The 72,089-nt window shown below is 43.9% G+C and overlaps 2 protein-coding genes across 2 annotated transcripts; both read left to right on the top strand.

Annotated features, from left to right (window-relative positions):
• Window positions 1-30,906: 30,906 nt before the first annotated feature.
• On the top strand, window positions 30,907-38,034 carry LOC123409985 (pyruvate dehydrogenase E1 component subunit beta-1, mitochondrial). The gene is made up of 14 exons (XM_045102852.1): window positions 30,907-31,190; window positions 31,281-31,355; window positions 32,088-32,168; window positions 32,241-32,267; window positions 32,371-32,433; window positions 32,543-32,629; window positions 33,411-33,536; window positions 33,804-33,937; window positions 34,019-34,091; window positions 34,198-34,263; window positions 35,840-35,878; window positions 35,982-36,106; window positions 36,180-36,294; window positions 37,712-38,034. Exons 1-14 carry the CDS (start codon window positions 31,161-31,163, stop codon window positions 37,778-37,780), a joined length of 1,110 nt encoding a protein of 369 aa, XP_044958787.1. The 5' UTR covers window positions 30,907-31,160; the 3' UTR covers window positions 37,781-38,034.
• Window positions 38,035-39,732: 1,698 nt separating this feature from the next.
• Window positions 39,733-44,651, top strand: LOC123409984. The gene is made up of 7 exons (XM_045102851.1): window positions 39,733-40,214; window positions 40,732-42,212; window positions 42,307-42,564; window positions 42,875-42,955; window positions 43,596-43,752; window positions 43,835-44,268; window positions 44,450-44,651. Exons 2-7 carry the CDS (start codon window positions 41,073-41,075, stop codon window positions 44,504-44,506), a joined length of 2,127 nt encoding a protein of 708 aa, XP_044958786.1. The 5' UTR covers window positions 39,733-40,214; window positions 40,732-41,072; the 3' UTR covers window positions 44,507-44,651.
• The last annotated feature ends 27,438 nt before the right edge of the window (window positions 44,652-72,089 follow it).

Consider the following 72,089-nt stretch of genomic DNA (forward strand, 5'->3'; position numbering starts at 1 on the left):
TGCTGAAAAGGAAGTCAATAAGAGAAAAGCTTCATCAGGAGAAGAACACACTGAGGCCAAGCGCCTCAAAGCACTTGACGAAAATGCTCCTCTGGATCCTGTGCCTCTTAACAGTGCTCCTTCTTACCAAATGGTTCCCTTCGCAAGCGAAGATTAGGAGCAAGGGCCAGATGAGGAAATGAAGGATGCTGAATCTGAGGAACATACTGATGAGGAAATTCGCATTGACGACAGTCCTCAGCCTTCCATTCCTCATGAAGAAACTGCACAAGGATCAGCTGCACCAGCTGATGAAACTGGCTCCGTCACCAAGCAAGCTGAGGAAGAACAAAGTGAAAATCCTCAGCCGGATGAAAGTCACAGTCCTGAGCAAAATCCTCAACCTGAGGATCAGGCTGACCCAACTCCTCCTCCTCCTGAGCAAAATTCTCAAGCTGAGGCTCAGGATGAACCTATTCCTCCTCCAGAGCAAAACCTCCAAGAGGATGCTCCGGTTGACGACATTCCTCAGCCTGAAGCTCAACCAGAGCACATTCCTCAACCTGAAGCTCAACCAGAGCATGTTCCTCAGCCTGAAGCTCAAGCTGATGAAATTCCTCACCCTGAGGACCATGCTGAGGAAAATGCACCAGACCCAGACAATGCCTTGGTCGTCCTCAACCCAGAGTCTGCAATAGTTGTCTCCCCTCAGGTCCAACAACAAAACCTTCAGCAAATGCAGCGCCAGCCGTTCTCCAAGCGGCCAAAGTTTCAAAAGGAGTCCTTCTTTGAAGAACGCATGTTCTTCATCGGATAAAATCCCTATGACAAGCCTCGCAACAGGCATCTGAAGTTTTGGACAAGGACACAACTCAATTACTATGCCTCTGTGCTGTGTGGAAGAAACAAGATTTTCCAGCACACGCATATTCCCCATGTTGAGCTTGAAGAAATACCATGCCTTGCTCCAGTCCTCAATGTCCTTTTTGAAGCTGGACTCCTCCCAATGTGCTCGGATATCTATGATTGGGACAGTGAGCTCATTCTTCAATTTTATGCAACTCTTCACATATCAGGAGATCCCACAGACATCAACACATGGGTGTTTGACTGGATGACGCAAACAACACACTATAAGGCTCCTGCCATTGAGCTACTGCGTGAACTACCAGTGTCAATTCCCTCAGAGCAGGCCGTGAAGCTTTTATGATGAGCGTGAGCTACCTAGCAAGATGATGGAAGTCCTCATGAAGCCTTTGGCTAAAGGGCAACCACCAAGAACAACCTTCCTGATCCATGAGCTCAAATATGAACCCAGGACGGTTTACAGAATCCTCTACAGCGTTCTTGCGCCAATCAAGGGCCATGATGATGAAGGAGATGTCATAGGCATCATGAAGAATATCCTCTTCAACATCATCCATGGTATTCCAATCAACATCCATGATTTCTTCTTGAGGACTTTGGCCGACAATGCAATGTGTCCTTTTGACCACAAGATATATGCTCCATGGATCATGTGATTCATCAGAACAAGGTCAGGCATCAATTATCACGCTGATTTCAACAACCATGTTGGTTATATGCCTCCTATAAGGGTCAATAAGAAGACTTTTGAGCCTGTTGAAGGAAAAGGCAAGTCTGTTATTGATGAAGGCCGTCGGCCACTTGATGGCCAGTTCAGAGAGCCCGAAGCTTATTCTTCATGGGATGACACTAAGACTCATCCTCCAAGTCCTGTTACTCCTTGGGTGTTGAATACCAGAGAGCTTCTTCTCAGTCTTCACCAGAAGGTGGATCAGAATCACAAGTGGGTCAAACGTCAGTTCGGCGCCATTGTGAAAACCCTCAATGAAACGCAGAACGTTGTGAAGCTTAACCATCATTATCTTCATGAGGTTTTTTATCGCACCTGGGCCACACTTGTTCATCTGAAGACTCCGACAGAACTTGAAGAATTGGAGTTTGTGCGAGACTTCGACTGGTCGTGGCCACCAAAGAAGAAATTCAGGCCAATTCCAGTTCCAGACCTTGATGACAGTTCCTTTTCTTCATTCCGCACTGATGAATCTGATGAAGAACAACAAGACATTGCCACCGGTCCAAGGAGGAAGACTGCTCCCAAGAATCCTCACGCGGCTTCATCAACCGCCAAGGAGTGAAAGTCTTCATGGGCGTTAGTCCTTAGTTTGTCCCTTTTTTGTCACTTGATGGCAAAGGGGGAGAAACTTGAGAGTTAGTCTTCACGTGGGATATTTTGGGGGCTTATGAACTATATTTAAGTTACAAACTCTTGGCTCTTCTGAAGTGTTTATGTAATGAGTTGTAACTTAAGCCCGATGGTACTCTGACACTTTTGAACGTTTTTCTTCGCATGCTTATTCCTCAAAATTTTAATGCACGCATGCTGGAATTCGTCAGATACCATTTGTCATCATGCATCTCAATTTCTTCATACTATATGTCATATGTATGGATGATTTACAAGACTCAGGGGGAGATCTCCATGATATAAATCATCAATGTGCATTTGCTATGAAAAGCAAAATCCTCAAGATATTCACATCTTCAGGGGGAGTCTCTCTGAATCTTGATTTCAAATTCCTCAAATGAGTATTTACACTTCATATTTTTATCCCTCTTGAAGACTTAACCTAATTGTCATCAACCACCAAAAAGGGGGAGATTGTAAGTGCATCTAGTGCCCCTTAGTGATTTTGGTGGTTTGAAGACTTATAGGTTAAGTATCTAATGTGTTCTTGAGTGTACACAGGATCTATAAGTCGCTGAGGAGTTTGAAATATTCGACGAATATCGACCCCTAAAAATGTATATCTTCGGTTGAAGAAATTGGTCTGAAGCTGAAGATTTGAATCGCGAAGAATTTGCGATGAAATTGATATTCCTCATGAAGATATTGAAATTGAGGAATTCGGTGTGTCCTGAAGAAAATCATTCTGAAGACTTTGAAGCATGAAGATTTACTCTTTCTGTTTTGTTTTCTTCACACTTGAGTAATAGGAACACCGTACTGTTAAAGGGGGTCGAGGTAACACATTGGAATGAATTTCCTCATGATGCTCAACCCAAGCCTAATCCTACCAAAAGCCTCAAGTGAGGAATATGAGTGACATGAGGACTCTCACAGTTGAGGGTCCCGACAGTTTTGATAGCCACGACATATCATTGGTCTTATCCACACCAACGGTCATATTATTTAAGGGCATTAATGTCAAATCATGTCGGGATGCTCCCAGGCTATAAATAGCCGCCCCCCACAACCATTTGCTGGTTGGCTGCTTTGTTAGAAACTGACACTTGTCATAAGAGCAACCCAAATTCCTCACAGTTTTCGAGAGTAATTCATCAGTGAGGAAATACACCAAACACCAAAACCACAAATCGAGAACCAAGTGATTGAGCATCACTGAAGAAGTTGTTCATGTGTGGGACTGAAGCCTTTTACCTTTGAGGACTGTGCATCCTCCAAACGGTTAGGCGTCATGGTCTAGAGCAATCCAGCAGTCAATTGTGGATCGCCGCGTGACCAAGTTTGTAAGGGTTTGGAAGTCTGCCCTGAAGACTTACCACGAGTGTTGGGCGAGGACTGTGTGTTCTTAGCCCAAGGAGAATACGGTAGGGACTGTGTGTCTCGGGACTGTGTGTCTTTTGGTTTCAATACCAAGCTGCTCCAAACCAGATGTACAACTGTCACAGCAGTTGGAACTGGGTCATCAACTACTGTCTTCGCTATGAAACGGGTTCTAATTCCTCAACTCTTTATATTCCTCAGATTATGTGTTTTTGATTTTCACTATCACTATTTGAAGAATTCGCCGAAGACTTTCTCTGAAATTCCTCAACCCCAAATTCTTCACGCAAGTTAATCCTCATCTGTTTTCTGCGTGCCTGCATACTGTGCAAACTGTTTTCATATTCTTCATCCTGAAAAACTGCTGTAGTGAAACTTTGCACTCCTGATCCTTTACTGTTTCCGCTGTAAGTTAGTCATCAGTGAGGAATTGTTTCTTATAAGCCCTTTATGTGGTGTCGCTTAGACGCCCGACTGCGGCATGTTATTTATTTTATCCTTGCCCTTAGTGTGGTGTCGTGAAGACGCCCGTTCGAGGCTTGTTATTTATTTTATTTATGTTATGCCTTGTATGTGGTGTCGCTTAGACGGTCGATGGTGTTTTTTCCCGTTACGGATATCTCGGGAGGACTACCGCCTGATTTATCCACTAACTCATTTATTCTCAGCGCATATATTTTGGATATAACTTGATTCTAACCATGCATATTAAAATCAAAAGCATGCATCTCATCTTTTGTGCAAACTGTTTGCGAGTACTTCTCGGAGTACTCACTGGCTTGTTGTTGTGGCCAGATATGGATGAAGGAGACCTCATGGATGAAGAGTTCAATAGCGAGTCCGATGTCTAGAGGAGTCCTAGTCAGTCTTGCGATCCTGGAGTCCGCCGCTCTTTGATTTAACCGCTTCCGCCACCCCGAGTAAATCATTGAGCTTCACTCTGAGGCTTAACGCGTAGTAGTGCTTGTCATGTCTCATTACTCTGATGTGACGTGCCCCTTTATTTTCGCGAGCAGTAGAGTCACCCTAAGTCCACTGTAACATTTCCATCTATCCTAAGACTTGGATATGGTGTCATAATTTGTAGAGCAACCCTTGCTCTACTTGTATAATATTAAGTACTACTGGTTTTCTGTATGAAGCTCAGTCTGTCAGTGGCAAATATTTTCTTCACTAAGGACGCACATGGCTGATTTCCAATTAATTCATTTATTTGGAAACCGGTCATGACAAACTTGGTACCACACCGAGGCTAACTGTAGGAAACCCCTAGTTACGATCGCTAACCGGATTAGTCGTTTTAATTCCTGCTTGTTATAGCAATATTCTGTTAGTCAACATATATTTATGTTTTGACTATATGAATTTTTTTTGTTTTGTAGATGGCTGGCAACGGTTGCCCGTCGCAGGTGTTCACCAACAAGCCAACGGGATTTTCACGACTACTTTCAGTCGTCGTGAAGATCGCGATTGGACCGACGACCCGTGCTGAGTACACGTTTTACCGCCACAAGATCAGCGAGTGATACGTCTCAAATGTATCTATAATTTTTGATGGTTTCATGTTGTTATCTTGTCATCTTTGGATGTTTTATGTACCTTTTATATCTTTTTTGGGACTAACTTATTAATTCAGTGCCAAGTGCCAGTTCCTGTTTTTTCTGTGTTTTTGGCTCTTTTCAGATCTGATTTTGGAATGGAGTCCAAACGGAATAAAATCACCGAAATGACTTTTTCCCGAACGGAAGAAGATCAGGGGACTTGAGGGCCAAGCCAGGAGGGCTACAGGGGGCCCACAAGCCCCCTATCCGCCACCAGGGGGCGGCGGCCAGCAGACTTGTGGCCTCCCTGGCGCCCCACGGACCTAGTTCCTTCGCCTATATATTCCCTAAAATATAGAAAAAAATCAAGGGATCCACGAAAATACTTTTCCGCCGCCGCAAGCTTCAGTTTCCGCAAGATCTCATCTGGAGACCCTTCCTAGTGCCCTGCCGGAGGGGACTTTGGAGTTGGAGGGCTTCTTCATCATCATCATCGCCCCTCCAATGACTCGTGAGTAGTTCACTTCAGACCTACGGGTCCGTAGTTAGTAGCTAGATGGCTTCTTCTCTCTCTTGGATCTTCAATACAAAGTTCTCCATGATCTTCATGGAGATCTATCCGATGTAATCCTCTTTGGCGGTGTGTTTGTCGAGATCCGATGAATTGTGGATTTGTGATCAGATTATCTATGATATATATTTGAGTCTTTGCTGATTTCTTATATGCATGATTTGATATCCTTGTAAGTCTCTCCGAGTCTTGGGTTTTGTTTGTCCAACTAGATCTATGATTCTTGCAATGGGAGAAGTGCTTGGTTTTGGGTTCTTACCGTGTGGTGACCTTTCCCAGTGACAGTAGGGGCAGCAAGGCACACATCGTGTAGTTGCCATCAAGGGTAACAAGGTGGGCTTTGTCGTATATATGAGATTGTCCATCTACATCATGTCATCTTGCTTAAGGCGTTACTTTGTTCTTTTGGACTTAATACACTAGATGCATGTTGGATAGCGGTCGACGTGTGGAGTAATAGTAGTAGATGCAGAAAGTATCGGTCTACTTGTTTTGGATGTGATGCCTATAGATATAATTATTGCCATAGATGACATCACGACTTTGCGCGGTTCTATCAATTGCTCGACAGTAATTCGTTCACCCACCGTCAACTTGCTTTCATGAGAGAAGCCACTAGTAAACACTACGGCCCCCGGGTCTATTCACATCTATCGTTTCCACTCTCGCTTTTACTTTGCTTTGTTACTTTGTTGCTTTCAGTTCTCACTTGGCGAACAATCTATAAGGGATTGACAACCCCTTCATAGCGTTGGGAGCAAGCTTTTTGTGTTTGTGCACGCACTTGTGATACTCCTTCACTGGATCGATACCTTGGTTCTCAAACTGAGGGAAATACTTACCACCGCTGCGCTACATCACCCTTTCCGCTTCAATTGAACACCAACGCAAGGCTCCAAGGCCACGAGGGAAATCCTTTGCATATTTGCCTAGGAAGTCCCTTAAGGCGTAGCCGTAGCAGAAGGATTCCTGGTGCCGTAGCACGTTTCTGGCGCCGTTGGAAGGTCTTTTGTTGCAGTAACAGAAGTATTTCTGGCGCCGTTGCCGAGGAAGGAGAGATCTATCCAAGTAGGTATCACAAACTCATCTCTCGCATTTACTTTTTGGCCAGTTGCCTCTCGTTTTCCTCTCCCCCACTTCACATTTGCCGTTTTCATTTGCCTTTCTCCCTTGCCGTTTTCATTTGCCTTTTTGCCTTTCATTTGCCTTTTTGCATTCGCCCTTCTTCCGCTCGCTTTCTGTTTGCTTGTGTTACCATGTGCCTTATTTTAGCTTGCATCTTTGCTTGCTAAAAATCCATTGATATGGATCCTCACCCACTTTCTAATCTCTTTAAGAGATCCACTTATGTGGAACCAATTGCTAGTGAGTTGAGTGCACTTGACTTTCTTTATGGAGTTTTGCTTGAGATGCGTGAATCTAAAAATCGTGATGAAGAAATTCATGAAGTGATTCACGAGGGCTCCTTGGATGAAAAGCATGATTGCGATGGTTTCACTATAAATTATATTAGTGACAACCATGCTAAAAATATGCAAAACCCTAAGCTTGGGGATGCTAGTTTTGCTATGTCCACTACTTGTTGCAATAATCATGATTGGGGTGATGATCTTTCTTATGATCTTGAAAATTTGTTCAAACCTCATGATGAATATGATATTTGCAATAATATTGAAAGTGGGTTTGGAGAAGTCATGACTTTAGTTGATGATAATCCCACTATTTTTGAAGAGCGTCAACTTTGCATGCATGTGGATCATGAAAAGAATATCCTTTGTGATAGTTACATTGTTGAATTCGAATTTGACCCCACATGTAATTGCTATGAGAGAGGAAAATATTGTGATAGAAACTTTCATGTTACCCAATTACCTCTCGTTATGTGGAGATTGCTATTGTCTCTTTCTTCTTCGTTGCATATGGCAGCTATTGGTTGTCTTCACAATCTGTTTTCCTATAAAATGCCTACGCATAGGAAGTATGTTAGACTTAGATGTGATTTTCACATATTTTATAATGCTCTCGTTGTGCTTCAATTCTTGTCTTTTGTGTGAGCATCATTGATTTATCAATGCCTAGCTAAGGGCGTTAAACAATAGCGCTTGTTGGGAGGCAACCCAATGAATCTATCCTTTTTCTTTCTGTTTTGTGTTTTCTACACTTTCATAATTCTGTTATGATTGTGTTTTTTATGTTTCTTTTTGCGTTTGTGCCAAGCAAAACCGTTATGATTAGTCTTGGGGATGATCGTTTGGTCATGATGGAAAAGACAGAAACTTTATTCTCACGAAAAGAATTTTCATTTTTTTCTGTAAGAGATTTTGAGTTTATTCTTTCTGATGCTGAATGCTACGCAAATTCTTCAGAATGTCGTAACTTTTCAGAATTTTGGAAGTACCAGAAGTATACGAAATATACATATTGCTACAGACTGGTCTGCTGTTAACAGATTCTGTTTTTGTTGTGTTGGTTGCTTATTTTGATGAAACTATGGATAGTATCGGGGGGTATTAGCCATGGAAGATTGGAAATACAGTAATCCAACATAAGCATAAGTAGAATTTAAGTTTGCTACAGTACCTAAGGAAGTGGTGGTTTGCTTTCTTATACTAATGTTATCACGAGTTTCTGTTTAAGTTTCGTGTTGTGAAGTTTTCAAGTTTTGGGTGAAGTTCTTATGGACAAAGAGATAAAGAGTGGCAAGAGCTCAAGATTGGGGATTCCCAAGTCACCCCAAGATATTCAAGAATGTCGTAAAAGCCTAAGCTTGGGGATGCCCCGGGAAGGCATCCCCTCTCTCGTGTTCAATCCATCGGTAAAATTACTTGAGGCTATATTTGTATTCACCACATGATATGTGTTTTTGCTTGGAGTGTCTTGCATCGTAGGAGTCTTTTATTTTTGTTGTGTCACAATCATCCTTGCTGCACACCTAGAGAGAGAGACATGCACTCACCATGATTTTGTCGAGCTTCACTTATATCTTTTGGTAGACAATTCAGCTCACATGTGCTTCACTTATATCTTTTGAGCTAGATACTTTTGCTCTGTGTGCTTCACTTATATATTTTAGAGCACAGCGGTGCGTGGCTTGGTAGTTGATCTATGCTTTAAAAGTAGTCTCAAAAGGGGTAGTTATCCAAAGGGATACGAAAACTTCCACCTTCATGTGCATTGAATAGTTAGATAAGTTTGATTCATCTCAATTAGTTTTGAGTTGTGGTTTTGGTAATATTGAAGTTATGCTAGTAAGGTGTTATGGATCTAGAAATACTTGTGTTGAAGTTAGTGATTCCCATAGCATGCACGTATGGTGAACCGCTATGTGATGAAGTCTGAGCATGATTAGTCTTTTGATTGTCATCCTTTGCGTGGCGGTCGGGATCGCGCGATGATTTATACCTACCAACCCTTCCCCTAGGAGTGTGCGTTGAATGCTTTGTTTCGATTACTAATAAAACTTTTACAACAAGTATATGAGTTATTCATGACTAATGTTGAGTCCATGGTTTAGATGCACTTTCACCTTCCACCATCACTATCTTCTTAGTGTCGTGCAACTTTCGCCGGTGCACAAAAACCACCATTAGCCTCCCTCAAAATAGACACCATACCTACCTACTATGGCTTTTTCAAAGTCATTCCGAGATATATTGCCATGCAACTACCACCATGACATGTGCCACCACGTCTACATTGCCATTGCATGATCGTAAGATAGCTAGCATGATGTTTCCATTAATGTCTATGACATGCTAGATCATTGCCACGGTACACTACCAAAGGCATTCCATATAGAGTCATCGTTGCTCTAAGTTTTTGAGTTGAAAGTGTGATGATCATCATTGATGGAGCATTGTCCCATGTGAGCAAATAAAATAGGCCAAAGATGCCCACCAAAAAAAGAGGCCAAAGAGCCCACCAAAAAAATAAAAAAATAAAAAGAGAAAAAGAGAGAAGGGGCAATGCTACCACCTTTCCACACGTGCATATTAAGCACCGTGATCTTCATGATTGAGAGTCTCTCGTTTTGTCACCACCATATAGCTAGTGGGAAATTTTCATTATATAACTTGGCTTGTATATTCCAATGATAGGCTTCCTCAAAATTGCCTTAGGTCTTCGTGAGCAAGCAAGTTGGATGCACACCCACTAGTTTTCTTTAAGAGCTTTCACTTACTCTTAGCTCTAGTGCATCATTTGTATGGCAATCCCTACTCATTCACATTGATATCTATTGATGAGCATCTCCACAGGTCATTGATATGCCTAGTTAATGTGATCATCTTCTCCTTATTTTGTCTTGCAACCTCCATCACACTCCACACCACTTATAGTGCTCAAACCATGGCTCACGCTCATGTATTGCGTGAGAGTTGGAAAGGTTTGAGAAAGTAAAGGTGTGAAACAGTTACTTGGCCAATACCGGGGTTGTGCATGATTGAAATTCGTTGTGCAATGATGATAGATCATAGCCAGACTATATGCTTTTGTAGGGATAACTTTCTTTTGGCCTTGTTATTTTGAAAGTTCATGATTACCTTGCTAGTTTGCTTGAATTATTATTGTTTCCACGTCAATAGCAAACTATTGTTTTGAATCTAAATGATCTGAACATTCACGTCACATAAGAGGAGTTGAAAAGGACATCTATGCTAGGTAGCATGAAAGCATCAAAAATTCATTCTTTATCACTTCCCTACTCGAGGACGAGCAGGAGTTAAGCTTGGGGATGCTTGATACGTCTCAAACGTATCTATAATTTTTTATGGTTTCATGTTGTTATCTTGTCATCTTTGGATGTTTTATGTACCATTTATATTTTTTTTGGGACTAACTTATTAATTCAGTGCCAAGTGTCAGTTCCTGTTTTTTCTGTGTTTTTGGCTCTTTTCAGATCTGATTTTGGAACGGAGTCCAAACGGAATAAAATCCCCGAAATGATTTTTTCCCGAACGGAATAAGATCAGGGGGCTTGAGGGCCAAGCCATGAGGGCTACAGGGGGCCCACAAGCTCCCTATCCGCCACCAGGGGCGGCGGCCAGCAAGCTTGTGGCCTCCCTGGCGCCCCACGGACCTAGTTCCTTCGCCTATATATTCCCTAAAATATAGAAAAAAAATCAAGGGATCCACGAAAATACTTTTCCGCCGCCGCAAGCTTCCGTTTCCGTGAGATCTCATCTGGAGACCCTTCCCGGTGCCCTGCCGGAGGGGACTTTGGAGTTGGAGGGCTTCTTCTTCATCATCATCGCCCCTCCAATGACTCGTGAGTAGTTCACTTCAGACCTACGGGTCCGTAGTTAGTAGCTAGATGGCTTCTTCTCTCTCTTGGATCTTCAATACAAAGTTCTCCATGATATTCATGGAGATCTATCTGATGTAATCCTCTTTGGCGGTGTGGTTGTCGAGATTCGATGAATTGTGGATTTGTGATCAGCTTATCTATGATATATATTTGAGTCTTTGTTGATTTCTTATATGCATGATTTGATATCCTTGTAAGTCTCTCCGAGTCTTGGGTTTTGTTTGGCCAACTAGATCTATGATTCTTGCAATGGGAGAAGTGCTTGGTTTTGGGTTCTTACCGTGTGGTGACCTTTCCCAGTGACAGTAGGGGCAGCAAGGCACACATCGTGTAGTTGCCATCAAGGGTAACACGGTGGGCTTTGTCGTAGATATGAGATTGTCCATCTACATCATGTCATCTTGCTTAAGGCGTTACTCTGCTCTTTTGGACTTAATACACTAGATGCATGCTGCATAGCGGTCGACATGTGGAGTAATAGTAGTAGTTGCAGAAAGTATCGGTCTACTTGTTTTGGACGTGATGCCTATAGATATAATCATTGCCATAGATGATGTCACGACTTTGCGCGGTTCTATCAATTGCTCGACAGTAATTCGTTCACCCACCGTCTACTTGCTTTCATGAGAGAAACCACTAGTAAACACTACGGCCCCCGGGTCTATTCACATCTATCGTTTCCACTCTCGCTTTTACTTTGCTTTGTTACTTTGTTGCTTTCAGTTCTCACTTGGGGAACAATCTATAAGGGATTGACAACCCCTTCATAGCGTTGGGAGCAAGCTTTTTGTGTTTGTGCACGCACTTGTGATACTCCTTCACTGGATCGATACCTTGGTTCTCAAACTGAGGGAAATACTTACCACCGCTGCGCTACATCACCCTTTCCGCTTCGAGGGAACACCAACGCAAGGCTCCAAGGCCACGGGGGAAATCCTTTGCATATTTGCCTAGGAAGTCCCTTAAGGCGTAGCCGTAGCAGAAGGATTCCTGGTGACGTAGCATGTTTCTGGCGCCGTTGGAAGGTCTTTTGTTGCAGTAGCAGCGACTCTGTGACTATGCATCAGGCTCGGTGCATTTTATTTGTGGTCGACCAGAGATTCGTCACCTTCGCTTTGTTGGGAGAGCCATGCCTACGGAGAGGCAGGCTATTCAGATGGCAGCCAGTGAGGCAATCGCTCGTCTTCGGGACACTCTTCCAGCAATGAAGACACGTCCTTATTATTACCTGCCATGCCACGTGTCATACACCAGCCACTATGCTTTTGCATGCCCCAGAGGAGAGGAAGATGATGCTCTTGGGATGCTCGTGTAGTATGTCCGAGCCCTAGAGTCAGCTTTTGATGGCATAGTGGATGACTTGGTGGCTGCTCGCATGGAGCACCTTACTCGTCCTCACCACATGACTAAGCTCCTTTGCCCAGCACCGCCTCGGTCATGCCCGTCTTCTTCTGCCTCATGCACTCTGCCAGCACAGCTCTGCCATTAGCTGCCTACCATTAAGGAGTTCAATCAAGTTATTGCTCCTGCCCCCATTAGAGCTCCTATGCCTGTCAGTCATGTGCACGCCTCGCCGTCTCGCGCAGTCCGCTTAGAGCCAATAGAGGAGGAAGTGAACTCCCCAGCTCCTCATCGGGGACTTTCCCTGGGTCAGCCAATCCAGGTTCCTTCCGACTCCGCCTAGAGATAGTGCAGCAGATCACTAGTACGCGTGTATGATATGTATGATATGGATGATGTTGTGCTCCTAGACAGAAGAGAAGTAGTGTGTTGCGTCATGTAGGACAGGAGAAGTGCACTAGCTTAAATAACAAGTCAGGCATACTAGAGTACGACCTGAGTGGTATGTATAATTATGATCGATGTAAGGTGTACCGCGGTCCTTCTCCGAACATGACGATTATGTTATGAAAAATCTTTGCAGTGTTTCCTTGGAAAATGTTTTTGAATTCTTTTTATTCGAGTTTCATTTCTTATTGGTTCTTGCAACATTAACCCAGCTTTGAGAAAATGAGCCGACCCTCGACACGCTCCATGCCAAGGGACAATGGAGAAAATCAATCCACTCAGACAGGTAACAACTTCACTCAAGGCCAGTCTAGCCAGCATGAAAGCAGCCCAACACTTTCAGAAGTCTATCGTTTATATGAGCAGAGCCAACAACAGAATCATGAAATGATGAATCAACTAATGAACATGGGAAATCAATGTGGTCCGCACCCACAACACTCCCGACTGGCTGAACTACAAAAGACCCGTCCGCCAACATTTTCACATACAGACAAACCAATGGAAGCAGGCGATTGGCTACGTGACATTGAAAGAAAGATGACGATTGCATAGTGTTCGGATCATGAGAAAGTATTGTATGCTCCCCACTATTTGACTGGAGCCGCAACCTCGTCGTGGGAAAATATCCTCCGCGTGCATCCAGACGAGAACAGTATCACATGGGCTGAATTCAAGGAAAGTTTCCGCGGAGCGCACATACCCAACAATGTCATGAAAATAAAGAAGAGAGAATTCGAAGACCTGAAGCAACAGAGTTCCAGCGTGATGGAATACTTGGATCAGTATAATCAATTGTCCCACTATGCAAGTGAAGACTACAAGACAGAGGAAAGAAGGATGGAGAAGTTCCTGGATGGACTTGCTCCAGCATTAAAGTGCCAACTGGTCGTTCACACATTCCCAGACTTTAAGACACTGGTAGATAAAGCCAATATGCTAGAAGCCGAACGTCGCAGCCTGGATGACATCCGCAAACGTCGTCACAATAATTCTACCCCGGTGTGCAACACCAGGCACAAGGCAGAGGACTCAAAGACTCAAGATCCTCGTACCCCAGCACCAACCACTAGATTCAACAACAACTCTTACGCGAGGAACAAAGATTTTACTCCCCGGACCATAATCAGTTGTTTTGCATGTGGAGAAACAGGACACTACGCTCGGCAATGCCCAAAGGCCGGAAATGGTGCAGTCAAGACCAACACTTCCAACTTTGATTCAGCACCAAAGCGCAACAATTTCAACCCCAATAACAATCACAGGAAGGGTCACGTGAATCTTGTCGCCAAGGAAGATGCCATGAACGCACCTGAAATTGTACTCGGTAAGTTTTCTGTCAACAAAATTCATGCCCTCGTTTTGTTTGATTCTGGAGCTTCCCACTCGTTCATTTCGAAAAGATTTGTTTCGAAACACAACCTTTCAACCCTACCCATAGAAAATTCAATGACTATCAAGTCCTCGGGAGTACAGCAGACTACTCAAGAATATTGCAAGAATGTTACTATTGAAATTAAAGATTTGGTGTTTTGGGAAAATCTTATTATTATCGAAAGCAACACAGTGGATGTTATTTTGGTAATGGACTAGCTAAACACCAACATGGGATTCATTTACTGCTTTAATCGGACGATCACCCTCACTCATCATCAAGGTAAAAAGGTAACTGTCGCAGCCCTAAGGAGGAAAAAATCAAGCAAAGCAAGATTAAACAAGACAAAAGCCAGTGAATTGAAAGACGTTCCAGTGGTATGTGAGTTTCCAAATGTATTTCCTGACGAGCTACGAGGTATGCCGCCAGACCGAGAAATAGAATTTGTCATCGAGCTTGCACCCGGTACAACCCCAATATATAAGAAGCCGTATCGCATGGCACCAACTGAGTTAGTCGAGCTCAAGAAACAAAGAAAGGAACTATTGGACAAAGGATACATTAGACCTAGCTCTTCACCTTGGGGATCACCAGTACTGTTTGCTAAGAAAGAGATGGAACGCTAAGGCCATGCATTGCTTATCGAGCACTCAACATGGCCACTATCAAAAACAAATACCCACTGCCTAGAATAAATGATTTGTTTGATCAATTATCTCAAGCTAAGGTATTTTCAAAGATCGATTTGAGGTCAGGATATCATCAACTCAAGATCCGCCCAGAAGACATTCCATAGACAGCCTTTACCTCGAGATACGGATTTTACGAGTTTACAATAATGCCTTTCGGGCTAACCAACGCACGAGCTTACTTCGTGCATTTGATGAATAAGGTATTCATGAAGTATATGGATAAGTTCGTCGTAGTCTTCATCGATGACATACTTGTCTACTCCAAAAATCCCGAAGAGCATGCGGAACACCTAAGGATTGTGTTGGGAGAACTCTACAAACATCAACTGTACGCAAAATTCAGCAAATGTGAGTTTTGGCTTAAACAGGTTGGATTTTTGGGACATGTGATGACACAAGAGGTCATAGCCGTGGACCCAGAAAATGTCAAGGCTGTAAGCGAATGGCCGCAACCAGCTAATGTGACAGACATCCAGAGTTTCCTCGGACTAGCGGGATATTACCGGAGGTTCATTGAATTTTTTTCTACTCTTGCACGACCCATGACACAGTTACTCAAGAAAGAAAAGAAGTTTGAATGGACCGAAGCTTGTGAGAAAAGTTTCCAGGAACTGAAGAAGAGATTAACTACAGCCCCAGTACTGATTGTGCCAGACTTAAACAAGGATTTTGAAATATACTGTGATGCCTCCAGGAAAGGCCTCGGATGCGTACTCATGCAAAAAATAAAGGTTGTGGCTTATGCCTCACGACAACTCCGACGTCACGAAGAGAACTACCCTACTCAGGATTTGGAGTTGGCCGCAGTGATTCACGCTCTCAAGGAATGGAGACACTTTCTTCTTGGAAATAGCTACGAAATATACATGGATCATAAGAGCCTCAAGTATATTTTCACATAACCAGATCTCAACCTACGACAACGAAGATGGTTGGAATTAATTAAGGATTATGATGTGAGCATTCATTAACACTCGGGTAAGGCTAACGTAGTAGCAGATGCTCTTAGTCGGAACCCCGCCTCAGGCAAGAAACCCGTACCAAAGATGAGACCTGAGCTTGCAAAAGAGTTCGCTCTACTAAACCTGCTACTCGTTCCAGAAGGTACAGTGACACAACTTGAATTACAACCCACCTTGGACGGGAATATCAAGGAAGCTCAGAAAGGTCACCCCAACATTGAAGGCATAAAGAAAAAGATGGACCTCGGGAAGGCCCCGAGCTTATTATTGGTGAGCAAGGGATCATGTGGTACGGAGACCGACTGTGCATACCAGACCAAGAGAATTTCAAAACTCAAATTATGGAGGAAGCCCACAACATGCCCTATTCTATTCACCCCGGAGGCACAAAGATGTTCAAGGACCTCCATACAAAATATTGGTGGCACAGAATGAAGAGAGATATTGCCTCTTTCATCGCTCGTTGTGACTCGTGTCAACGAATCAAGGCAGAACATCAGAAGCCATCATGGCTATTACAACCTATGAAGGTACCCGAATGGAAGTGGGATGAAGTAGGTATGGATTTTATTGTCGGACTACCCCGGTCCCGACACGGACATGATGCTATATGGGTGATTACTGATCGACTCACAAAAGTGGCTCACTTCATACCAGTCAAGACCACATACTCCACCCAGAAGCTAGCAAGACTATACCTCGCCCGTATTGTGTGTTTACACGGAGTACCCAAGACTATTGTATCAGATAGAGGCACCCAATTTACCTCAAGATTTTGGAAATATCTGCAACAAGCTTTGGGAACACAACTAGTATTCAGCACAACCTATCACCCTCAGTCTGAAGGACAAACCGAACGTATAAACTAGATCCTTGAAGACATGCTCGGGGCTTGTGTACTCACATACGGGAAAAGTTGGGAAGTCAGTTTGCCCTACGCCGAGTTCTCTTACAACAACAGTTATCAAGCAAGCTTGGAAATGTCACCCTTCGAAGCCTTATATGGAAGACGATGTCGTACCCCTCTAAATTGGTCAGAGACCGGAGATAGCCACATCTTTGGACCACAATTTCTCCAGGAGGCCAAGGACAAGGTGAAAGTCATAAGATAGAAACTCAAAACTGCACAAAGCCGTCAGAAAAGTTACTACGATAAAAAACATCGGGATGTTGGTTTCAACCCCAATGATTATGTATATCTTAAGGTATCACCCATGAGAGGGCTACAAAGATTCAAAGTCAAAGGCAAACTTGCACCTCGTTTCATCGGACCGTTTCGCACAATTGCTCGTAAAGGACAAGTTGCCTACCAGCTAGACCTACCAGCAGAATTGTCAGACGTGCATGATGTGTTCCACATCTCTCAGCTAAGGAAGTGTGTGAGGAACCCCGAGCAACAAGTAGCTCATGACAACATAGAAGTGCAACTAGACCTATCCTATCAGGAACACCCCATGAAAATAGTAGAGGAATCAGAAAGAAGGACTCGACAGAAGGTCACCAAGCTATTCACAGTACAGTGGAGCAACCACTCACAGGATGAGGCCACATGGGAAAGAGAGGATTACCTGCACAAAGAGCAAGCACAACTTCTTGAGGAATGGCTTAAATCTCGGGGACGAGATTTTTCTTAAGGGGGTAGGTGTTGTAACACCCAAGATTTTTCAACTTTTATTTCCTTGATTTCCCTGGAATTTTTAATTTTGACTTGATAAAAACCTTGAAGCTTTCTTGCTGATCTTCATGAGAGAAACCTTTTGGAGCTTATTTTCCACCAAACCATTTTTTTTAATATTCTCTTGGCCCTTTCTCACAATGAATTGGTTGAAAGAATATTTCTTCTTTTTCAAAATTTGAATTTTGCCATAAGCCTTTTTATGACTTCTTCAAAAGGAATTAATCACCACCTTTTGTTTAAATATTTTTACTCCTCTCCTAGCCCTAAAGTTTCATTTCAAATGATTTCCAAAAGTTTAGAAGGGATGGATCACCCTTAATTATTTTTATTTGTTAAAATGGGAATTTCTGCAATTAGTTTGAGCTCCTGAAATTTTTCAAAGGAACCTTCCTTTTCCTTTGGATTCTTGACCCCAAACTTTTGTAGTTTGTAGTCTTCAGTATCCTCATTCTATTCCGTCAAAAACTTTAGGTTCTCAAGTTTGAAAAATTCAAATTTTGTTTGACTGAAGTTTGACCCCAGAAACTCAATTTTTTATTCAAACCTGCCTTAGACCCCACCAAAAATTCTAAAACAATTTCCAGCATCTTTTCTTCCAATGAGAGTGCTCCCCTCAAAAATTCAGCTTCAAATTCTTTTCCTAGATGTCGTTTTCTTTCTGTCGAGCACCTCAACCGCATCCTGTCTGAAATTGTGTGAATTTATTTTAGACCAACCTTCAGACAGAGCATAACTCCTCCCCCGTTGCCAATCTCGCCAGTAGCAGCGCGTTGGCCGTCGATCCTGTGCTCCAAGCCTATCTGCGGCGCCGCCCGCAGCTTGGACTCAGCTCCTCGTTGGTGGCTTGCCGACAGAGTTGGCCAAAGCTCTGGCAGCGGCTCTGCAGCAGCCGCAGCAGCCCCCTGCTGCGATCCCGCGCCGCGCGGCACCGCCCTTTGCTCCTCCTACCTCCGCGTGTCCCTCCTCGACAGTGTGCTCCGCGAAGACCGTCGCCACGCACCGAGTAGCTCAGAGCACGGGTTCTGCAGCCGTAGTGCGCAGCAATGGCCATGTCATTGCCACGTTTCCACGGTCGATGAACAGCCTCCCTCTGGTCAAAAATGGAACCCCAGTGGTGATTAGGTTCGACCCTAGCCACCTAACCTCCTGCCCAAGCCCCTGCATCACCGGAATCGCTCGCCGGAGTTATTGTCGTAGCTCGTCCCGCGGCGCCTATAAATAGAGCCCTCCTCTAGAGTTTTAGACCTCACTCCGCACCTCACCACACTCCATATCCACCCCCACAACACCAGCCGATCCAGGAAGGGGTCCTCGAGGGGCCTTCTTCCCCAGCTCCGGCCGCCCCGATCCGCTTCCGGATCCGGCCATTCCCGTGTAGTGTAAGTAGAGGTAGGACCCCCTGAGGCCTTCGTTTGCATCCACGAGCTCCTCCCCTTATTACCCCGTGCTCAATTCCATTGCAGAAGCTCTCTGTCGTCGATCTCCTCGCGTCACCGGAGTTGCTGCCGTCGGAGACCTGTTGCCATCGACGTGAGGCTTCCCCTTTAGCCAAATCCTCCTCCATCTGTCAGGCGAGTTAACGGTGAGTGCGGCTGCACCCCCAGCTGGCTCTCATTTCCCTCTTAGCGTCGTCGGCGATCACCGGAAGCCTCTCGCGCTGGTGAAGCTTTCGAACCTGACAGGGGGACCCCCTGTGTCAGTGTCTCTCTCCCCCTCTGAAGCGTGTCGATGGAAACGTATTCGGCCAGTGGCCGTTTTCCTTTAGGGGAAACGCCTTTCCCCTCGGGTGCTTTGAAAAATCTCAGTCTAGCCCATGTTTCTATTAAAACTTATTGCAGAATAGTCCTTGAAATTTTTTTGGCTATAACTTTTGATCCATGACATATTTTTGAGTGATTCCTTTTACAAATTGTTCCTGGTAATGCCTAGTTTATTTTAAGATTTTTCTAAAAATATTTTAAGGCCAGTAGCTAGGCAGTGCCACTTATGCCCTTGTTTGATGTATACCGTAGATTCCGACGCCGAGATTCCCAGCGTCAACTGCACCGAGCTTGATCCCGACTATGTGGAACCAGGCAAGCATGGTTGTTACTCTTGGTGTGTTGTTTGCTAACTTATCTCATGTTTTATACTCATCACCTTGCATTTTTCATACATGTTATATATATTTCAACCATGATAAAAATATGACGATGGCAAGTGGTAGTTATGAAAGGTTGTGGAATAGCCTAGTCACACGGAACGTGATAGGTTATGGACTTGTCATGGCATGCGCACAATGGTGCTGGTAAAAATTTGGTAAGCTACAGTATCGACCTAGATCGAGTCTTGTACGTGTCATACTTATTATCGTGCTACCACAATTTCCTGGATAATGGATTCGGTATAGTCAGTTGTAGACCTATTATCAGTCACACACCATTAGAGGGGCCGGTATGAAGGTATCCATGGACCTGGACTAAATCCAGTCTTCCGCTGAGGGGGCATGGGTGTTTCCGGTCTGGGACCGGAAGGGAGGGCACTCCACGTGAGCGCACGTGTTAGAGCATATTTCTCCATATGTGGTTTTGGTAATTAATGACAATCCCTATGTACTAATGGTCGCCTTAAGTTATATTTATAGGATTTGTCCATAGACACTGACAACCCACAAGCGTATGGGATAGCACAGTTTTCGAGGGTAGAGTATTCAACCCAAATTTGTTGGTTCGCACAACGGGAAGCGAAAGAATATTCTCAAGTATTAGCTGTTGAATGTGTCAGATTCAACCACACCTGAAAGATTAGTGTCTGCAAGCAATGTATCAGTAGCAAAGTAGTATGCTAGCAACGGTGCCAGAAACAATCTGGTGACAAGGCAGACTATTCCTAACTATTGTATCAATGGCGCCAGTAAAAGCGCGTTGAAGGGGGACTATTCTTCCCGAGCAACTGCTCCAGAAAAGGTCTTGCACTAAGTAGCAGAGTAGCAAGGAACAACAGTAGCAGCAGTAGCAACAAAGTGGCCCAATCCCTTTTGTAGCAAGGGACAAGCCTAAACAAAGTAACGTAGCGAGGACCAGTAGTAAAAGACTCGTAGGCAGTGGATCGGTGATGGATGAGTATGACGGATGTGATTCATCATGTAACAGCTATAACACGGAGAGATATGTAACTAGCTCCCGTTCATCAATCTAATGTAGGCATGTATTTCGTATGTAGTCATACGTGCTTAGGGAAAAGAACTTGCATGACATCTATTGTCCATCCCTCCCGCGGCAGCGGGGTCCTAATGGAAACTACGGGATATTAAGGTTCTCCTTTTAATAAAGAACCGGACCAACGCATTAACACGCGGTGAATACATGAACTCCTCATACTATGGTCATCTCCGGGAGTGGTTCCGGCTATTGTCACTCCGGGGTTGCCGGGTCATAACACATAGTAGGTGACTACAACTTGCAAGATAGGATTTAAAACACACATATATTGGTGACAACATAATAGGTTCAGATCTGAAATCATGCACTCGAGCCCTAGTGACAAGCATTAAGCATAGCCAAGTAGTAGCAACATCAATCTAGAACATAGTGGATACTAGGGATCAATCCCCGTCAAGAACTAACTCGATTACATGATGATCTCATCCAACTCATCGCCATCCAGCAAGCCTATGATGAGATTACTCACGAACGATGAAGAGCATCATGGAATTGTCGATGGAGAAAGGTTGATGATGATGATGGCGACGATTTCCCCTCTCCGGAGCCCGAAACAAACTCCAGATCTACCCTCCAGATGAAGAACAGGATGTGGCGGTGCCTCTGTATCGCAAAACGCGATGAAACCTTCTCTCTGATTTTATTTCCAGGCGAAACGGAAGATATAGAGCTAAGTTTGGGGCGGTGGTGCCACGTGGGCCCCACAAGCCCTCACAGCGCGACTAGGGGGGTGGCTGCGGCCTGTGGGCTTGTGGCCCACTGGTCCACCTCCTCCGATGGATCTTTGCGCAGGTATTTTTCTTTTATTCCAGAAAAAATATCCGTAAATTTTTAGGACATTCTGAGAACTTTTATTTCTGCACAAAAACAACACCATGGCAATTCTGCTGAAAACAGCGTCAGTCCACGTTAGTTCCATTCAAATCATGCAAATTAGAGTCCAAAACAAGGGCAAAAGAGTTCAGAAAAGTAGATACGACACTTAATGTTGGAAAAGTAGATACGATGGTATGGTAAGCATTGTCCATTAAGTGTTTTCGATGTTGGGAGTTTTTACCGGTCTTATTCGAAGAAGGGTTCTCACCATTTTCTTATGGGACTTTCCTCACTTGCTTCTTATTTATATTTATATCAATATTGTGTTAGCCCATTTCGTTAGCTTTCCAACGAACTTGGTTTCGTTGAATTCGGAGTCCGTATGCGAAAGTTAGAGCAGTTTCAGTATCTAGCGGTAGTACCGCTCCTAAGCGGTAGTACCGCCCCCGGAGCGGTAGTAATGTTTTACTATCGCTCCAGGAGCGGTAGTACCACTCCGCCGGACTGTTTTTCGCATCCTTTTTGGCCTCAGCATGGTTGGTGAACCTACCGAGCGGTGGTACCGCTCTGTGCGGGCTGTGAAGCATAACGGTTGGATTTGTCCCCACCTATAAAAGGGGGTCTTCTTCCCCATTGAACCTTATCTCTTTAGCTCGTGTTCTTCCCCCACTGCTGACCTTCTTCGAGCTTGCTAACTCTCAATCCCTCCAACGATTCTTGCTAGTTCTTGAGGGAAAAGAGAGAGGAGATCTAGATCCACATTTCCACCAATCACTTTCTCCTCTAAGTGAGGGAAACCCCTTGGGTCTAGATCTTGGAGTTCTTCATGTTCTTCTTCGTTCTTCCTCTCATTTTCCTCCCTAGCATTAATTTCTTTGGTGGGATTTGGGAGAGAAGGACTTGGGCACTCCGTGTGCCCTTGCCATTGCATTAGTTGCATCGGTTTGAGTTCTCCACGGTGATACGTGGAAGTGAAGTTTGAGAAGCTTATTACCTTTGGTACTTAGTACCCTAGATATTGTTCTTCGTGGATGCTTTGGCGTCCTAGAAGCTTGCTGGTGTCTCGAAGCTCAATCATTGTGGTGTAAAGCTCCGGGCAAGCGTCGGGGTCTCCAATTAGGTTGTGGAGATTGCCCCGAGCAATTTGTACGGGTACCGGTGACCGCCCCCAAGGTTTGCCATTTGTACGGGTTCGGTGACCGCCCTCAAGGGTCCCTTAGTGGAATCACGGCATCTTGCATCGTGCGAGGGCATGAGGAGATTACGGTGGCCTTAGTGGCATCTTGGGGAGCATTGTGCCTCCACACCGCTCCAACGGAGATTAGCATCCGCAAGGGTGTGAACTTCGGGATACATCATCGTCTCCGCGTGCCTCGGTTATATCTTACCCGAACCCTTTACTTATGCACTTTACTTTGTCATAGCCATATTGTTTATTGTCATATATCTTGCTATCACTTAGTTGTTTATCTTGCTTAGCATAAGTTGTTGGTGCACATAGGTGAGCCTAGTTGTTGTAGGTTTTGTGCTTGACAAATTAAGCGTTAGTTTTATTCCGTATTTGTTCAAGCCTAAACCGTAATTATTTTAAAGCGCCTATTCACCCCGCCCCCCTCTAGGTGACATCCACGTCCTTTCAATTGGTATCAGAGCTAGGTCTCTCTTTATTAGGTTTAACCACCTAGAGAGTAAGGATGTCGACTAGGGGTTTAGGATTCTCTGACACTCTTAGTTTGGATGGCACAAATTTTGATGTTTGGGTAATTCGCATGCTTAATCACTTTAGGGTCATGGACCCAAACTTGGAGCAAATTGTAGACATGGGTTTTTCTCCTCCAAAGGATTCTCAAAATATATCTTTATAGGATGAGAAAAACTCCTATCTCAATGCTCAAGCTTCTAGTGTGCTTTTTTATGCTTTGAGCAATGTAGTTATATTTCAACTCATGCCATTCCGGGATGCTCATGAGTTGTGGACAAAGCTTCAAGATAAATATGGTAGGTCCAATATTTGTGGGAATGATTGTTCTCCCTCCACCTCCGGTCGTGTGGTCTTCTCAACTTCATCTACTTCACCTACATGTGGATTGCCACAAGGTAATGATATGGTGAATAGTTGAGATCATTGCAATGATGATAGTGGGCTTATTGTTGATGATCCTTCATTAGTATATTATTGCAATGCTTCATCTTTGGGCGTTAACACTTCGAGCACTCTAAATGTTTTACATGCTTGTGTTGATAGTCCTTGCATATCATGTAAAAACTGCTTGACTAAATCTCATGATGATATGTGATACGCCTCCGTCGTATCTACTTTTACGAACTCTTTTGCCCTTGTTTTGGAGTCTAATTTGCATGATTTGAATGGAACTAACCCGGACTAACGCTGTTTTCAGCAGAATTGCCATGGTGTTGTTTTTGTGCAGAAATAGAAGTTCTCGGAATGACCTGAAAATTTACGGAGAATTTTTCTGGCATTAATGAAAAATACCTGCGCAAAGATCCACCGGAGGAGGTGAGCCAGTGGGCCACAAGCCCAGGAGGCGCGGCCACCCCCCTGGTCGCACCTACTAGGCTTGTGGGGCCCACGTTGCTCCACCGCCTCCAAACTCAGCTCTATTTAGTCCATCTCGCCCGAAAACAAATAAAGGAGAAGAGTTCATCGCGTTTTACGATACGGAGGCGCCGCCACCTCCTGTTCTTCATCTGGAGGGCAGATCTGGAGTCCGTTTTGGGCTCCGGAGAGGGGAAATCGTCGCCATCGTCATCATCAACCTTCCTTCATCGCCAATTCCATGATGCTCTTCACCATTCGTGAGTAATCTCATCGTAGGCTTGCTGGACGGTGATGAGTTGGATGAGATCTATCATGTAATCAAGTTAGTTTTGACGGGGATTGATCCCTAGTATCCACTATGTTCTGAGATTGATGTTGCTACTACTTTGCCATGCTTAATGCTTGTCACTAGGGCCCGAGTGCCATGATTTCAGATCTGAACCTATTATGTTGTCGCTAATATATGTGTGTTTTAGATCCTATCTTCCGAGTTGTAGTCACCTACTATGTGTTATGACCCGGCAACCCCGGAGTGACAATAGCCGGAACCACTCCCGGAGATGACCATAGTATGAGGAGTACATGTATTCACCAAGTGTTAATGCGTTGGTCCGGTTCTTTATTAAAAGGAGAACCTTAATATCTCATAGTTTCCATTAGGACCCCGCTGCCACGGGAGGGATGGACAATAGATGTCATGCAAGTTCTTTTCCCTAAGCATGTATGACTACATACGGAATACATGCCTACATTAGATTGACGAACGGGAGCTAGTTACTTATCTCTCCGTGTTATCACTGTTACATGATGAATCACATCCGGCATAATCATCCATCACCGATCCAATGCCTACGAGTCTTTCACTACTAGTCCTTGCTACGTTAGTTTGCTGCTACTGCTGTCACTGCTGCTACTGTTACTTTACTGCTACTGGTTACTGTTGCTACTGCTGCTATCACACTACCTTGCTACTGATACTTTGCTGCAGACACTAAATCTTTCAGGTGTGGTTGAATCGACAACTCAGTTGCTAATACTTGAGAATATTCTTTCGCTTCCCCTTGAGTCGAACTAATAAATTTGGGTTGAATACTCTACCCTCGAAAACTGTTACGATCCCCTATACTTGTGGGTTATCAATATGCTTCCTATATCTTGTTGCCATGATAAAAATGTATCTATTTCCTCGAGTTGTTGTGCTAACAATGTAGAGGAAATTCATCACTCCATGGAACAAGATGTGGCCTTGAATGATGCTCCAAGGGATCCTACATCATCATCTATTGTTACTCACTTTTGCCTTATGGCTAAGGCTTCAAAGGTATCTCCTACTTTGAATCCCAATATATCTCATGATGATGATGTTGATGATAATGGGGATGAGGATAATGATGAAGAGAGTGATAATATTGCATCCTTAAAAATTAAGGGTGAAATGATTTTGAAATCTCTTTATAAGAATAAACTTGCTTGTTCCAACTTCTTGGAAATCATGTCTATTGCCACTGAGGGCAAGAAATACATTGAGGAGTTGGAAGCTCATCTTGAGGAGCATGAGGCCACCATTGAGACAATGGAAGGTCATGAGCGTGATTACGCTAATGAGATCGCAGAGCTATCTCAAGCTCTTGAAAATGAACAAACCACCAAGGAATCTCTTGAGGAAACCTTTGCTCTAGAATTATCTAGATTAAAGGAATCCCATGATAGAGCTCTCGAGGTGGCTAATGATTTTAGAACTAAAAATGATAAGCTTGAAGTTGCACATGCTAAACTCCTTGAGGACTATGAGCACCTCGAAAATGGCTCAAGGGCTATTAAGAGTTCGCTCATCGAACTCACCGAGTCTCATGCTCAACTTGAATCTTCATATGCTAAAGAGTTTGCCAAGGTGCCTTCTCCTCTTATTGCTAATGATGATGCTTGTGCTACTAACTCTACTTCTTGTGAAGCATCCATTTTAAAGGAGAATGTTGAGCTAAGGGCTCAACTTGAGTCGCTATCTAGCAATTATGGGAAATTGGAAGAAAGTCATGTAATGCTCACAAGCTCTCATGATGATCTTCTACCATCCTATAATGCGCTAAAATTAGCTCGTGAGGCTATTACTAACAAGGTAACATCAAGTGAGCCTCATGTGGACAATGGCACTACTTCTAGTCAAAATGCTATATTGCCATGTGCTAGTCCTCGTAATTCTTCTACTCATAATGTTGCTACCTCTTGTGATGAATTACTTTCCTTGCCTTGTTGCTCTAACAACGAAGCTTATACTTCCTCCAATACTTGTGTTGATACTAACCATGTAGAGGAAATCGAAGAGCTCAAGGCCCAAGTCACTTCTTTGAAGAAAGACTTGGAAAAGAGTCATGAAGGGATGTCCACACTCAACAATGTCTTGTGTGGGCAAAAATCCCCGAATGACAAAGATGGACTTGGATTCAACTCCAACATGAAGAAGAAGTCCAAAAACTTAAAGAAGAAGGGCCAAGAACAAGTCAAGAATTCGGCCAAAATTATTTGCTTCAAGTGCAAAATTGAAGGGCACCATGTTAGATCTTGCCCACTAAAGAAGAAGTCCCAAAGTCACAAGCAACAAGGGAAGCCGCCACAAGTTCAACCACATACTCAACTACAAGTTGAATAAAGGCCTCTTCCGAAGAAGACCCAAGCCAACACTCCTCATGTTGAGAAATCAATAGGGAAGAAATTAAAGGGTAGATGTTGCTACTTATGTCGTGAGAAGGGTCACTTCGCTTCTTCTTGCACGAGAGGTAATTTATCCAACCCAATCATTATTGATGATATCTATTCTCTTGGGAAGGATAAGGTTGGCAATGTGTTTGTCAAGTTTGTTGGTACTCAAGTGGTGTCAAGAAAAGTACCATTTGGGTTGCCAAGCCTATTGTGACTAACCTCTTAGGACCCAACGTGGTTGGGGACCAACAAGTTCAAACTTGATCAATAGGTGATTGTGGACGAGATTGGAGACTTTGATACAAAATGAAGAATTAAGGGGTCTTCATCATTCATATTATCTCAAGCCAAGTCATTTGGATCATCGAGTTTCTATCTTATATCCAATGTGCCTCCTTACGGTAACTTGTACTTAAACTGTTTACATTGTTAGTTACTTGCCCCTTTGCATGTTATGGTTTTGTACCTTGCATGTGTTTGTATATGTTGTGCTTCCAACTTGCTTATCTTGAGTAATCGAGTATGTGTATGTTGGTTTGCACATCATGTACATGCGAGTCTTGTATTGAGCCTTTTCGCATCTTGTTTGTATCTTTGTTGGCTCTTGTGAGATATTAATGGATTATCCCATTGTGGGGGAGTGACGTGCTTTGCACACCTCACTATCCTATAAATGTGTATACATGGGGAATACCACTTAGTATTGATATTTCAAGATTATCTAGTTTCTATGTGGTATGTCTTACTCATGAGAAATTCAAATTCTATATGGTCCATTAATTATCTCTTGTTGGTTTTAATTTGCCACTTGTTAATATTGTTGGGTTATCACATTATGGGGGAGTAATATGCTATGTGCATATTACAAGCCTAGAAAATGTGTACATTTGAGGTATTGCCACTTAGTGTTGATATTGTAAATTATCTTGTTCATAGGTTTCGCGAGCAGTAGAGTCACCCTAAGACCATTGTAACATTTCCATCTATCATAAGACTTGGATATGTTGTAATAATTTGTAGAGCCACCCTTGATCTACTTGTATAATATTAAGTACTAGTGGTTTTCTATATCAAGTTGAGTCTATCAGTGGGAAATATTTTCTTTACTAAGGACGCACATGGTTGATTTCCAATTAATTCATTTATTTGGAAACCGGTCGTGGCAGTTGTTGCTCGGGTGAACCAGACTGTCGCACCGCGGAATAAGGTTTCGTCGGCACCCCATAACTCGAGCTTAATTCCTACGATGAGGAATCTCACTTCTGATGCTAGAGCGGATGATGTCGCACTTTGTAATGAGATGTCAATGTTTGGGGAAGTGTAGAACTAGAGAGTAGTTTGAGAATGGTTCATGGAAGGGCTAAGTCTACATCGATCAATTATACATTCTATTATGCCAAGTTGACAAAAGTTGTGCATGTAGGTACCCTAAAAAAGCAGAAAATTGAAGTGACACACCAACAAGGGCGCATGACTAATGATGTACGCAAAAACACCACTGTCACTGGGGAGGAGAGGACTAACACGATGAAGGCAACTGTCCCAGGGGACGATGGTAACCTGATGGGGCTAAGTGTGGTGTCCGTCAGGAGGAATGAATACTTTAAGCTGGACTTGCTGAGTGGGGAGGAGGGGGCTCTCACAGAGATCATGGTTTTGCGAGCTTGGTGCAAGATCAATCCCTTTGTATTGTTTTCCTTTGTGAAACTAGGCAATCAAAAGTTAGGATGAAAATATATCGATTTCATTTAAGTTTAAGTGGTTTCAAGCAGACGATAGTATATGTAGCAAAATACAGTGAAATCATCTATCAATGTTGTGAAGTATTTTTTTCCACCTGAATCAACACACCATATACAACACAAATATTAGAATGTATGATCCCTAATGGTGAGTGTCTCTCCTCTGCAACCTTGCGAGGCTTGCAAGATTGCTTTGCTTGAACACACACATGTCACTTAGAGCCTTTGGCTAAAATAAAACTCAGGGTTAAAGTTGTATTACCTAACTATGTCATACAATCGAAATTAACCCAAAAAAGGCATGGATGTCAACCATCACATTCATTAACACTAGAATGTGCATGATTCATGACTTTATTATAAAAGCCTTTAGGGAAATGCGAAACAAACCCACACAATCATATTATTTTTCAACAAAAGTTATGTATTTTGATATAACTATTTATTATACTTGAATACTAATTTAAATCATTATTTACATAGAAGGGGCCTACTAAGATTCTTTTCTGGTAACGTGACTATGATACACGTTCTTTAACTACACGATCCTTTTTGAAGTAAACTTTCTCAAGAAGCATGTGTGATTTCCTATAAGAAGGAAGATCTTGCGTGACATGGTAAAAAGAGAACAACAAAATATCAATAAACACATATATATATATATTCTCGTACTTTTGCGAACACTTGAGGCTTAAGGCCCATGCTCATCTCAAGGTTCATCTACACTACATTCTGCCAGAAGGTCATCGCCCTCCGTGAGGTGTGAGTCATTTGCTCTCCTCTTCAACACCCATATGATCGATGACATCCTTTACTGGGATTTCATGTCTCTAGTATTTTAGCGAAGTACATGACACAAAAATAAGACATATCCGTGCACGTACCAAGTATTGCAAACAAATAAGTTAGTAGACACACACATGCAAGGGGGGGGGGGGGCGAGATGAAGAAAAGTGTGTGGATCATTACTCTTCTCAAGCTCTAATAACGTGTAAGAAAATCGGTTATAAGTTGGGTTCCACCCCCGAGGCCACGACTTTGGTAGTAACAATTTGACACATTTGGGAGGCCCGTAATGATGCAAGAAAAAATGATGTTAGGATGCATCCCCGCAGAGGGCTGAGAAAGCTTTGACTTATATTGACTTCATTATGCAGAATTGTGCTAGGACTGCAATTGCCTCTAGGCGTCGTGTTAAATGGGTTCCGTCACCGGTAGATGCACTGACGTTTAATATGGATGTTGCATTCTTCAAGGAATCTCGACATATGGGAATTGGCGTGGTAATTAGGAACCACATCGGATATTGCTTGCTGGCTTGTTGCGAGCATGTTGACGAGGTTACTTCCCGATAATTAGCTGAAGCACTGGCTCTACAGGGTGGTGTAGCTCTCACCCGTCGCGAAGGATTTTCAAGGGCCGTTTTCCAGTTTGACTGTTTGTCCGTTATCTAGAGAACCAATGCTTTGACGGTTGATCGCTCGCTGGTGGGCCTCACCACGGCTGATATAAGGAGTTGGCGTCGGTCTTCTCGTTTGTTCATTTTAGACATGTAAATCGTTTGTCGAATGCCCCGACACATATTCTAGCTAGATCTTGTGAGTCCTCTAATGACTTTATTTTCATGTACCCCGGATTGTATCCGACATGCACTCGCTCTTGATTATCCTTGATCAATAAAGCGCGATATTCATAAGAAAACTCTGCTCCAACCAGAATGGTACTCCCCATGCACGTGTATCTAGGTCGTCAATTTGATTTCTACTCCCCCCGTTCCTAAATATAAGTCTTTTAAGATATTTCACTAGAAGTCTACATACGAAACAAAATGAGTGAATCTACACTCTAAAGTATGTCTATATACATCCGTATGTAGTCCACGAATAAAACCTCTTTAAAGACTTATATTTAGAAACGGAGAAAGTATAAAATATATTATTTAACATAAAAATTATATCATTAAAAAATAGAACATCTAAAGTTTTTAATAATATATTCTTCGTAATATATGCCTCTCATTAGGTTAGTCAAATTGATGACCTAGATACACGTGCCGGACTTATAAACTGAAACGGAGGGAGTACTAAACTTTTATGATGCCTTGAAACTTTACATAGTCTTTTAATTTTTTCAGGAATTATTACATATATGATCCCGAAGCCCATCTATAACTCAACAAGCTACAAGTATTACAAAATCTAACCAGGACTGAGCCGTATCATGTTGGCATCATTCACGGCAAAGTTTGCTTTCCCCCACTTAGTGGTGAGTCGAATTTCGACCTAAAATATCGAGACACCATAGATCCATGTTGTATATTCCTTATTTTTTAATTACAGCGAATAAATTGTGTGAGATGCGTTGCGCATTTATTATTCCTCTGTTCTTAAGCACCATCCATTTGTTTTCAACTTCCTCGACGTCCTTTCGACAAAACACAAAGGCGATAAACGCAGCCAAGCAAGTCGGCGCGACAATTTCGGCGGCGTCCTCTCCATCCATCTCCTCCTCACCCTCCCCCGCCGCCTCAACACGGCGCCATCCTCATCACGAACCCACCAAACAAACAAAAGGCGGACCCAACCCCCTCCTCCCCCGCCTTCCCCGGAGCACGAACCTCCCCTCCCAATCCCATCCCCGTCGGTAGCCGATCGCGTCGACGATGCTGGGCGCCGCGAGGAGATCCGGATGCGTACGCGCGCTTCTCCGATAAGATGTTTTTCCTCCGTCCGTGCCTGTCGGTTTTTGTCTCTGATCCGTGCGCGCGTTTCGATCGGTTCAGGTGCTGGGGCAGCTGATGCAGACCCTCCGCCCGGCGGCCACGGCGGCGAGGAGCTACTCCGCGACCCCGAAGGAGGTGAGCGCTGGGCCGGAACCCTAGCTAGCTCGTATGGTTTGGACCGTAGCGCTGGTGCGGTGAGGCGTGGCACGGTCGTCGGGGTGATTGATTAATCTGTTACGTACTATTTTTTTTGTTTGTTTGTTCTGGGGTGGTGAATGGTACAGCTAGGTGGGGGTATTTTTTCGAGACGGTTGATCATGTGGGCTGTGGCAGACTGGCAGGGCTGGTTGCATATTGGCCACTCGTGAGCTTTAAACGGTAAAGGGTGTCGTCGATTGTATGGAACCTTACTGGGTTCGTGCAGCTCAGTTCTGGAAATGGTTGATCGCTCAGGAGAATCAGTTGTTTCTGTTGTCGGCCTCTCCAGGTGGGAGGACTTACCTTAGGCGCGAGGCCATGGGTTCAGTGAATTGAACGGTGCTGTTTTGAGAAACGGGTAGCAGTATTGTCTAAGCAGGTGTCTGGACAGCTGCTGTAGATGTATTCAGGATTGTTCTGATTTCACAAGATCGAAAGAACCCAACATTGAGTTAATTTGTCATGTTCTAAGGCACTAAAATGTACCCCCTCTGTCCCAAAATAAGTGCTTATCTTGGGTCAGAGAAAGTATCTCTTATAAGTTTGTTAATATGCTTGCTTGTTGACTTTTTGTAGTGTTGTGTTTGTGTCTAGAAGTGATTTTCTGTTCTGTGTAAATTGTGATTTTGTCTGGGAAATTTATGCTGTTCCTCTTCTTTTGCTCATTAGATGACTGTACGTGAAGCATTGAATTCCGCCCTTGACGAGGAGATGTCTGCCGACCCTTCTGTTTTCTTAATGGGAGAAGAGGTACCACGACACCACCTGGAAGTCAATTTATATTTTTTTTGTGCTCTCTAATACTTGTCATTTCTGTGGCAGGTTGGAGAGTATCAAGGTGCGTACAAGGTGTGTGAATTCTTCTCAAGACTTGTGATTTCTTTATTACTTCGTGGCAACTGAAAATTTGTGTGAATACTATTAGCTTTTATATCTTTTATTTTATTTGCAGATAACAAAGGGTTTGCTAGACAAGTATGGTCCCGATAGGGTTCTCGATACACCAATCACAGAGGTTCTAAATTTAAACCCTTAAAGTAATCATTGGTATCTGTTGATAAGCTGTCAGATTTGTGTGAGCAGTTCTGGAGTTTTCAGTACTAATATGCTTTTGTTCTGTTCAGGCTGGTTTTACTGGCATTGGCGTTGGTGCTGCCTACCAAGGTCTTAGACCTGTAGTAGAGTTCATGACATTTAACTTCTCGATGCAGGTCAGTCATTTTATTTTCGAAATTCCTGAAAATGCCAGTTTGTCAAATAATCTTATTATATGTCAGCATTGTATTTCTTGCTGCTAGTTTTTTAAGCAGCTTAAATTATGGTAGATCGTGCACTCGTGCTGATTTTTCCTTTGTGATGAGTGATGATGTAATCTGCTCTTGATTTGTTCTATATCATGCTGTATTTAGGGGGATGGGACTATTCTTTTCAATTGTTGTTTTATTCATTTGTAAGAATACGATCACTATAAACTTACATTGGAAGGTACTCACTGGAACAGTATCATCCTTCTGAAAATTTGATGATCAAGATCACTAAATTTTCTTCCTGTTGGTAGTTTAAACAGAATACAGAACCTAATGGCCACAGTATAGTTTATGCTTAACTGCAAGTGCAAGAGTGGTAAAAATCTATTACTCCTAGTTTGTTCTGCAGGTTGCATATTGGACATTTGTGAACTTTGTTTTAAGACATAGTTCTTCCTTGTGTGCATGTTCATATATTACTCTGAATGGTTGGATATTGAAATGATAACCATTAGTTACTGCTATTTTTGAAAACTTTGATCCCTATAATTACATATTAATTGCATATGGCTGCTAGTATGCCTTTCTTGTTGCACTCAGTTTGTATTCGGTTTGTATGTAACTTTGTACATAAATTTACTTTTTTTTGTTCTGTATATAAATCTTGCCGAACATGTCTACATACATCAACTGTGTATTGTATTAGTCAAAGTGTTTGCCTAATAGCACTATTTTGCACATCCAGGCAATTGATCACATCATCAATTCAGCTGCCAAATCAAACTACATGTCAGCTGGTCAGATATCGGTTCCTATTGTTTTTCGAGGACCAAATGGGGCAGCTGCTGGAGTTGGTGCTCAACACTCGCAGGTTTGTGACTAAAGCTTACCTCTTCTGTTGGTACTTGGTACTAGAATGAAAGCCAGAACTGTCAGAATATGACTTACTCATCTCACTATCAATAAATGCATTGAATTGCAAGAGGTGTAAGCTTTAGTGTACTTCTGGCACTTCATGCTCGTAAGATGCATAGCATCTTTGGATCTTTTTTTGTTTTAACATTTTTTTATCTATTTATGCAAGTAGTGGAACCCTAGTAGTCTAATTTACTTCGGTACTAATTGACTTGGTATGCAGTGCTATGCAGCATGGTATGCCCATGTTCCAGGATTGAAGGTCCTAACTCCTTATTCTGCAGAAGATGCTCGAGGCTTGCTAAAAGCAGCAATCAGGGATCCAGACCCTGTTGTTTTCCTGGAAAATGAACTACTGTATGTAATATCTTGTCCTACGTAGTTATTTTCTCTACATTCAAGTTGTCATTTCAGTGAATCATGCATTCTTCTCTACAGTTATGGTGAATCGTTTCCTATTAAGGCTGAAGTACTTGATTCTAGCTTCAGTGTCCCAATTGGCAAAGCTAAGGTACGTTCTTTAGTGGTCGGGAAGAGTTTAATTCTGTCAGGTATTTTGTATGCATTGCCAGTAAGGGCTTATTTTTGTTGGTTTCACCTTTATTTTTGATCTGCAGATAGAACGGGAAGGAAAAGATGTTACAATTACTGCATTCTCTAAGATGGTTGGGTATGCTCTTCAGGTGTGTTACTACAGAACTTTTAAGTAAATGGAAGAAGTCGCTAGTAGCCGTGTTTACTTGCGTTGTTGCCATTAGGTCTTCTTGTTTTACATTTCTTAGTGAAATTTGACCAAATAGTGTAATAGTAGCAGCTAATGGTTTGTTCATTAACTAGGTACTTCTTTGGTTGGTTGTGTAATATAGTGTCACCTTGGAAATGTGAAAGACTTGTTCACCCTTAACCCCTGCAAAATTTGTCCCCAGTGCTCACTTTCATATTACCTTTGGGTTCAAATCATGCAGAAACTTTTTGATAGGCTGAGGTATAAGACTTCCGTGCGATATTAGTGATGTGTGCCCGGGTTACCATCTCAGCCCAGGCTTCAACACAGAAAATGACACAGGGCCAATAGTACTTCCACCTTAAGAAATAACAACGTGGCGCTGTGCTGGAGTCTCAGTCCAGCCAATACAAGCAAGCACACAAAATTAAGGAATTTTGGTTTCGCTTTTGTCAGTTGTTGGAATAATCAAGCTGCTCTAGAGGGGTGACTTCTGACCAAGTTATTTTTTTTAACGAGTTATGGGGCTTCCATCCAGAGTTTGAATAATATCTACTCACTCCGTTCCTAAATATAAGTCTTTTTAGAGATTCCACTACGGGCTACATACGAAACAAAATGAGTGAATCTACACTCTAAAGTATGTCTATACATCCGTATGTAGTCCCTAGTGGAATCTCTTAAAAGACTTATATTTAGGAACGGAGGAAGTAAGTGACTACTGAATGCATTCGTGACATTCACGGCCTACACGTCTCTTATGTCTGCATGAAGTGAATCATAGAATTATATTCAAGATGATCTTGCCTATGCTGTCAAAACAATTCAGGATTCAATCTTCATGATCTTCAGTTCTGAGAATCCTTCGATATGTCATGATTCGAAATTAACACATTCATGCCACAGAATCGCATAAAAGAAACAAGACCAACCTTCACATGAAGTAGCATTCATTAGATCATCATAATCTGTCTTGACATGAATCAGTGCATTAATTAAGTGGATTGCATAGTCATAACTGCTGGCTCAGTGCCAACAATGGTGCTGTTAAGGCCATACAGGTCAACCCTGGGTTCTTCAGCATTAACCTCCTGCTGATTCTGCTTCACCATATTCCACGTTAGAGCATAGACTGACATGGAACTCAGGGCATCAGTGATCTTGATGATAAGGTGCTATGCCACAGGGCCTGGTGTCATGGTGCTGAAAAAGAAGGTCCTGCTGTTAGAATACATAGTATAGTACACGTACAGCCCATGTATATGGTCACATATAACACCCAGCCAAGAGCTAATCAAACGTGTGTTGAATTCTATAGGCCACCCCCTTTTAATAATGGTCTCAACGTCCAAATTTAGAGAAGTTCAAAATTGGACCAACCATAGTGAGATGACATTTTGAGAAATTGATTCTGTTTGAGATGATTTACTTGCAGGAGTGCATTTGTTTAATTAGCATAAATGTTTTCCCCCCACTGTACATAAAATACTTGACCTATTGTTCTGGTTACATTCTCATGCTCAGTCAATTTTCAGGCTGCAGAGATACTGTCCAAGGAGGGAATCAGTGCTGAGGTAGTTACTTTGAGCAAAACATATTATGTAGTACAGTTATGTGACTAATGTTCCTTTTTAACTACATTCATCAGTATTTCTTATTATCCACTAATATCAACAGGTGATCAACCTTCGGTCAATTAGACCATTGGATAGAGCTGCTATCAATGCATCCGTTAGGAAAACCAATAGATTGGTAACCGTTGAAGAAGGCTTTCCACAACATGGTGTTGGTGCTGAAATATGGTTCGTCTCTCTCTCTCTCTCTCTCTCTCCCCTATGCTTGGGTGTCGGGTTCTCAGATGCATCTTCATTGCAGCATGTCCGTTGTGGAGGACAGCTTTGAGTATCTTGACGCACCAGTTGAGAGGATTGCCGGAGCTGATGTACCTATGCCCTATGCGGCAAACCTTGAAAGATTGGCAGTTCCCCAGGTCTGTGCTTTCTGCTTCTTCTACATTGATACCAAACTTGGGGGTCCCATTTTTTTATGTATCTTATTGAGAAAGTCTGTCTAATGGATGCATTTTTTATGAGTGGTACTGGAAATAGCACAGTTTTACCATGTTATTTAGTTTCTTGCCTTCATCCATCTACCGCGGAACCTTTATCTATTGCCAGTATCATTGGTTGGCTACTGCGCAACCTTTATTTGTAGCCAGTATTATTGATTGGCTACCGTGCAATATTTTCTGGAAGTAGGGGATAATGCTGCTTTTATTTTTAGAGCATGGTTAATAGTATAGCCAACTGCTGGCTATAAGCAGTCTTATAGCCCATCTTATAGCTAGCTTGTACAATAGTTAGCTGTAAAAAAGTACTACTTTTATTATATATGGCCCACCTTTCATTCTCACAAAGCACCTAGGAGCACCTGCTAGAGCTGGCTCTTCACGAAGAGCCCGCTTCCCTTCTCTCTCCTCTTCTCTCTCATCCAACTCAACAAAAATATAATATTTTAATCCTTACAGCCTGCTGACTGTACCTTATTGTACTTGCTCTTATATTTGGACTGCCTTGTGTTGGTTTCGTACTATTTCATTGTCAGCGTGCCCCATTATTATTAGGAATTTAGTGAATCATATGTACTGTTAAGCCGGGTCCCCCATTATTATTAGGAATTTAGTGAATCATATGTACTGTTAAGCCGGGGCTTGCCTTGTGGGGCATCAGCCAGGGAATAGTTTTTTGTTTTGGGGGGCAGTGTGTCTGACAGGAAACCAGGAACCTAGTTTGCTAATAGCTCGTAAAACATGAAGGCTTACTCCCTGTTAAACTGGGAATTTTCCTAGTGGGTAATGAATGGGACAACAGTAACGGAACAACAATTTCTTTTGTATTTGTCACCAGCATAGTTACTGATAGCTTGAAAATTTGAAGGCTGGGCATTAGACAGCTAATATGTTTCAGACATAGTGTCCTCCGCCCATATTTTTTTATCTCTGTAAGCATACATCATCACTCTTTAGAGTTGACTGCTAGGATTTAGCTTATCATATTATGTTGGACATAGGTAGCTGATTCTTCAAGTGTTTCTAGGGAGATGAGTAGGCAGAGCCGCATGGGGAAGGTGGCTATATAGTACGTATGTAGAATTATCTGAGAGAACATATAAGACCTACATATTTAGGCCTCCGTTGGTTCATGGGATATAGGAATATCACAAGAATAGGGAAGTCATAGGAAAAGTAGTCTTGCTACATGTATGCATGATTTTGAATCGTTCTGGGAAAATTTACTCCGCAGGTTCAGCCAATCATCTTAGAAGTAGGATGGTGACATTAGACGTAGGTTGAAGTATTCACCTAGTCCGCAGGTTCATGCCTACTAACGTTTTTGACATGCTTGCAGGTTGAGGACATTGTCCGCGCAGCAAAGCGAGCTTGCTACAGATCATCATCAATGGCGGCAACCGCCTAAGCACAAATGCATGTTTTGTTTCTCGGCCTTCTTCTTTGTTCCTTGTCCAGAAAAGATGTACCGAATCGCATAATTGTATCCTCCAACTCGTGTGAGCTAATTTTGTAGATCTGCATGCTGCATTGTTGATTCCGATCTGTCGGCGGCAGTCGGATGGCTGCATCCAGTTGATGGTTCATCCCTAGACATTTGAATCATGCAACTTCTGGAGGTTTACATTTGAGGGATGTCTCAATAACATGTATGTAACTGAATTACAGGCGTTCACACGATTTTGCTCTGGCTTAGGCCGATCCGTTCGTGCGATCAGTATCCCAGAGAAAAAGCTGAAACATTGAAATGCTTCCCGTGGCGGATGCTGGTGAAGTCACACGTGTAGGCAATACTTGAGTCTGAGATTCAGAGATTGACACCTGTGGCCGACGCCTAGATGTCGCTCATGATGTGTCAGGGCTGGGTTGCTGATTCTACAGTCTTGTCAGGTATAGTATATCCGCGGAAAGCAACAGGTGGAGCGGAGCCCCGTAAAGGAGAGCTCCACCACATGCCAAGCAACTTGCATGCTGTGCCGTTGTGGCCTCATCATGGAGCATGATTCTTCCGCTGGAAACTACCGAATTTGTGGCACACGTATGAGATAGCGATCGACCGTTGCTTTGTCTAATCTCTAGATAATATCATTCCCGCTAGCCCATCATTGGTGGGTGGTGCTGTGGATCAGACGCCCGCTCTCTCTCTCTCTCGTCCCCAATCCACACCCCCTTTTGGCCGCTGTTTCCGCTAGTGGACAATCCTGTGCCACGATTCAAATCTCAAGTGTCATCTTCTGTCGTGTTCAACATTACTTTGATCCATTGAGCCTTCTATTGCACGGTACTGTAAAAGATTCTTATATCATCCAATGAATAGTCCATTGCTCAGGTACCCTTTTTTTTTTTGCGTGCACTGGTACTACCAGAAAGCTGTTCTGAGGAAAGGAAAAGGAAGGAAGCGAGAGAAAGATGATGAATCATGGACAGGGGAGTGTCATTGGGAAGAAATGGACCAGGTTCTCAGTCGGATCGGTCTTAGATTTGATATGCCAAAGTAGAACGTACGGATCTTAGCCGCCCAAGCAGTGGGCCAAGTCCACCGTTTTGAATAGTCTGCTTTTTCTTCTGTCAAACTACAAGTAGGCCGTTCAAAAGAATTATTTCGTGTGCGGGGTTTCGATTCTCCTCGATATTGTCCGTCAAAAACATTCTTGTCATAGGTTTCTACCGCTTTCTTAGGACGGCGAGCTTACAATTACTTCTCGCAATGACGAAATTTGATGTCAGGCACTTCAGAACGGTTTAAGGATTCAACAGCGAGTACTACGGCTCCATGGCACTAGTCTTTAACTCTTTATAGGCAGGGATGGAGCTGCCTTATAGGCATTGGGGTCAGCTGAAATTTGAAAATCCTTCACTAGTTTAGTACTTGTATCATTACTTTCTTCGTTTGTAAATATAATTTTTTTTAAAGTTTTTACTAGAAAACTACACACGGAGCAAAATAAATGAATCTACACTCTAATATATGTTTATATACATCCGTATGTAGTTTTTTACTATTTTTTTTAAAGACTTATATTCAAAAATGGAAGAAGTAACATTTTTAGAAAGATGAACCCAATGCCATGTACATGATCCCGTCAAACTATTTTTCTAGCTCCGTCAGTCCTCCTAACCATCCAACCACGGGTTGATTTGCTTTGTTATTTTTGGTTTGTTTTGTAATACTTGGGCAAACTTTTGTAATAGCTCTATGCAGGACTATTTCTCAAAAGAAAAGGAAAATGTAGTATGGGCAGCAACAGAATTTGTTACACAAGTCGGTACAGTAACCACCGCCGCTGAGCTCAACCGCCAGACGATTCTGAGAAAACGGAATCTGCAAGACGTGAGGGGCCAGAACGTTAGAAGCATAAGCCACAAAAAAGTGGGAAGACGCGAGAACATTTTATCTATCCACTCTTCTTCTTCTGAAAGAAAAAAGAAGCAACCGAGCGAGAACAAAAGCGAAACCAAAACAGCCGAGCTGATTGGAAACATCCAGATGCTGCCGCTGCTACTAACTCAGCCCAGCGTATCCCCTCCAGAAAATATCATTTCTAGCGCCTAATCAAGGACCCTTGGTTTGTTGCTTCCGGAATTATATACATACCCACCACCATTGGAGCGAGCAGCAGGAGAGAGAGGGGAGGGGAGAGAAGAAGAGCAGCCACAAGAGGAGAAGGTTCGGCGGAGGTGGACGTCGAGAGCCCGGCGGAAACCGCCCGGAGCGATTGAGGCGCGGGTTGGTTCCCGGTGGACGGAATCGGATCGAAGCGGCCGTCAATCTCGGAGGACCCCGATTCGATTCGGCGGCGCGGGCCGTTCCGCTGCTGATTAATCCATGGATGGATATGCAGGTACCCCTTTGTCGCCGGCTTGTATTTCTGCGATTCCCGTTGCTGCGGTGGGCTCTGCCCGTTTATCGGTGGGAAATTTGCTGCTCCATTTCGATCGGTGACGGTTCCGCAATCCGCCCCCAAATTTGGGCCTCTCGTGCTCCGGATTTCGGCCGCTTCCGTGCTCCCGATTTCGGTAGTTTCGAGGTTTAGCCCATGCACGCCTGTTTGCTCGGCGATTGGCTGACCGCGTCTTCATTTGCGCCTTGTTTGGGCAGTATGGAGTGGAGTAGATAGCATTGTGATGGATGCGCAATCATTGGTTGGGAACTTGCTATTTCTATGCATTAGGCGGAAGCTGTAGAAACTGACTACTTTGTTTCTCCTGAGAGCTAAATATAGTAACCGTCAGGTAGTATTGATTGAGCTTATCTTGGTCATGTAGTGGGATTAATTGAACTCCCTTCTATTCGTGGGTTTAGTCATGTGATAGGATCAATTGAGCCTCTAATCAATGCTCTTCGATTCGTTTCTGCAGGGCTGTGAGGTGATCTCCTCGCATGGTTCGTCCTAGGTCCCTGGTTGCTTGCTCAGGCTCCAAGTTATGTGTCATCTCCAGTTGCCGTGGTAGCCAGGGGGGCATGATTAGTAGTGGCAAGATGGTAACCTTGCTTCCAATGGGTCCGAGTCGGAAATGCTGGTGTGGTTCTGCCCTTCCGGTGGTGATTGGTTCCAATTGATGGTTTGTCTATGCATTGATTTGGACACTGAAATGGCAAGATACTAAGAGGGCCGTTGAAAGGAACTGGATAGGTGTACCGCAGTAGCAATTACAAATTGGGGGTCTTCCTTCTCGCTGAGTATCAGAGATTGGTTGCCATGGGTTTACCCCAAGTTTCTTCAGTCAAGGAGGATGTTTCTACAGGATCGAGGACGCCTGTGTCAAGCCCCTCACGTATCAACGGTGTTGGTGCCTGCGATTTGGATGGGCTTCCTCGAGAATGCTCAAATGGCAAGGTTTCATATCGATCGATTGGCAATTTCACTAGACAGACTGCATCAGGTTCCCCAGATGAATCAAACGGGTATTTTAGAGACAGCCATGCGTTTGATGGACCCGCAGACTTCCAAGGATTCAGAATTGATGATTTTAGAGATGCAAATTCTAGATCTTCTCAAAAATTGCAGCAGCCTGCTGTCCATATGCCGACAACAAGGATTGTGGGCTTTGAATCAAACTGTATTGGAGGTCCTGATACAGCACAATTGGATACAATCTGTCCATCTGTGGCCAGTCATAATTGTGGTTCACCATTTGATCAGCATGAACTTCAGGCAAGGAAAAGACTGCTGTCTCCATTGAAAAATGTGCTCTCTAGAAAGTTCCATGGTGATTTACTGAATATTGCTTCTGCTGATGCTAGGTTTCAGCATTCCGAGCCAGGTAATAAAATGGTAAACACCGGAAGCCTCAGTTGTTTTGAGTCACAGGCATGTCCGACCCCTAGATGGTCCAGTCGGACTTCAGAATTTGATGTCAATAGGATTAATTCTAATCATTTCACTGATGGCCCTTTACTTGGGAACAAGGAGTCATTATCCTATTATGATCATCTAGCTGCCAGTGCAAAATTAGCACACTCTCCACTCTCATTATCTCCTCTCAGCCCTAGACGCATTCATAAAGTCAAGACTACAGAATCTCCAAGGCATGTAATGAAAGACATTGAAAATGATTTCCTAGATTTGAAGGAACAGGGAGGATTTGATGGAATTAGGATGCTAGATGTGTTAGAGGAAACTGACAGATTACATGATGAATATGATACTATGACCCCTAAGAGAAGTTCATGTAGAAGATATCAAAACTGGGGTTCTGAATCTTCACCTACGTCTCCGCGAGTTGGTTATGGACTTGGTTATGGACGGAGTTTGAGTCTCCCTGCAAGGAGGTCACTAGTTGTCTCCTTTGAGGAATCCCTTTTGTCTGGCCGACTTTCTTATGGAAAAGATAATCAGGTCTAGTATTTATTTCTGTTTATCATCTAGTATATACTACAATTCCAGGGTATTGACTGTTGAATTTGATTCCTTAATTCTCCTGTGGATGCAGACAATTGATGGTTTCTTAGCTGTCCTGAATATTGTTGGTGGTAGCTTCTCTCCCCCAACTCAGAAACTTCCATTTGCAGTAGCAAGTATCGACGAGGATAGCTCCTTATTGTACTATTCTTCTATTGATCTTGCTGGTAGATTGTCCACAAGTGCAACCAACAACAATAGCCCAAAACTCCAAAGAAGCCTTAGTAACAATGATTCAAGATCAGCAAAGAGTCGCTTACGCATCCCTGCTAAGGGGCGCATACAACTGGTACTGAATTGCTTGACCCTTAGCTCATGATCATATTTGTTCTTGTGCATTTTGTGTTGCAAATACTTTGTCTATATTAACCACCCCATCTTTTCTCTATCTAGTTAGCTTTATAATAATGAAGATACATATATGTCATTGCTTTTGCTTCAACAAACAACTCTGTATACTTTCTTGACCTGTTTCAAATGGCTAGGTTTCCTTTTCTCGCAGCACCTGGTGTATTTGTATGCATATTTAAGCTACTATTTGAAATTGTATTGAGTTGTTGTATGCGCTCCCATCTTGAGTTAAACAATTGCCTCATCAGGTTGTGAGCAACCCTGAGAAGACCCCACTCCATACATTCTTCTGCAACTACGACTTAACTGACATGCCGTCTGGAACCAAGGTACAAAATATTACGACTAGTTGACTACTTATCCTTTATATATTGAAGAAAACTAAAGGTTATTCTGATATTGGCCCCAAAACACAAATGTGCTTTATATGTACTAGTCCTTACTTGCTTGCAAGTTGCAACTTCAAGCTATAACTTTTCCCCTTAGCTTTTAGCCTTACACCTAAGGAATCATGCACATAGTGTGTCCTCATGTTTCATGTTATCACTTAATCACTATATCTATAACCAAGCGGGCTGCCTAAGGAAGTGAGGAAGATTGAAAGAGGGAGAAATAAGGCAGCCTACAAGCCGGCATGACATGCTAGAGTACATGGAGACTTTTAGTGTTTAGCAAGTGACCCACCTGGTTTTGACCATATAGTCTGTATGGACAACTTACGTCCTGAGTAAATCTCTCTCTCTTCCTTTTCCCCTAAAAAAAACTAAGTGGGTTGCCTAAGTTTGAGATCAGGACACAGCACAGGTAATTCATCATTTAGTGCATACCTTAACTTGAAGAGTACCATGGCATGCGCAGAGAAATATTTTCCTTTCCCCCCAAAGGATTTAGTCTATATAATCACATTAACCACCTTTTGTTTTCTCTATCCCTTATCTTATCTTATTTCCCTTGTGTATAATGAGACAGACGTTCATGCGGCAAAAGGTCACTCTGTCTCCCACTGTTTCTCCCTCTAATATAGTGAAAGAAGAAAGCAAGACCAGTGACACAAATGTTGGCCCGAAAGCTCAGTGTGTCTCATGTGGAAGTGAACTTGCACAACGAGGAACTCTATGCTTGGAATGTAATGGAGCTGGTAGCCTGATAATAAGAGTTGAATCCAGATTATATATGTTCAGTCTCTGATCATTCTTTTGTCTTTGCAGACTGCGGGCAGGGACGGACATGCAACTCAACTGATGAATCAGGAAAGAGACGAGCAAACACGAAATGTTACTCATTGGGCACTGACATGAAGGAATCAGATAAACCCAGTTCTCTTGGGAATAAGCAAAACAATACTGATTCTGATGACTGTTGCTGTCAGATGGACAACGTCCACTCAGGTGCAAAGAAATCATGTTGTACGTCTTCCAGGATCAACGACAGTTCAGGTGGAGGTGTGCTCCGCTATGCTTTGCACCTGCGGTTTCTCTGCCCCGCCCCCAAGAAATCCTCAAAATCTATGCTACGCTGCAAATCCGATCCATCATCTGTACCGAACAGTGGTAATACAGTGACCGAGGATAGGAGATTCTATCTCTACAACGATCTTAGAGTTGTATTTCCTCAGCGGCACTCGGATGCAGATGAAGGAGAGGTAACACATCCTAATATCTTGAAAGTTTTTTACTGACAGCTTTTTTCCTGGTTTCTTTTTGACCGTCAGCTTGCAATTTAGAAGGTCTATGCTAAAGTTTGTCATGAAGAAATAATTGCTCTCTTGTTGGTTGATCGGTTAAATTCGATGATTTAATCTGCTGATTCCATTTCTGTTGCAGCTGAAGGTGGAACACGACTTCCCTGCTGATCCCAAGTACTTTGACATAAGCAACTGAAAAATTGCTTTTGCTGTCATGTATAGCCTGTGCTTTGGCGCATCGATAAACGAAAACTCTGTACATATTTATTGTCACTAATTTGCCACCAGTCCCCAAAATGTACAGCTTTTATCTTCCAATAAAATGCATCATTTAGTTGTTACTTTCTGTATTTCTGCTTCTGGCTTTCAAACTTGTCAGGGTCATCGGGAAAGTGCTATTCTACACCCAAGCTCAAATGAGCTTGGATGAACAGTAAATTTGTATAATATTTTAAAAATGTTCAAAAAATTATGATTTTTTTTACAGCAAACTTCGGCAAATGTTTTAGTAGCTTGCAAAATTTCAGTATAAAATCACATTTTTTGAAGTCGTGGCAAAAAAACAAATTTAGTGTTCTAAAATGCTTTTGAAAGTAGCATTTTCAGAGTTTTGATTTTGTTTTTTTTGCCACGACTTTCAAAAATGTGATTTCATGATGAAATTTGACGAGCACTTAGAACATTTGTCAAAGTTTGTTTTTATAATAATTTTCGAATTTACTGTTCACACAAGCTCATATGAGCTCACGTCCGGGTCATCGTCCATATGTCTGAAGTACAATATTCCGGACCGTGGATATTGTGTACTCTGTTTCCAACGCTTGGAGTACTCTCTTTACCTCCAAGTCCAAGCGTACGGACTGTCAGCCGTGTAAAAATTAAAAAATAATTATAAGATGGGAACTACAAATAATTATGAGATAGGAACTACATAGAACAATCATCTACTCCGTCTGTAAACTTATATCTAGAAACAGGTTGCAGATACAAGACTAAAACATATATCTAGAAACAAAAACAAATTTGGAGGTGAATGGCAGCTAATTCAAAGTGGGCTGGGAATTCAGCCCATTTGCAATATTAGGTTGAATTTATCCTTTTGTTTCTCAAGCTACAAGCTACAAGCTGTGTATGCATTTGGATGTTTTCTTCGACTGCGTGCAATATTAGTAGTAGACATGAATTTTCATAATAGCAAGTAAACCAGAATGACTGTATGCGTCATGAGTACTCCAGGCGTGGGCCTACTGCCGAGCTCGCAAAAATCGTTTACAATTCGTGAAAAAACGCTTTTACGGATCGGTACTGCCGAGCTCGCAAAAATCGTTTACAATTCATGAAAAAAAAAACGCTTTTACGGGTCGGTGTAGGCGGCGGCCGATCAGAATATCCTTTCATACAATCCGTTTTGCAGGGTCTGTTCGGCCGTTGCCCTCGTCGGCACGTAAAATCTGTTATTTCCATTTCAATTTCAGACATGAAAACACATTTAATTGCTTCTTTATTTTCTTCAAAGGCATTGAATACATTACAATTTATCAAATCTTTGCTAAAACAGCAAGACCAAAGAAAACAAGAACTAAAATTAGGCATTTTAGAAGATATCCAACTTCCATAACTCCTCTCATTAGTTGGACCAACATCTTCTTCATGCTTTCATTGTTGATCTCGGAATTCTTCATCTTGCATTTTTAATTCTTCGGCTTTGATTCTAAAGAACTAGACATTGCCCTCCCTCTAATTTCTTTTCTAATTGCACATGCAGCTGCATCGTTAGCCTTAATTATATTAAGGAGTGCACGAACATCTATTAAGTTTCTTTTATTTTAATAAATCGATGTATTTTTTTTCTCAATACTAAAATAAACATCCATCTTTCTACACACATGAACACCTCAATAAGCTACCGAAATTTAACCAAATATATAAATGACAAAGATGAAGAGGAAGAAGAGCATACCACATCGTTATTGCATCTGAAGAATACCCATCTGAGGTGTTGCCGCATGCTAGATGTGAGCCGCAACACTGTCTCTAGGCAGTCGTCATACTGTATGAGCGGCATCGGCAAGCCGGCGAGCCGCTGTGCGGCCATCGAGCCCGGGCGACGGTCGGAAGAGTCCTTGCCGACAAATCGACGCCGACGACTAGAGGATGAACCAGCACCTGCATGCGGTGCTGGTGCTTTACCGGGGCTGTGCGGGGTGCTCCCCAACCAATAATCCATGGCTTTGGCGCAACCGTCGGTGGCCAGAAAAGCCAAATCCGGTGGCGCGACAAAAATGCCGTCGATCTGTAGCATTCCGGCGAGTCGAGGCACGAGGGCATGAGGGAGGTCGATCTAGGGCGTGTAGCGGCCCGCCGGCGTGATCCCGACGGCTGGTATGGCCAGAATCGAAGGCGGCGTCCGGCGGCGGTGGGTGGGGGAAAAGTGCGGGATGAAATGTCTCACCAACCAACCGTTCTAGATATATACAGGGCACCGACGCCGGGAGAGGGGGGGGGGGGGGGGGAGAACCTGTGTTTTCGTGGATTGGGGTGGGCATTTTGCCGCGCCCCGTAATTTTTTACGGGTCGAGGCAATTTGCGGGGTCTGGTCTAGCATCATTTTCCGCCCGACCCGTATTTTAACGGTTACTTTGCAGGTCGGGGCATTATGGGTGAGTTCTTTTGACTCAATTCTCAAGAGTTACTGCCTGAAAAATTACAATCACAAAAGAACTCATTTCTTTCCCAGAAATTATCTGAGAATTACCAGAATTACTAGTGCATTTCAGAATTGTGAGAACCTGGCAATTCTGGCAATTCTAGCCAACCCCTCAAAAGAAAACCTTTCGTTTTGAACTGCTACCCCTATTGGATGATGATATTACGTTCAAATTTCCACTCGGGTCAGACTGTAAGAGGGCCAAAAGAGAGCCTCCCGTTTCGTTCCTCCCACCCGAGTGCCGCCGCCAGCTGTCAGATCCCTGCCACCCTGTGCCGCCGGTCCGCCACCCTGTGTCCCCTCTGCCCCTTCTCCTCCTCTCCATCCCGTCGGGCCGCCACATTGACAACCCACAAGCGTATGAGATCGCAACAGTTTTCGAGGGTAGAGTATTCAACCCAAATTTGTTGGTTCACACAAGGAAAGCGAAAAAATATTCTCGAGTATTAGCAGCTGAGTGTGTCAGATTCAACCACACCTGAAAGATTAGTGTCTGCAAGCAAAGTATCAGTAGCAAAGTAGTATGATAGCAACGGTGCCAGAAACGATCTGTTGACGACAGACTATTCCTAACTGTTGTATCAATGGCGCCAATAAAAAGCACGTTGACGGGGGACTATTTTTGCCTAGCAACTGCTCCAAAAAGGTCTTGCACTAAGTAGCGGAGTAGAAAGGAACAACAGTAGCAGCAGCATCAAAGTAACAGCAGTAGCAACAGTAGCAGCAAAGTGACAACAGTAGCAATAGTAGCAGCAAAGTGGCCCAATCCCTTTTGCAGCAAGGGACAAGCCTAGACAAAGTAATGTAGCGAGGACCAGTAGTAAAAGACTCGTAGGCAGTGGATCGGTGATGGATGAGTATGACGGATGTGATTCATCATGTAACAGCTATAACACGGAGATATATGTAACTAGCTTCCGTTCATCAGTCTAATGTAGGCATGTATTCTGTATGTAGTCATACATGCTTAGGGAAAAGAACTTGCATGACATCTATTGTCCATCCCTCCCGTGGCAGTGGGGTCTTAATGGAAACTGCGGGATATTAAGGTTCTCCTTTTAATAAAGAACCGGACCAACGCATTAACACGCGGTGAATACATGAACTCCTCATACTATGGTCATCTCCGGGAGTGGTTCCGGCTATTGTCACTCCGGGGTTGCCGGGTCATAACACATAGTAGGTGACTACAACTTGCAAGATAGGATCTAAAACACACATATATTGGCGACAACATAATAGGTTCAGATCTGAAATCATGGCACTCGGGCCCTAGTGACAAGCATTAAGCATAGCCAAGTAGTAGCAACATCAATCTAGAACATAGTGGATACTAGGGATCAATCCCCGTCAAAAACTAACTCGATTACATGATAGATCTCATCCAACTCATCACCGTCCAGCAAGCCTACGATGAGATTACTCACGAACGATGAAGAGCATCATGGAATTGTCGATGGAAAAAGGTTGATGATGACGATGGCGACGATTTCCCCTCTCCGGAGCCCGAAACGGACTCCAGATTTGCCCTCCAGATGAAGAACTGGATGTGGCGGCGCCTCCGTATCGCAAAACGCGATGAAACCTTCTCCCTGATTTTTTTCTAGTCAAAACGGAAGATATAGATCTGAATTTGGGGGCGGTGGTGCCACGTGGCCCCCACAAGCCTGCACGGCGCGACCTAGGGGGGTGGCCCCGGCCTGTGGGCTTGTGGCCCACTGGCACGTCCCCTCAGGTGGATCTTTGAGCAGGTATTTTTCTTTTATTCCAGAAAAAATCTCCATAAATTTTCACGACATTCCGAGAACTTTTATTTCTGCACAAAAACAACACCATGGCAATTCTGTTGAAAACAGCGACAATCCGGTTAGTTCCATTCAAATCATGCAAATTAGAGTCCAAAACAAGGGCAAAAGAGTCCGGAAAAGTAGATACGACGGAGACGTATCAACTCCCCCAAGCTTAAATACTTGCTTGTCCTCAAGCAACTCAGTTGACAAACTGAGAGAGAGACAAAAGAAAAACTTTCATGAACTCTGTTTGATCTTGTTGTTGCAACTATGTCTAACTCATAACCAGAATTTCAACAACATCACAAGCAAACCACATAAACAAATGACATCTAGGTCTCACGGTAAACTCATATCAATGGCATAATCAACTAGCGAGCAAATAATAATAAGCCTCAAGTGTCAACACTTCAATCAAAACAACATGAAGCAGTACGAATATATGGTATCTCACTAGCTCTTTCTGAGACTGCAAAACATAAATGCAGAGCACCTTCAAAGACCAAGGGCTGACTAAACATTGTAATTCATGGCAATGAAGATCCAGTCATAGTCATACTCAGCACAGTTAAAAGAAAAGCATAAAAATGACAGAGGTGCTCTCTAATTGGTGCTTTCGTAAGAGGAGGATGACTCAACAGGAACATAAATAGACATGCCCTTCGTAGAGGGAAGCATTGATTTGCAGAGGTGCCAGAGCTCAAGCTTAGAAAACAGAGATAATAATTTTGGGTGGCATGCTTTCATTGTCAACGCAATGACTAAGAGTTCTCAACATCTTCCACGCTACACATGCTATAGGCGGTTCCCAAACAGAAAAGTAAAGTTTTGACTCCCCCACCACCAATCAATCACACTCCACGGCTAGCCGAATCCTCGGGTACCGTCCATACCAACATCAATCCTGGGGGGTTTTGTTTGTAATTATCTTTTCGATTTGAGCATGGAACTGGGAATTCCAATTACCGGCCCCTTTCTCGTGAATGATAGTGAATAAACTCATATCGAGGATAACACGCCTATCATGGAATATACCAATAGCCCCCTGTCACCACATGAGCGGTTCGGGCATGCAAAACAGATTATTTCTTGAAGATTTAGAGAATGGCGCATGCAAATTTACTTGGAACGACACGTAGATACCGCACGTAGGTAGGTATGGTGGACTCATATGGCACAACTTTGGGTTTATGGAGGTGGATGCACAAGCAGTATTTCCGCTTAGTACAAGTGAAGGCTAGCAAAAGACTGGGAAGCGACCAACTAGAGAGCGACAACAGTCATCAAAATGCATTGAGAGTAACTAACATTGAGTGCAAGCATGAGTAGGACATAAATCACCATGAACATGAACATCATAGAGGCTATGTTGATTTTGTTTCAACTACATGCGTGAACATGCGCCAAGTCAAGCCACTTGAAACATTCAAAGGAGGATACCATCCTATCATACTACATCATAGTCATCTCAACATTCATGTTGGCAACCAAGGCAAACCATTATAAGCTCCTAGTTAAATAAGCATGGCATAAGCGACTATGATCTCTAAGTTGTCATTGCAAACATGTTTCTCTCACAACAAAGCTGAACTAGGAACAGTGAGCTAGTCATATTTACAAAAACAAAATAGATTGAGTTCATACCAGCTTTTCCAGGCTCAGTCACTTCATCATATATCGTCATTATTGCCTTTCACTTGCACGACGAACGATGTGAACAATAATAAGCGTGCTCGTGCATTGGACTAAAGCTGAAATCTGCAGGTAAACACAAAGGAGAAGACAAAGTAATATGGATCTTTGAAAGCTAAACAGGTATGCATGCAAGAGCCACTAAACATTGTAACCAATATCTTCTACCTTGACCCAAAGAAAAAGAAAACTATTTACACGGGAAAGCTCCCAACAAGCAAAAGAAGAAAAAGAAAACCTTTTTGGGTTTTCTCAAACTAGACAGACACAAGAAAAGAAAACGAGAAAAATAAAATAAACTAGCATGGATGATACAGTGGCAAAGTGTGAACACCGGCTAACAAAGTGAAAGCATAAGCAAGAATGTAAAATCGGTGAGAAACACATACTCCCCCAAGCTTAGGCTTTTGGCCTAACTTGGTCTACTCCCGAGGAGGGAAATAACCAGCTCTGGGGTACTCCAGAGTGGACTGAGGATGCCATTGCTGTGTGGGCTCCTCTGGCTCCCACTGATAAACTGGCGTCTGGTACTCGATTGGCGGCTCGGGCACGGGCACCTGTGGTTGGGCTAGACCCCAATATGCATAGATGTCCGAGGGCATAATAATGTACCTGCCTGCATGAAGATTGAACAAAGAAGGAGCAGGCAAAGTAATAGTCTCACGAGTACCCTGACTAAATACCAGGTTATAAATCATCCTTCTATTTATATCTCTATCAAGAAAGTCATGGCGAACCATGCTATCGTAATCTAGATATCTCTCGGGAAGAAGAATCTCTTCTTCCTCCTCCAGCCTAATAGGTATCTCAAAGTGTCTAGCAAGACGAGTAGCATAGATACCTCCATAGACAACACCTTTAGAACGGTTCAGGTTCAACTGTTGAGCTACTATTGCGCCCAAGCTATAAGTTTTATCGTTATAAAGGGCTTCGTGCAAGGCCGCAAGATCTGGGGAACTAAGTGACCCAGGTTTCCCACGGCCAATCAAACATTTTCCCACAAATAGGGAGAAGTACTGAAGCATGGGAAAATGTATGCTAGCAGCTCTAGCGCAATACACTCCTCTCTCCTCTCCTACAACAATAGTATCGATGAAAGCTTCCAAGTCCCGTGGACGAGGTTCATGAATATCCCCAACGTAAGGTAATTTGCAAACATTGCAAAAATCCTGGAGTGACATGCGCTGGGGGATATCGTAAAGTTTAAACTCAACCATAGGAGGATTCTTCCTCGGATAGAAGTTAAAGCTTTGTACGAAGATATTAGTGAGCAGGAGGTATTGCGGACACTTATCTTCAACTAAGGCGGTAAGTCCTGCGTTACCCACCAAGTGATAAAAGTCCTCATAAATTCCAGCAGCGCGTAAGAACACGTCGCTTGGCCACTCGCATGCTCGCACTTCTGCGACTCAAGGGACCAAATACTTGGGCTTCTTCTCACTCCCATCATCCTTGGGGTCACGGCTTGACGAGCCTCTTAAGAACCTCCTCATCTTTTCCCTTTTCTATCTCTGAAAATTTCTAAAGTTTTCAGTGATTCTAAGGAAAAGTGAACAAGGCTCAACAAAACTCGTAGCAACTACTCCCACAAGTGCCTAGAGGCCATATTACGCATCAAAACTACTTGGGACCAGCTAGAATTAGCATGCAAAGCTGAAGAACATGGTCACCAAGGCAACAAAAATACGCGGAGTATAAGGCACTAGAGCAAAAACTAATTGGACCAATGGAGGAGTCACTTACCAAGGAGTAATTTCCCCAAAACGGTTCGGAGAACGGTGATTTAAGCAAAAAGATCGAAAATCCCAGCAAGAGGAGCAAGAACACGGGTTTGAGCTGCGAAACGATTTTTTCTGGAGGTAGGAGAACCAGATGAGAGCAAGAATGAGTGGAAGGGGTGTCTGTGGACCCCACAAGCCTGGGTGGCGTGGCCAGGGGGGTGCCCGTGCCCCTAGGGCTTGTGGCCCACTGGTGTGGCCCCCAGACAAACTCTTTGTCTCAGAATTTTTCAAAAATTCCAGAAAAAATCATACTTGATTTTCACAGCGTTCGGAGAACTTTGATTTTCGGGGTACTTTTCGACGGGACGATAAAACAGAAAACAGGGAAAACTAAACTAAATCTATCATTTTTTCTTCTAAGCAACCTAAAGTGAAAGCTTGGAGTAGAGGTTTGTGACTCCTCGATTCATCCATCTCATGGTCATCGAAAGAAATCCGTCAATGGGGTTGATCAAACCCCCTCGACAAAACTTTCTCGAATCGCAAAAGAGAACGGAGAATTTTCGAACAGTCACTAAGTCACCTCAATGGGGATGCGTATCTCCCCAACAAGCAAGTCATACTTCATCTTGACGCGAGGAATAGGGCATTCAAAGCTCCCAATAAGAATCGATGAAGTTTTTTCGATAGCATTGATGCAATGTACTCGATATTGTTTCTTCGGAAAGTGACATTGCCTTTGTTGCAATCTATAACAATCCAGTTCAAGTCTACGATAAAGAGAGAGAGAGAGAGGCATAACACTAACACCGGCTCCAAGATCGCATAAAGCAGTTCTAACGTAGTTTCCTTTAATGGAGCAAGGTATAGTGGGCACACCAGGATCACCTAGTTTCTTTGGAGTTCCACCCTTGAAAGTGTAGTTGGCGAGCATGGTGGAAATCTCAATCTCAGGTATCCTCCTCTTATTAGTCACAATATCTTTCATGTACTTAGCATACGGAGACATCTTGAGCATATCAGTCAAACGCATCTGCAGAAAGACAGGTCTGATCATTTCAACGAATCGCTCAAAATCCTCATCATCCTTTTTCTTGGATGGTTTGGGAGGAAATGGCATAGGTTTCTGCACCCGTGGTTCCCTTTCTTTACCGTGCTTCCTAGCAGCGAAGTCATTCTTATCGTATCTTCTATTCTTAGGCTGTGGGTTATGAGATCACCACCAGGTTCAATCTCCACATCCTTTTCATTGCTAGGTTGAGCATTTTCATCACTATTGATATTATCATTAGGCTCATGTTCATCACCAGATTGTGTTTCAACATCAGAGACAGAGGCATCGTTTGGACTCTCAGGTGTAGCAGCAACAGGGTTGCTAGCGTGCAGGTTCCTATCATCTCTCTTCTTCTTTCTAGGATGACTAGGTGCATCAGTGCTAACTCCTTGAGAATCTTGTTCAATTCTCTTCGGATGACCCTCAGGATACAGAGGTTCCTGGGTCATTCTACCGCCTCTAGTGACGATTCTGACGGAATTGTCATTCAACTCATTGAGCAAGTCATTTTGAGTTTTAAGTACTTGTTCTACCTGAGTAGTAACCATAGAGGCATGTTTACTCAGAAGTTTAAGATCATTGACATTTCGATCCACACAAGCACTTAAATGACTAAGCATACGAGCATTCTTTTCCAATTGTCTGCTAACATAATCATTGAAACTCTGTTGTTTGACAACGAAGTTATCAAATTCATCCATGCATAAGCTAGCAGGTTTATCAAAAGGAATATCACTCTCATCAAACCTACGCAAAGAATTTACGTCTACTACCTGTATCGGGTTATCGAGACCATGGATCTCTTCGATAGGTGGTAGATTTTTGACATCTTCAGATTTAATGCCTTTCTCTCACATAGATTTCTTGGCTTCTTGCATATCTTCAGGACTGAGGAATAGAATACCTCTTTTCTTCGGAGTTGGCTTAGGAGGTGGTTCGGGAATAGTCCAAGCATTCTCATTGCACAAGATGTTATTCAATAAAATCTCAGCTTGTTCTATAGTTCTTTCCCTAAAAACACAACCGACACAACTATCTAGGTGGTCTTTGGAAGCATCGGCAAGTCCATTATAGAAGATATCAAGTATTTCGTTCTTCTCAAGAGGGTGATCAGGCAAAGCATTCAGTAGCTGGATAAGCCTCCCCCAAGCTTGTGGGAGACTCTCTTCTTCAGCTTGAGCAAAGTTGTATATTTCCTGCAAGGCAGCTTGCTTCTTATGGGCAGGGAAATATTTTTCAGAGAAGTAGTAGACCATATCCTGGGGGCTACGCACATAACCAGGAGCAAGAGAAGTGAACTAGGTCTTAGCATAATCCTTTAGCGAGAAAGGAAACAGCTTGAGCATATAGTAGTGGCGGATCTTTTCCTCACTAGTGAATATGGTGGCTATATCGTGCAGTTTTGTAAGATGGGCTACAACCGTTTCAGACTCATAACCGTGAAAAGGATAAGATTCGACCAGAGTGATTAACTCAGGGTCGACAAAGAATTCATAATCCTTATCGGTCACAAAGATAGGTGAAGTGGCAAACTTCGGGTCGTATTTCATCCTAGCATTCATAGATTTTTCTTTCCACTTGCGCAGAAGTTTCTCAACATCATAGCTATCCTTACACGCAAGAAAATCCTTAGCTATCTCTCCCACCATAACATAGCGCGTATCAGGCTTAACAGGAAATTCAGGCATAGTAGCAGGTTCTACTTCAATAGTATCAACAGTTTCAGAAGTATCATCAGATCTAGCAGCAATTCTAGCAAGTTGTGCATCAAGGGAACCTAGTGGCAAAGCAGTATCAGGCATAGCATCATCAGGCATAGTATCAAGCATAGCATCATCAGGCATAGTATCAAGCATAGTATCATCATAAGCATCATGGGCAGCAGAAGTAGCATCATCAAGCACATGCGACATATCAAGATTTCTAGCAGGAGGTGATGTCGCAAACTTACTCATAACGGAAGGTGAATCAAGTGCAGTGCTAGATGGCAGTTCCTTACCTCTCCTCGTAGTGGAAGGTAGGATTTTAGTTGTTGGATCTTTCGGATTCCTCATAGTGATCAGCAGACGTCAATCCCAAGTGACTCAGAGAATATAGCTCTGCTTCCCCGGCAACGGCGCGAGAAAAAGCCTGGACAACCCACAAGCGTATGGGATTTCAACAGTTTTCGAGGGTAGAGTATTCAACCCAAATTTGTTGGTTCACACAAGGGAAGCGAAAGAATATTCTCGAGTATTAGCAGCTGAGTGTGTCAGATTCAACCACACCTGAAAGATTAGTGTCTGCAAGCAAAGTATCAGTAGCAAAGTAGTATGATAGCAACGATGCCAGAAACAATCTATTGACGGCAGACTATTCCAAACTGTTGTATCAATGGCGCTAGTAAAAAGCACGTTGACGGGGGACTATTCTTCCCCAGGAACTGCTCCAGAAAAGGTCTTGCCCTAAGTAGCGGAGTAGCAAGGAATAGCAGTAGCAGCAGGAACAAAGTAACAGCAGTAGCAACAGTAGCAACAAAGTGACAACAGTAGCAACAGTAGCAGCAAAGTGGCCCAATCCCTTTTGTAGCAAGGGACAAGCCTAGACAAAGTAATGTAGCGAGGACCAGTAGTAAAAGACTCGTAGGCAGTGGATCGGTGATGGATAAGTATGACGGATGTGATCCATCATGTAACCGCTATAACACGGAGAGATATGTAACTAGCTCCCGTTCATCAATCTAATGTAGGCATGTATTCCGTATGTAGTCATACGTGCTTAGGGAAAAGAACTTGCATGACATCTATTATCCATCCCTCCCGTGGCAGCGGGGTCCTAATGGAAACTACAAGATATTAAGGTTCTCCGTTTAATAAAGAACCGGACCAACGCATTAACACGCGGTGAATACATGAAGTCCTTATACTATGGTCATCTCCGGGAGTGGTTCCGACTATTGTCACTCCGGGGTTGCCGGGTCATAACACATAGTAGGTGACTACAACTTGCAAGATAGGATCTAAAACACACATATATTGGCGACAACATAATAGGTTCAGATCTGAAATCATGGCACTCGGGCCCTAGTGACAAGCATTAAGCATAGCCAAGTAGTAGCAACATCAATCTAGAACATAGTGGATACTAGGGATCAATCCCCATCAAAAACCAACTCGATTACATGATAGATCTCATCCAACTCATCACCGTCCAGCAAGCCTACGATGAGATTACTCACGAACGATGACGAGCATCATGGAATTGTCGATGGAGAAAAGTTGATGATGACGATGGCCATGATTTCCCCTCTCCGGAGCCCGAAACGGACTCCAGATCTGCCCTCCAGATGAAGAACATGATGTGGCGATGCCTCCGTATCGCAAAACGCGATGAAATATTCTCCCTGATTTTTTTCCAGTCGAAACGGAAGATATATAGCTGAATTTGGGGGCGGTGGTGCCACGTGGGCCCCACAAGCCTGCACGGCGCGGCCTAGGGGGTGGCCGCGGCCTGTGGGCTTGTGGCCCACTGGCACGCCCCCTCAGGTGGATCTTTACGCAGGTATTTTTCTTTTATTCCAGAAAAAATCTCCGTAAATTTTCTGGACATTTCGAGAACTTTTATTTCTACACAAAAACAACACCATGGCAATTCTGCTGAAAACAACGTCAGTACGGGTTAGTTCCATTCGAATCATGCAAATTAGAGTCCAAAACAAGGGTAAAAGAGTTCGGAAAAGTAGATACGACGGAGACGTATCACACATCTCGATGCCTTCCTCCCCGTCCACCCTGCTTCTGCGCCGTCGGGCCGTTACATCTTGACGCCTTCCCACCCGGTCACCCCGTTCATGCACCGCCACGCCCCTTCTCCTCCTCTCCATCCCGCCGGGCCATCACATCTCGACGCCTCCCCACCCGATCACCCTGCTCCTGTGTCGCCAGGCCGCCACCCTGCGGTGCCACTCCCCATTCTCTACCTCTCCTTCCCGCCGAGCGGCCACATCTCGACGCCTCCCTGCTCGACCACCCCACTCTTGTGCCGCAGGGCCGCCACCCTGTGCCACCACCGCCCCTTCTCCATTTCAATCTAGGGGTGTTTTAGACATTTGAACACACATCTCATACAATAAACACATTCTAGAATTACAGAAAAGAATTGGCAGACAATTCTGTGGGCAGTTTCCCAGAATTGTGATTCTGAAGAATTATGAGGTGAAAAGAACTGGCCCTATACAGGGTCTGCTAGAGATGCTCTAACCAGGTGCCCGAGAGTATCATCCCCAAAGGCCTCGATGAGAAGGGAGAGATGGTCCTGTCCCCAGCGGATTTATGAAACTTAATGTGAATGCTTCTTTTGATCATAATCTTCTACAGAGCACGATGGGACGGTCCTTAGAGATGATAAAGGAAGATTTATTGCACGAGGAAACATCAAAATTGACTATTGTGCGGATGTATGATGACTGAAGCACTCACTCTCAAATTTGGCCTAACACTGGCGTAAATGACGGGTTGCAATCGCTTCATTATTAACTCGAACAATATGGAGGTCACTGAGACAATCCAGGATGGAGGACGATCTACGGGTGTGACGGCGGCGACAATATTCCATGACTGTTTTCATTATGCGTGTGATTTTATAGTTACTAGACTCGAACATTGTAATAGAGAAGCAAATAAAGTTGCTCATGAGCTTGCTAGACTAGCACAATTTTCTCAGATTTCTGAATGGTTTGAAGAACCATTAGATGAAACTGTAATGTTACTCATAAACGATGTTTTGGTTGTTTTCTAATGAATAAAGTTCATGTTTTCTTTAAAAAAAGTGCCCAAGAGCATGCACCACCTGCTCTTTGGCTGCTCCTTTTGGAGGCATGAGCCCCTTTAATTTCCTGGTGTCGATGCACCTCATAGTCACCATATATAGCGGGACGATCGGCTCCGAAGATTAGTGCCTATGCTTGTGTGCCTACAAGTAAAGGGCTCTCCTCCTTGCTATTTATAGGCGCGTGGGTTTGTTGAAAGTATCGGGACAATATCGTGTTCGACGGCGAGGCATCCCGCCTGTTGAGTTTGCTCACCGAAAATATTGGCTTGGCCGACATGAGGCTTCATCTTCTTTACCTCGTTGTAAGCCCCCACCCTCTCTCCTCCCGGCTCTCTCCCGTTTCCGATCTGGAACCCCGCTAGGGTACCTTGTACTCTATGTATTCTCTTTTTTCTATGTCAATGAAAAATACGCAAAATGCTACGCAAGTTTTCTTTACCAAAAAAGGATTTCGTTTTGCTTTATAGATAAATCAAACCACCGAAGCACAACATCCGACAACAGTCATAACACCACACACACGCCGTACTCGAAGTAGCACAACACAAGGTTCAAAGGTTATGCCGTGAGCACAACACAACAAGCTCAAAGAAAGAGAAACAACATGACGGCGCGGCACTGAGGAGGGTACACTAATACGGCTCCGGAGGTGGTGGAGGAAGCGACGACGCCAAGCGAAGAGCCATCACACGAAGACGGGAGATGATGGTGTTGACAACGTCTTAGTCCTGCGAGCGGCTAAGCGGCCGCGAGAGCTGTAAATATTCACACATTTTAAACACCGCATTAGTAGCATGTTGAAGAAGAACACACTGAATAACAAGCTTATTTCGAACAGTCCATAACGTCCAGGCAAGAACCCCAACCGTCAGCCACCTAGTGTGGCGGACAGATGGGGGCGAAGCCTGGAGTTCAGCGAATAGGTCTGGAAAGTTTGTGTGGCACCAGGTGTCACCGACCACTACGCGAAAACAATTCTAGAGGAATTGCGCGGACACGCAAGAGAAGAATATGTGATTTGTGTCTTCCTCTGTCGCATAGAGCGGCCATATTCCAACCTCCGGTCCGTTCCGCTTAAGCACCTCGATACCAGAGGGAAGGCGGCCACGAAACATTGCCAGAGGAATATGCGAATCTTTAGGGGGAGCACCGCGAGAGGCTCGGTGCCCGAGGATGGCGCTATGGCAATTTTTCTTTTAAGGCACACAAGGTTTATTAATGTACTTCTAACATTTGGTGATCTCGAACCTTGATGGACCGGGATGTTTGCATTTATTCCTAGATCTATTTCATTATTTCCGGTGATGCGTATTTAGTGAGAGAGGACGTTTTCGTCGACAATGAGACGCCTACGGTAACTTTATAAATCTTAAGATGATATGCTGGATCATTCTCGAAGGTGTGCATAGAGGTAGGTGTGCATGTATGCGTTCATAAAGGTAAGTGTATGCGTATATATATAAGCGCTTGCGTATGTACTATGTTTATTTTTCTATTTTTTTGTTGATCTCCAAAACGATCTCGAACTCATATACGTTGTTTTGATCCAAAATTGCAGCGTTTGAGTAGCTTAGTTTGAGTAGGTGTCCGGTACCGCTAGTAATACGACTCGGAGATAATGGATGCTTTGCCTTGCCACTATAGATCATGAAGATAGCCTCGTAACTCATTCGCAAAAAAAAGGAAAATATAGCCTCTTAATTTGTGCCCCCCAATCCAGGGGCACATCCATAATATAATCTTCATCTCATCGTCTAGTCCCAGTCGAGAAGAAGGTTGATGGATAATCCGGCTCTAGCAGCAATGGCAACTGGGAATAATCTAGATACGTAAGCGCCATCTATCTCTTTCAGGCTGGTCGTAATGGGAGTATCATAAGTAGTATCGTTCATGCCAACTAGGCATGTTTGATGAGGTGACATGGAATTAAATGAAGAAAGAGAGGATTGAGTATCATATTATGATACTATATCATATTAAATGTTGTGCTACTATGTGTCATGCATGGCAATAAATGAACTGTTCTATGATGGTCCTGTTTGGATCCTAGGGTTAGAGTTAGAGTTGGTTAGATTGAACTCATCTAGCCCTCAAAATTCCAAACATGTGGGTTAGAGTTGGTTAGATGCATCTGACCCACCCAAAAAATCTAACCCACCCAAGAGGTGCTTTTTGGGTTAGAGTTAGGTGGGCACAGAAAAAGTTACTTTTCTCTCTCCCTTCACCATACAATACCCTAGATAAAGGAGCCAAATGATTGGAAAAATGTATTTATTGACAATCTAACCCTTCCATCCAAACACCTCTTTGGTTAGAGTTAGTTCAGGGTTAGTCTAGAGTTAGAATCTAACTCTAACCTCTAACCGAGTTAGAGTATCCAAACAGGGCCGATATACTAGCACATGATACTATGCATTCCGGATGTAGTATCGTACACTAATATCATATGCATGATACTAGTATATGATACTCCCCGTTACAACCAGCCTCAAGTCTAAACCCTTTAAAATTCTTTCATATTCTTTTTTGTATATAGGAAGGATCGCTCATTCGCCGCGGCAATGGTTCAAAGCCCGTGCTACGGCGGGCTTGTGCTCCCGCAGGTACTACTCAATCCGCCGGTCTCGCGGCGGCGGTGGGGCCAGGGGCGCCCCCTGCCACTTGCGCGGCACCACCTCAGCCCAACTTTCTGTCCCCTCCCGCACCCCAACCTGTATGCCCGCTATCTTTTCTTTAGAAAGATCCAGCGACGCTGGCTTATAATATACTCCATGATGAACTCACCGCCCGCCACTCCTGTCGCCGTCAGCCCTCCCGTCGCAGCCGGGCGTCGGCCAGGCTCCCCCGCCCCCGCCCTGCTCCTCCCGCCTCCCGGATCCGCCCTCGCGCCGCCTCCCCGGAAGGGTCCTCGATGGCGCTCGAGCTCTCTCTCCCACGGGCGTTCTCCCTCCCGTCTCCCCCTTGGCGGCGACCCTCCTTTCCCCATGCGCGTTCCCCCTTGCCGGGGCAGGGGACAACGGCGGTGCATCTCGGCCTGGCTGCGATCCGGCGACTCGACGGTGGTGGCCGGCGGCGGGTGAGGGGGTGGCGCTACTGCTTGGTGGCAGGGCGGCGTGGTGGTGCAGGGTGGTCGATCTGGGTCCTGGGGGCCCCACTGGGTCCTAGCGGGCCGTCACCTCGCGTGGCTGTATTGTCTCTTGCGTGGTGGTGAGGACAAGCAGCTTAGGCGGGGGCGGTGTCGCTGATGGCGTGCTTATTGCAGCGCGATGGTGGGAGCTTTACGGGGGGGGGGGGGGGGGGGTCCTGGCCGTGCCTGTGGGCCCATGGTCTGGTATGCTCCTGCTATTGCGTTCGGTCGGCTACCATCGTTGATGGTGTAGGTTGAGCCCTCCCGCATGCCGACGGTGCTACTGCTCCTAGTCCCGACTCCTCTTTGTGCTGTGCAGGTCTCTCCTTACAGTGCCGTGGTGAGACAACGCGGGGGCCTCAAGATCGTGTTGGTGCAGAGTGATGGTCGGTTTGCTGGCAGGCTCCGGAGCACCCGAGGTGTAGGTTGGGATCGGAGGAAACCCATGCCGGCCCGACCGACACTGGGTACCGGCGCTGTTAGAGTTGTGTCAAATATTGTGTACAAAGTAGGTTACAATTGGGCTTATAGTTGTATTGTGTTTAGACACGTTATGGAGTCGTGTCCAAGTAGGACACTTGTATCCTAGGCCTCTCACATATAACGGGGATAGACACACAATGTAACCATGCCAACATAATAGCACAAGCGTGTAGGGGGAGCTGGCGGCGTGTGCCGGCGCCAAAGGGCGGCTAGGGTGCGGTATTGTGACGGTGTCAAGGGGAGGAGCGTCCGTAGTCAGGCCTCGGGGATGTAGCTATATCGGTGAACCTCGTTAATAAATCTCAGTGTCGTGCTTGTGTGATTGCTTGGTCCTCGGTAGATCGATGAAGAGCCTCGGATTATTCTAACAAGTGGTATCATGAGCAAGGTTCGAAGAGGCCGTGGTTGTTGATCTAGAGGTGGAGTAGAATCCGTCGAGATGGATCACTCGTGGTGGATGCTTGGCGAGGAAATTCTATGCTGGATTAAAGCGATTGAAAATACGGATGAGTCTTGGCAAGATGCGTTTTACAGCCGACGCGCGTGTACTGTGCGGGGTTTAGGCGAGATCGGTTCCATCCGATCGAGATGCGTGCAAGCAGCGCATGGCAAGGTGGCTGGTCGGATCGAATGAGGCGGTTGCATCTGATTGATTCAGCAGATCGTACGCACGCGGAAGGCAAATTGTGCAACATTGGGACTCGGGAGTCTTGGCAGTACAGAGGCCCTGGCGAGTCGAGCGGTGCGGCGAACACGAGCGGTGGTATCCCTAGGTAGGTGCACGTATACGTAGGGGTGTGCCTCGCGGGCAGCAGGTCCAAAGCGCGTGCATGGGGACGGCGGAAGCTGCAAAGCCCGCGTGGTGCTGGGGTGATTGGTAGCGATGGGCTCGTCGAGGTGAGGCTGGCCGAGCGCACAGTGTGAGCCGTGGCCTAGACGAGCAGGATTGCGCGTGCGTGGTGCATGCTAAGATTGATTCTGTGTGAGCACCGGATTTGTTTGGATAAAAAGGGTCGGTTTCTAGGAATTGGACATCGGTTTTTGTTGGAGATGCTAGTCGCTAGTTACGGGTGATCTAGAGTGTGATTAAATCAATGGAACAAAGAAAATTAGTTAGGTGTGGTCACATGGTGTCAGGTCATGGAGTTGAGATGGTTAAACTAGAATACTTTGCTACGCCTACACATGGAAGACTACGAGGACTATTTTTGGGTTCTTTTTTGGTACACTGGTCAAAGACCGCGTGATGGTAGCGATGTTGTTTAGGGGCAGTCAAATGGAAACTGAGACCGGTGACACGTGCATAAGGTTTGGTGGAGCCTAGAGTGCGGCGTGGCAGAATCATGCAAATACAAGACGTCAAGCAATGCATGGAGATGTGCAGGGCGGATATGACGCAAGGCAGAGCATGGTTGCAGCCGGATAATTTTTGGCTGGGTCGGACTGGACTGTTTGACGGATCAACGGGGATGTCGGTCAAAGCAGAAGACGGTGGTGATTTCAGCGACGACAACATAGGAGCGTCATGCTGATGGTGACTGATACGTCTCCATTGTATCTACTTTTCCAAACTCTTTTGCCCTTGTTTTGGACTCTAATTTGCATGATTTGAATGGAACTAACCCGGACTGACGCTGTTTTCAGCAGAATTGCCATGGTGTTGTTTTTGTGCAGAAATGAAAGTTCTTGGAACGTCCTGAAAATTTACGGAGAATATTTCTGGAAAATATGAAAAATACCTGTGCAAAGATCCACCGGAGGGGACGGGCCAGTGGGCCACAAGCCCTGTAGCCGCGGCCTCCCCCTAGCCGCGGCTACCAGGCTCGTGGGGCCCACGTGGCTCTGCCGCCCCCAATTCCAGCGCTATTTATTCCCTTTCGTCCCGGAAAAAATCAAGAGAGAAGAGTTCATCGCGTTTCACGATCCAGAGGCGCCGCCACATCCTGTTCTTGCCCTGGAGGACAGATCTGGAGTCCGTTTTGGGCTCAGGATCAAGGAGATCGTCGTCATCGTCATCATCAACCTTCTTCCCTCTCCATTTCCATGAAGCTCTTCATCGTTCGTGAGTAATCTATTCGTAGGCTCGCTGGGCGGTGATGAGTAGGATGAGATCTATCATGCAATCGAGTTAGTTTTGACGGGGATTGATCCCTAGTATCCACTATGTTCTGAGATTGATGTTGCTACTACTTTGCCATGCTTAATGCTTGTCATAGGGCCCGAGTGCCATGAATTCAGATATGAAATTACTATGTTGTCACCAATATATGTGTTTTAGATCCGATCTTGCAAGTTGTAGTTACCTACTATGTGTTATGATCCGGCAACCCCGGAGTGACAATAACCGGAACCACTCCCGGTGATGACCATAGTTTGAGGAGTTCATGTGTTCACCAAGTGCTAATGCATTGGTCCGGTTCTTTACTTAAAGGAGAACCTTAATATCCGGTAGTATACATTTGGACCCCGCTGCCACGGGAGGGATGGACAATAGATGTCATGCAAGTTCTTTTCCCTAAGCACGTATGACTACACACGGAATGCATGCCTACATCACATTGACGAACGGGAGCTAGTCACATATCTCTCCGTGTTATAACTCTTGCATGGTGAATGTCATCCAACAAATCACCGATCCATTGCCTACGAGTTTGTCCCACTGCTACTGTTACTTGCTTTGTCCTGCTGCTGCTGCCACTACTGTTGCTACTACTGTTACTTGCTGTTGCTGCTACTGTTACTTGCTTTGCCCTGCTGCTGCTGCCACTACTGTTGCTACTACTCTTACTTGCTACTGCTGTCACTACTGCTGTTCCTTGCCACTGTTGTTACTCGTTACTCTGCTGCTACCTGCTACAATACTTTTCTGGCGCCATTAATACTTCAGTTAGGAATAATCTGCCGTCAACAGATTTTTTCCTAGCACCGTTGCTATCATACTACCTTTGCTGCTTATATCCTGCCTGCAGATACTAATCTTTCAGGTGTGGTTGAGCCGACAACTCAACTGCTAATAATGGAGAATATCCTTTCACTCCCATCGCGTCGAACCAACAAATTTGGGTTGAATACTCTACCCTCGGAAACTGCCGCGATCCCACACGCTGGTGGGCCATTGCAAGATAATTGCTAATTGTTGAGCAACTGGAAGCAGCTCTTTTCTGGCGCCGTTGCCGGGGAGGATGGCTATATTCTCTGAGTCACTTGGGATTTATATCTGCTGATCACTATGAAGAATCTGAAAGATCTAGGAACCAAAGTCTTGCCCTTAACTACGAGGGGAGGTAAGGAACTGCCATCTATCTCTGCACTTGATTCACCTTCAGTTATGAGTAAGTTTGCGACACCACCTCCTGCTAGAAATCTTGATATGTCGCTTGTGCTAGATGATGCTAGAGATGCTGCTGCTATTGATGATGCTTATGATGCTACTATGCTTGATACCGCTTTGCCTGATACTGCTAGAGATACTATGCCTGATACTGCTAGAGATGCTATCCATGATGCTATGCTTGATACTGCCTTGCCTGATGATGCTAGAGATGCTATTTTGCCTGATGATGCTATGCTTGATACTGCTAGAGATACTACTTTGCCTGATATGCCACTAGGGGTATTCCTTGATGCTCATATTGCTAGAGTTACTGCCAATGCTCGTGATGTTTCTGAAACTGCTGATACTATTGAGATAGAACCTGCTTTTGCTCCTGCTAGATCCAGCTCTCCTAGATATGAATTGCCTGATATACCTAAGGGTTATGTTATGGAGGGGGAGATAGCTGAGGATTTTATTGCATGTAAGGATGCCTATGACGCTGAGGAATTACTTCTCAAGTGGAAGGAAAAATCTCTAAAAGCTAGGATGAAATACGACCCGAAGTTTGCCACTTCACCTATCTTTATCACCGATGAGGATTATGAATTCTCTGCCGACCCTGAGATAATCTCTCTAGTCGAATCTGATCCTTTCCACGGTTATGAGTCTGAGACGGTCGTGGCCCATCTTACCAAACTACACGATATAGCCACCCTTTTCACTAGTGAGGAGAAGATCCGCTACTACTATATCCTTAAGTTGTTTCCTTTCTCTCTAAAGGATGACGCTAAAGCCTGGTTCACTTCTCTTGCTCCTGGATGTGTGAGTAGTCCCCAGGATATGGTCTATTACTTCTATGAGAAATATTTCCTTGCCCATAAGAAGCAAGCTTCCTTGCAGGAAATATACAACTTTGCTCAACTCAAAGAAGAGAGTCTCCCAAAAGCTTGGGGGAGGCTCATCCAGCTACAGAATGCTTTGCCTGATCACCCTCTTAAGAAGAACGAGATACTTGATATCTTCTATAACAGACTTACCGATGCTTCTAGAGACCACCTAGATAGTTGTGCCGGTTCTGTTTTTAGGGAACGAACTATAGAACAAGCTGAGATCCTACTGAATAACATCTTGATCAACGATAATGCTTGGACTATTCCCGAACCACCTCCTAAGCCAATTCCTAAGAAAAGAGGTATTCTATTCCTCAGTCCTGAAGATATGCAAGAAGCCAAGAAATCTATGCAAGAGAAAGGCAATAGATCTGAAGAAATCAAAAATCTACCGCCTATCGAAGAGATCCAAGGTCTCGATAACCCGATACAAGTAGTAGAGGTGAATTCTCTGCGTAGATTCAATGAGAGTGATATTCCTTTTGACAAACCTGCTAGCCTATGCTTTGATGAATTTGACAACTTTGTTGCCAAACAACAGAGTTTCAATGATTATGTTAGCAGACAATTGGAACAAAGGACTCGTATGCTTAGTCATTTAAGTGCTTGTGTAGACAGAAATGTCAATGATCTGAAGCTTCTGAGTAAACATGCCTCTATGATTACTACTCAGGTAGAACAAGTACTTAAAGCTCAGAATGACTTGCTCAATGAATTAAATGAAAACTCTGTCAGAGTCATTACTAGAGGAGGCAAAATGACTCAGGAACCTCTGTATCCTGAAGGTCGTCCTAAGAGAATTGATCAAGATTCTCAAGGAATTAATGTTGATGCACCCAGTCATTCTAAGAAGAAGAAGAAGGATGATAGAAACCTACATGTCAGTTCACCAAATACTGTTACACCTGAAGAACCAAATGATATTTCTGTGTTTGATGCAGAAACACAATCTGGTGATGAACATGAACCTAGTGACAATATGGACAGCGATGTTCATAATAATGCTCAACCTAGCAATGATAAGGATGTGGAGATTAAACCTACGGTTAATCCTGATAACCCACAACCTAAGAGATACGATAAGAATGACTTCACTGCTAGGAAGCATGGTGAAGAAAGGGAGCCATGGGTTCAGAGACCTATGCCCTTTCCTCCTAAGCCATCCAAGAAAAAGGATGATGAGGATTTTGAGCGCTTTATTGAAATGTTGAGACCCGTCTTTCTGCAGATGCGGTTAATTGATATGCTCAAAATGTCTCCATATGCCAAGTACATGAAAGATATCATGACTAATAAACGGAAGATACCAGATCTTGAGATCTCCACCATGCTTGCCAATTACACTTTCAAAGGTGGAAATCCTAAGAAACTTGGTGATCCTGGAGTGCCCACTATACCTTGCTCCATAAAGGAAACTACGTAAGAACTGCCTTATGTGACCTTGGAGCCGGTGTTAGTGTTATGCCTCTCTCTCTTTATCGTAGACTTGAACAGGATAAGTTGACACCCACTGAAATCTCTCTGCAAATGGCCGACAAATCAACTGCTTTCCCTGTCGGCATTTGCAAGGATGTGCCTGTTGTGGTTGCTAACGTTACTATCTTGACGGACTTTGTTATCCTGGATATTCCTGAGGATGATGCCATGGCGATCATTCTTGGAAGACCGTTCTTAAACACCGCAAGGGCTGTTATAGATTGCAGCAAAGGCAATGCCACCTTCCATGTCAACGGTAATGAGCATACAGTGCACTTTCTGAAGAAACGATATCAAGTACATTGCATCAATGCTATCGAAAAAAACTTCATCGATTCTTATTGGGAGCTCTGAATGCCCTATACCTCGTGTTAAGATGAAGTATGATTTGTTTGTTGGGGAGATTCATATCCCCATTGAGGTGACTTAGTGGCTATTCGACAATTCTCCGTTTCCTTTTGCGATTTGAAAAAGTTTTGTCATGAGGATTTGGTCAACCCCATTGACGGATTTCTTTCGATGATCATGAAATGGATGAATCGAAGAGTCACATACCTCTGTTTTAAGCTTTCACTTTCTGTTGCTTAGAAGTAAAATGATAGATTTAGTTTAGTTTTTCCTATTTTGTGGTTTAGCATCCCGGAGAAAAGTACCCCGAAAATAAAAGTTCTCCGATGGTCCTGAAAATCAAATATGATTTTTTCTGGATTTTTTGAAAAATACTGGGACTGAGAGATGGCTTGGGGGCCACACCAGTGGGCCACAAGCCCTGTAGCCGCGGCTGCCAAGGTTGTGGGGCCCACAGGGACCCCCTCCACTCATTCCAGCTCCCATCTTCTTCTTCTACCTCCAGAAAAAATCGTTTCGCAGCTCAAACCCATGTTCTTGCTCATTTGGCTGTGATTTTCGATCTCCTTGCTCAAAGCACCATTCTCCGAACCGTTTTGGGGAAATTACTCCTTGGTAAGTGACTCCTCTATTGGTCCAATTAGTTTCTACTCTAGTGCTTTATCCTTCACGTATTCTTGCTACCTTGGTGACCATGTTCTTCAGCTTGAAATGTTGATTTTAGCTGGTCCCAAGTAGTTTTAACGCGTGATACGGTCTCTAGGCACTAGTAGGAGTAGTTGCTACAAGGTGTGGTTGGTCTTTATTCACTTTTCTCTTGAACTTCAAAAATTTCAGCAAAAAGAAATTATGTTCAGGAGGAAGTTTCATGGTGGTTCCTCAAGTAAGAAGGGTACCCGTCTTTCTATTCGGGAGCCTGATCCTTATCAACTAAGGGACGCACCGGTACAACCATGTGAATGGCCTTCCGATGAGTTCATGATTGAAGCAGGCTTCAAGGATGAGTTTGATACACTTGTCCACAATGTCGGGTTAGAAGAATTCCTCTCAGATAAATGTGAACAGTATGCTATGCTCACTGCCTCTTTCGTGCGTAGATTTAAATTTTCAGTTGGCCGTGACTCATCCATATTGTTTGATATGTCTGATAAATCCTACACCATGGATTTGGAGGATTTCAATAGGATTTGCAAGATACCCGATGGGGGTAGTCTTAATGATCCTGCTACGTCTTCGGTTAGAGATTTTGTCTCTAGTATAACTGTTGGAGAAACTAGAGACATCACGCAAGCTACCATAGGAAGCATTCATTTCCCTGCCTTGCACTACTTTGCCCTCTTCATAGGTAGATGCATTAACGACAAGGTTGAACATTGTCACCTATGTGCATCCGACCTTAGTATCCTTACGAGCGCAGTAACAGGTGACAAGAGCTTCAACATGGGAGCTATAATAGCAAGGAGGCTGAATAATAATGCCATTAATGGGGATTTCTTTGGTTGGATTTATGCTACGCGCTTAGCAAATTTTCTTGGAGTACCCATCCATTCAGGAGATCCCCCTCTCTGTACAACCTACCTTGATCGTGTCGCTCTGACACGCTATCAGTTTCTCAAGAGGGATGAGGAATCCCTCGTTTACCGGTTAGTATTTAACCGACAGCGTGCTTTTCATATTATGCTTCCTGCTCGTGCCTTCTTTGACTTTCAGGTTAAATGAAGATATTACATAACCATTGGAGAAGCAGAGGAGTATGAGAGGGAGGCTGAGACTTCTCGTCTCCGCGAAGCAGCTATTCATGCAGTGGCTACAACGCTCCCATTCAACCCACATTATGATTTTGGGTATCACCCGGACCAGCCTTGGGAGTAGACCAAGTTAGGCCAAAATCCTAAGCTTGGGGGAGTACGTGTTTGCACCAACTTTACATTCATGCTTAGGCTTTCACTTTGTTAGTCGATGTTTACACTTTGCCACTGTATTATCCATGCTAGTTTATTTTCGTTTTCTTGTTTACTTGTTTTGTGTCCTTTTGAGAAAACCCAAAAATATTTTCCTTTCTTCTTTTGCTCGTTGGGAGCTTTCCCTTGTAAATAGTTTTCTTTTTCTTTGAGTCGAGGTAGAAGACCATGGTTACAATGTTTAGTGGCTCTCGCATGCATACCTGTTCATTTGTTAAAGAGCCATATTACCTTGTCTTCTCCTTTGTGTTTGCGTGCAGATTCAGCCTAGTCCAATGCACGAGCACTCTTATTATTGTTCACATCGTTCGATCGTGCAAGTGAAAGGCAATAATGATGATATATGATGAAGTGACTGAGACTGGAAAAGCTGGTATGGACGCTATCTATTTTGTTTTTGTAAATATGACTAGCTTGTCGTCCCAGATTCGGCTTTGTTGAGAGAGAACCATGTTTGCAATGACAACTTAGAGATCATAGTTTCTGATGCCATGCTTAATTAGCTAGGAGCTTATAATGGTTTGTATTGAATGCCAACATAGATTTTGAGATGACTATGATGTAGTATGATAGGATGGTATTCTCCTTTGAATGATTCAGGTGGCTTGACTTGGCGCATGTTCATGCATGTAGTTGAAACAAAATCAACATAGCCTCTATGATGTTCGTGTTCATGGTGATTTATATCCTGCTCATGCTTGCACTCAATGTTAGTCAAACTCATTGCATCTTGATGACTGTTGTCGCTCTCTAGTTGGTCGCTTCCCAGTCTTTTGCTAGCCTTCACTTGTACTAAGCGGAATACTGCTTGTGCATTCACTTCCATAAACCCAAAAGTTTATCCATGCGAGTCCACCATACCTACCTATTTGCGGTATCTACCTGCCGTTCCAAGTAAATTTGCATGTGCCATTCTCTAAACCTTCAAGAAATAATCTGTTTTGCATGCCCGAACCGCTCATGTGGTGACAGGGGGCTATTGGTATCTTCCATGTTAGGCGTGTTATCCTCGACATGTGTTTATTCACTGTCATTCACGAGAAAGGGGCCGGTAATTGGAATGCCCAGTTCCACGCTAACTGTAAAACACGACTCCCCCCCGGATTGATGTTAGTATGGACGGTACCCGAGGATTCGGCTAGCCGTGGAGTGTGATTGATTGGTGGTGGGGGAGTTAAAACTTTACTTTTCTGTTTGGAACCGCCTATAGCATGAGTTGCATGGAAGATATTGAGAACTCTTGGTCATTGCGTTGACAATGAAAGCATGCCACCCAAAATTATTACCTCTGTTTTCAAAGCATGAGCTCTGGCACCTCTGCAAATCAATGCTTCCCTCTGCGAAGGGCCTGTCTATTTATTTTCCTGTTGAGTCATCCTCTTCTTATATAAGCACCAGTTAGAGAGCACCTCTGTCATTTTTATGCTTTGCTTTTGATTGATATTGAGTATGACTATGACTGGATCTTCGTTGCTATGAATTAAAATGTTTAGTCAGCCCTTGATCTTTGAAAGTGCTCTGCATTTATGTTTTGCGGTCTCAGAAAGTGCTAGCGAGATACCACCTATTCATATTGCTTCATGCTTGTTTTGATTGAATTGTTGGTATCTGAAACTCATTATTATTTGCTCGCTAGCTGATTATGCCATTGATATTAGTTTACCGTGAGACCTATGTGTCACTTGCTTATGTGGTTAACTTGTGATCTTGCTGAAATTCTAGTTATGAGTTAGACATAGTTGCAACAACAAGATCAAACAGAGTTTTTCAAAGTTTTTCTTTCTCTTTCAGTTTGTCAACTGAGTTGCTTGAGGACAAGCAAGGTTTTAAGCTTGGGGGAGTTGATACAACTCCATCGTATCTACTTTTCCAAACTCTTTTGCCCTTGTTTTGGACTCTAATTTGCATGATTTGAATGGAACTAACCCGGACTGACGCTGTTTTCAGCAGAATTGCCATGGTGTTATTTTTGTGCAGAAATGAAAGTTCTCGGAAAGTCCTGAAAATTTACGGAGAATATTTATGGAAAATATGAAAAATACCTGCGCAAAGATCCACCGGAGGGGACGGGCGAGTGGGCCACAAGCCGTGTAGCCGCGACCTCCCCCCTGGTCGCGGCTACCAGGCTTGTGGGGCCCACGTGGCTCTGCCGCCCCCAATTCCAGCGCTATTTATTCCCTTTCGTCCCGGAAAAAATCAAGAGAGAAGAGTTCATCGCGTTTCACGATCCAGAGGCGCCGCCACATCCCGTTCTTGCCCTGGAGGACAAATCTGGAGTCCGTTTTGGGCTCAGGATCAAGGAGATCGTCACCATCATCATTATCAACCTTCTTCCCTCTCCAATTCCATGAAGCTCTTCATCGTTTGTGAGTAATCTATTCGTAGGCTCGCTGGGTGGTGATGAG

This window comes from Hordeum vulgare, chromosome 7H (genome assembly GCF_904849725.1).
Source record: "Hordeum vulgare subsp. vulgare chromosome 7H, MorexV3_pseudomolecules_assembly, whole genome shotgun sequence".
Taxonomy (NCBI): Eukaryota; Viridiplantae; Streptophyta; class Magnoliopsida; order Poales; family Poaceae; genus Hordeum; species Hordeum vulgare.

Excerpts from the sequence above, each read along its gene's own strand:
- LOC123409984 (XM_045102851.1), top strand. The coding sequence starts at position 41,073 with ATGGGTTTACCCCAAGTTTCTTCAGTCAAGGAGGATGTTTCTACAGGA. Across the intron at positions 42,213-42,306 it reads CTTATGGAAAAGATAATCAG|ACAATTGATGGTTTCTTAGC; the intron begins GTCTAGTATTTA and ends CTGTGGATGCAG. Across the intron at positions 42,565-42,874 it reads CTAAGGGGCGCATACAACTG|GTTGTGAGCAACCCTGAGAA; the intron begins GTACTGAATTGC and ends TTGCCTCATCAG.
- LOC123409985 (XM_045102852.1), top strand. The coding sequence starts at position 31,161 with ATGCTGGGCGCCGCGAGGAGATCCGGATGC. Across the intron at positions 31,356-32,087 it reads ACTCCGCGACCCCGAAGGAG|ATGACTGTACGTGAAGCATT; the intron begins GTGAGCGCTGGG and ends TTTGCTCATTAG. Across the intron at positions 34,264-35,839 it reads TGGTTGGGTATGCTCTTCAG|GCTGCAGAGATACTGTCCAA; the intron begins GTGTGTTACTAC and ends GTCAATTTTCAG.